This window comes from Meriones unguiculatus, chromosome 8, assembly GCF_030254825.1.
Source record: "Meriones unguiculatus strain TT.TT164.6M chromosome 8, Bangor_MerUng_6.1, whole genome shotgun sequence".
Taxonomy (NCBI): domain Eukaryota; kingdom Metazoa; phylum Chordata; class Mammalia; order Rodentia; family Muridae; genus Meriones; species Meriones unguiculatus.
Genome location: NC_083356.1, coordinates 22,682,194 through 22,751,882, shown reverse-complemented (window position 1 = coordinate 22,751,882; position 69,689 = coordinate 22,682,194). Strand labels below are relative to the sequence as shown.

Here is a 69,689-nt window from a genome sequence, read left to right as displayed (position 1 = left end):
AAGACAGCCTCCAGCCTCAGCTGCACACCTCTGCACCCAAACCTCCCACCCTGGCTCCCATCTTCCCCTGAGCCCTGGATGACCTTGCCACAGCAGGAGCTTGCAGACAAGAAGGCGCCTGGCCTTGAGACAGCCAAAGAGCAGACGAAAAGAGAGGAAGGGGCAGAGACATGCCTCAGTGACCTACTTCCTCCAACGAGGCCCCACCTCCCACACCCCAATAATGCCGTCCAATGATGAAGACTTTAGTGACAATCTGGAGATCAGGTCAGAGCCCTCGGGGCAGGCCGTTTCCCCCCCCCCAAAGGCCCACCTCAGAACAGTGCTGCATTATCACTGAGTCTTTGGGGTGCTTCCTGACAAGCAAAACGCCACAGAACTGCTGGGGGATGGCGCCCTTGGAGATGAGGGAGGAAAGGCTTTAAAAAGCCCTTCTCTGTGACACAGTAATGCCATGGAAAGCCACTTTGATTTGGAGCAGCGCGCCCCGGCACACCATCCCCTCGGCACCTTGAACAATCTGCTTGTCGCCTTGGATCCAGGATATAATCCTCACATTCCACAAAAAGATGCCAAGATGCCGTGAAACTGGACCGCGGAGAGCGGACTCCTTGATCCCCGCGAGGCCTACTCTGAACCGGTCCTTGATGTTTTGCTCCGCCGCTTAGAGGGAGAAATCGATGACACAGTGACGAGCATATTAAGGACCCACGGCTGAGTGCCAGCCGCAGCCAACAGGCAGCCATCCTCCGCACTCTGCCATCAAATGCATCTGAAGTGAGGCGGCCCAGTGGCCTGCCGCGTGCCAGCTCCCAAGAGCGCGCGATGAAGGAGGCCAGGGCCCAGGGTGACAATGGATTCCAGGCACTTGCAGGCCACCCTGCCGCAGCCGCAGTCCCCTGGCTTGGCGAGATAAGAGGTGAAGGAAGGAGGCCGGAGAGGTACCTCAGCCCTTGAGAGTCATGGAGGAAGTTCGGTTCCCAGCACCTACATGCCGGCAGCCACTCCAAATTCCATGTGCCGGGGATTTAATCCCCTTTTCTGACCTCCAAAGGCACCAGGCACACACACACACACACACACACACACACACACACACACACACATACATACGGGCACCAGGCACACACACACACACACACACACACACACACACACACACGGCACACACACATACATACGGGTAAAACACTCACATACGCAAATTTAAATACGTGTATCATCTCAATCTTTTAAGAGGGAAGGAAAAAAAAAAAGGCAGCTGGTTACCCAAGCTCAGAAAAGGCAATGACACCCCTGGACAGCATTATGCAGAGGAATGTGGACCTACTGTGTGTCTCGAGCTAGCTCCAGGAGACCCAGTGTGAGACAGCAACCAAAGGAAATGATTAGAAGCAGATCCGCCCCTCTCAGGGCTAGGCAGACACAGACAAGGACGGTTCCGGTGGTAAAGCGTTTTCGCCAGGATCGTGAGAGCCTGGCTTCCATCCGCAGCACCCTGACAAAGAAAGCTAGGCATGGTGACACTCATCTGTAATCCAAGCCCTGGGGAGCTGCAGACAGGAAGGTCTGGGGCGCTGTGACCAGCCAGCCTAGCCTATTTGGTGGTGTCCAGGCAGATGAGAGACCCTGCTTTGAAAACAAACAAACAAAAAAATGAAACAGCAGCTAAGGACATCCACTGGCCTGCACACACAGGTCCACCCATGAGCATGTGTGTCCATATGCATTCTCACACCCATACACACTCACATACACACACACACACACACACACACACACACACACGCACTCATGCATGCACATCTGAAAGAATCATCCCTTTGAGTCCTACAAAACTATTGTGTGTGCTTGTGTGTTAATGTGCGCATCTGTTTGCCCATGTGTGTTGAGGGCAACACAAAGAATCTCGTTTAATAACTCTCCGTCTTATTTTTTGAGGCAGGGTCTCTCACGGAAGCTGGAACTCCCCCATCCAGCCAGCCTGTCTGGCCAAGGAGCCCCGACCATCTTCCTGTCTCCTTCTCTCAGGGCCCGGATGACAGGCACGCTAAGCACCATGGGAGCCAAGGATCGGAACTCGGGCCCCAGTGCGTGTATGGCACCTTACTGAAGCATCTCTTCCCCAGCCCCTGCAGAGCTGTGTGTGAAACTGTGGCATGATGGAAACAGCAGGGATCCACTGGTCTCGCCGTGTCTAGGTGTTCTGCTCAGCGTCAGGAAGCTCACTTGCATCGCCAGCTACGCTCACCGCTGGCATTCCAGATGCTTTTGGCATCAGCCTCAGCGTAAACCCTGTGCCCATTTAAGTAAGAACCCCGGGCCCCGCCTCTCGGCCACCGGCCACAGCAATTCTCCGCATGTGTGCATTTCACCCTCCTGGGGGCCTTCCGTGAATGGAAATGCACATTTGTGTATTCCTCTCCTTCAACGTGTTTAAGGTCCGCCAGGGCTGCGCATGTCCTCGTCTCCCTCCTCCTTGAGGCCGCTGGCCAGGCAGCTGCTCTCCTGGGTTTGGCTATTGCTATTAATGAGGCTAGGACGCGTGGATGTCTGTTGGAGCCCTCTCAGTTCCTTGAGTGTGTCCTTAAGACTGGAAGGGGGGGTCACACAGAAGCTGGCTCTACCTCCAGCTTCTAAAGTTTCTGTTTTTATTGCATTTACTTATTTTGTGTGTGTGTGTGTGTGTGTGTGTGTGTGTGTGTCCACACTTGCGCATATATGCATACATACAAATACATATGCCATGGTGTGTATAGAGCAGTCAGAGGGCAACTGGCAGGAGGTAGTTCTCTCCTTCCTCCGTGTGGGTCTTGGGGATCCAAGCTCAGTTCTTCAGGCCTGGCAGCAAGCATCCTTACTAAGCCATCTCAACAGCCCTCTCCATTCAACTGCTCTTCACTTCCTAATTTGCCTTTTACTTTATGTGTGTGAATGCTTTGCAGGCTCGGATATATGTGTGCCGTGTGCACGAACGGTCCCCAAGGTGGACAGAAGAGGACATCGGATCATCCCCTGAAACTGCAGGTACAGATGGTTGTGAGTCCCCAGTGGGTGCTGGGGACAGAACCTGGATCTTCTCTCTGCAAGAGCAGCCAGTGCTCTTAACTGCTGAGCAGTCTCCGCATCCCCGGAACCCAACATCTTAAGGAACAACAAACTGTCTTCTTTGCATCCACGCCATTTTGTAGTCTGTGACTCATTTTAAGCTCTACAAGTCAGGTGCAGGCCCCAAGGAGGCACGGAGTCCACCTTCCTTGTGGTCAGGTCTGTGTGTCTGAGCGGCCTGCCCGTGAAATGCAGGAATACAGGAAGCACCCCCTGCCCCACCACACTCCCTTTCTCTCACCTGCAGTTGTAAGGTCACCTGACTGTGGATGGCACCCCAGACAGATGGGTCACCACCGCTAGGACACTGCTGAAGTTGCTTCAGGCTTTGGAGGGAGGGAACCAGGAGAAATCGCTGACCCGCCCCTAAGTCAAGCCTCCCCACAGGTGACCCCTCAATGTTAGAGGGTGACCCTCAGAGCAAGACACCACCGTTGCCATTTCCTGAACACGCATCTTAGGAAGGGAGCCAGGAGGTGAAACAGCGCAGTCTCGGACCAGCCATTTGTCCCACTCTGGTGCTTCTCCCATACTTCATGCCATAAATCCCCTAAGCACCCCAAAACCTGACCCTCGGGGAGATGACGTGAGGCTCCTACCTCCTTCAGTTTGGCTAGCTCATGAATAAACCCTCTTCTGCAAAAACCTGTCCTTTTGATGACCGGCTTACCACACAGTAGACAAATGGGGTCCCCTCCTCAAAATCTCACTGCTGCTCAGTAAAGGCCACATTCCCAGCAACTGCTGCACACTGAGCCCTTCCCAGGGTTAACGATACATCCTCACCACGCCCTCTCCTTTATAGGCGACGTAACTGTAGCCCAGAGAGGGTGAGCAGCTTCCCCAGGACCACACAGCTGGGAAGCAGAAGAATCCAGGATCAGGTGGTGGTGGCACACGCCTTTAATCCCAGCACTCAGGGAGGCAGAGGCAAGCGGATCTCTGTGAGTTCGAGGCCAGTCTGGGCTACAGAGTGAGTCCAGGATAGCCAGGGTTACACAGAGAAACCCTGTCTCAAAAAACCAGAGAGAGGGAGACAGAGAGAGAGAGAGTCCACATTCATGACCCGGAGCTGTGTCTAAATCCAGACTCATCTCTGAATTCACTGAAGGAGACCTGGGGGGCGGGGGGCGGGGGGCAGGATTGACATCACTCAGACACAAGATCTGAGGTCTCTCGGAATCCTACGGTATCTCTCGGAGCTCCACAGTCCCCTCCCCACCCTTCGAGAGACAAATCTCCTCCCCGTGGCAGTGGCTGGCGTCCCCCGTAGCTGCAGCAGGCTGTGCCCGGGATCACAGCCCCGCCTCGTCAGAGCCCGGCAGCAGCTGAGAGCAAACATGTCTCCGCTTTGTCACAGAGTAATAGACTCTTGAAAAATCACGTCCGGGGAGGATCGCCGCTGAAGCTGATACTCTGCGCCTCTCTGTCAGAGAACCTTGGACCTACAGACTAACCATCTCCATGCAGTTGGGGCGTTGGAGCTGCCCATCAGGGTTTGGCGTGGCCAGGAGGTCTAGGGGTGCAGAGAGAGAGGGGTGCAGGGGTGAGGGGCTCAGCCTGTCACTGTGCTAGAGCGCTCGGTCGGTGGCTGAAGCCCGGCTCTGTGGCTGATGGTTTTTAATTATGTAAATCAGCCGAGGGCCTGCGCCTGGCTTGGGCTCGGCTGCATCCATCAGCTGGCAGCAGAATTAATCAATAAATAACCAGCTGGATGGGGCCTGGGCATGAGAACCAGCCACGCCCCACCCCCACCCAGCTGGAGGGAGGGGAAGGAGCATGAGGGCCACGAACTGCTGCTGACACAGGTGCACGGCCGAGTGTCCACCGTGCTTAGCCATGGCAGTGGCTACGATAGACTTGTGTATTAGCACAGGTTAGATGCGCTAGCTCATCCCAGAGGCGTCATACACAAAACACACACGCACAGCCCCCTAGTGCCCTGGCACACCCAGGATCGCAGCCAACTGTGTTCACAACACCCTGGGGAGCTGGCTGGGCCAGGCTGAGGCTTGTATCTTAACAAGCAGAAAGCCCAGAGAGGGAACCTACCCAAGATCATGTCCAGGGGTCCTCCTCCCTTCCCCCAGCACTGCCCAATAGTGCCAAGAGGCTACAAGCCCCAGGAAGCTGAAGAAGCGAAAAGGGGTGTCAGGGGTTCTGAAGAAATGCCCCCCTCCCTGAGAGCAGGGAGCTGGCAGGGTGGTGGCCCAGTAGGGGCGCAGGCCGGGCAGGCAGAGAAGCTGGCGCCGGCCCCCCTGCTCTCCAGTGAGCCCTGATGGATGACTTCTCCCACGGCTGTGCTGGCTCCCCGGCACGGCCCATAAATCAGAACCTCATCCCAGCCATGGCTGCTCCTTTGATCACTTTCCAGCGTTTAGGGGCTGGGGCTCTTCCTCCCTGGTGGCAGGAGGGGTTGGCAGAGAGGACAGTTAAATTGATGGACAGGTTTCCTCTCCCTCTGTTCCTCCCCCTCTGTGCCCAGCTGTCTGCCAGTCTCTGCTCTCCGCTGAAATCATTAAATAGTGAAGGGCGAAATGAGCTGAGATGTGGGCGTGCCTCTCACACGCCTCCCTGGGTCCTCGTCCCTGGGCCTGACGACTGCTCGGCAGCAAACCAACTCCCAGGCCAGGTTCCCAGCTCAGGGAGTTCCCAGCAGTGCTGCTGAAGCAGCAGAGAGAAAGGTGCCCTTCGTGGCCACTGAAGGTTTCACAGGGTCCTGGGCTCATGATGGGGAAAGGGTTTGGGGAACCCAGGGGTCCTGGACAGTCAGCTTTGTGCAGCTGCCCACAGCTGGGAGAAGCTGACAACTGTTCGGGGTATTCAGGGCCGGCACTTGGAAGCCTGGGGAGCAGCCTCGGAGAGTGACTCAGCCTCAAGTCCCGGCTGTGTCCCTTGGTAGCTGTGTCACCCTGAGCAAAGCAGCTTTACCTCTCTGGTTCTCAGGGTCCCTGTGTACGGGCTAGGGTAACTGGACCAATGTGGCGAATGAGTGCAGGCTTCATGGTGACCTGGGTAAAGACTCTAGAACACTCCTGCTGTCGCCATTACAAAAGACCCAGACCCTCACAAGTCAGCCTCTGTGAGAATCTCCCAAAGGCCTCTAAAACCCAGGTTGCTGCCCCTGCCCCAGGAAACCCCAGAGTCCCTGGTAATGGGGCTACACTCTGAGAGCCTCTACCGCCCACGTGGTGCTAACAGCCAGCTCAGCTCCCCACCCACTCTCCAACCCAGAAAAGGAAGCTGTGCCCAAGGCCCTGTAGGGTGAGGGAGGTGGCCTAGGCGGCAGCCTCCCAGGTTGGGCTTCTGAGCAGGAAGAAGGAGGCTCTGAAGGGGGTGGGGCTCCATGCCCACCCCCACCTCACCTCCACAGGCCCCAGGAGCAAAAGGGCAGATTCTGCCTTCCTGGCCTGAGGTAATCTTTTAATCTCTTTGGCTTTAATCTTGCAGGCCGGCATAAACCCAAATCCTCCAGGGGAAGGAAGGGGTAGGGGGACAGTCCCCTGTCCTGGCCCGCTGCTAATCCAAGCCTTAGGTTCTCACTTCATGGAACATCTCCCCTCCTATTCTCGCCCCATTCTCGCCCTCTTCTCGGGAGACACAGGGTCAGGAGGTGGATCTAGGAGAGAAGGCAGGGAGTGCAGCCAGATGGGGTGATGGAGTGATGGGATGGTAAGATCATGGGGTCGTGGGATCATGGGTAATGGGATGGTAGGGTAAATAGGTGGGGTGATGGGGCAGCGGGTGGTAGGGCAAGGCCAGGTGGATTCATTATGACCACTATGGCAAGCAAAGCCTTCTTTACCCAGGACACCAAAAACACTAGCAATGGGGGGAAAAAAAGTATGTACATTAGGTTTAATTCAAACAAAGAACATACGATTAACCAAAAAGAAAAAACAGTCAATCCTGGATGCAGGGAGAATGTTTCAATAAATATGCCTGACAAGGGCTAGTATCACCACTCACAAAGAACTTCTAGGGCTGGAGAGATGGTTAGACAGCAAAGTGTTTGCTATGCAAGCATAAAGACCTGAGTTTAAATCCCCAGCATCCACGTGAGAAAACAGGCAGGCCATTACACACCTGTAATCCCATGACCAGGAAGGCAGAGACACAAGGATCCCTAGAGCCACTGACAAATTGGCAAATTGGTGAGTTCCAGGTTCAGTGAGTTGCCCTGGCTCAAAAACTATGGCGGAATGTGTTGAAGAAGACAACCAACACCAATTTCTGGCCTATACACACACACTCTCTCTCTCTCTCTCTCTCTCTCTCTCTCTCTCACACACACACACACACACACACACACACACACACACTCATCCGCACATGCAGGAGTTTGAGACCAGGTTGGCCTGTAAAACCAGATCTCATCTCAAAAAAAAAAAAAAAAGCTGGAGGTGGGAACGCTGGATCTGCCGGCTTCTTACCGCAGTGGTTGAATGTCTGTGACCACCCTTCCAAATCCACAGTGAAACTTGCCACCAAATTGGTAGGATTAAGAATCATGGCCCTTAAGTAGTGGTTAAGTCACAAGGGTAGGACCCTCCTGAATGCCATTGTGGCCTCTAGCCTAGAGGGAGCTCTGCATCTCTTTAGGAGGACTTGCCAAGAAGGCTCAAATGCTCAGCAGTGTGAGGCCCCTGGCCCTTTGATCTTGTGCTTCTCGCCCTCCAAAACTGTGGGAGATAGATGTCTATTACTCATAAACTACAAGCCTCCGGCATTTTGTTATAGTAACAGGAACAAACTAAGATACCCAGCTAAACTTATACCTGTTCTCCGTCCTCACCATCCCACTCCCAGGAAGTTAGCACAAGAGAAGGCCTGCCAGCGCAGTGAGCAAGAGTGATGCAGGGGACTCACCCAGTTTATCTACAAGCAGTCTGGGCCAGTGAGATGATCTGGCAATTAAACACACTTGCCAAGAAAGGCCTGACCACCTGAGTTCAATCCCCAGAGCCCACTTAAAGGTGAAAAGAGAGAACCAACTCCACAAAGACATCTTCTATCCTCCACATGTGTGCCATGGCATGGGCACCCCAACATATGGATCCATACATATGCATACACACAACAATAATGATCAAAACAAAAACATAAAATATTGACATTTGGGAGTGTGTTTTGAGACTGGGTCTCATGACATAGCCCTGACGGGCCTGGAACTAACTATGTAAATCCGGCTGGCCTTGAACTCACAGAGCCCTGCCTGCCTCTCCATCCTCAGTGCTGGGATCAAAGGGGTGCGTCACTAAAGCCCAGCAAAATATGTTCTTTCAGAGGCTTTTGCCTCTCTAAAAAAGAACACAAGACCCTGTCTCAGAAAGGAAGTGGAGAGGAGAGGGAAGAAAGACCAGGCTGTCAGTGACCTCACGGCACCCCTAACCTCCTGCCATGCTCTACGTGAGAGATTTAAGCTGCTGTCCTCCACCGTTCACACTCGCCCTTTGCACAAGCACCCTCGGCCCTCCTCCGAGATGTCCGTGACGCCCAAAAGACCAGGGTTCTATTCCTCACAGCAGGAATTAGCTCAGCCTTGGCCAATCAGAGTGAGTGGCCCGTGGCTGCCCACGTAGGTGGTGCTCCTTGAGAGAGCCGCGGTGCCCGCTAAGCATCCTGAGGGAGAACGCACCGCTGGGAAGGAGAGGGTCTCGGAGTGACTGTGGATCGTGAAGACAACAATATCCATTCTTACTGGGTAAGTGTTACCTCCGGCCACTGTGAGCCATCTCACAGCCCAGGGAAGGAGCCCTTTTCGGAACTCCCAGGCTCACGCCGGATGGAACCCAGGGCCCATGCATGCCAGGCAAGCGCTCCACGCCCCGGGCCAAATGTCACGATTTAGATTGCGTCCTAAATTCTCAAGCTTCTGTTGAATGAGATTCTCACGAGCCTTCTCCTTCAAACTGTGGGCGGACGGCAGGCTTGAGAGCCCTCTGGGGGGAACCCGACCCCTGACCTCCTGACGTCTGGAGCCCGTGTAGGCAGAGCTTCCTGGCAAAGATATTAGAGCCATAACTTAAAGGATGTGAAGGCGGCACCTGGAGCTGCTCGCTTGCTGCCTGTCCCCCGGGGCGGGATGGGGAGCAGCCACTGGGCATGGTGGCTGGAGTAGTGGGGGGGGCCTGGGAACCGTAATGGAAGCCAGCGGGGCTGGGTGGAACAGGGACATCAGGCCATTATAGGATCTGGGCCCTGAGACCGAGTTGCGAGATACGTAGACATAGCCTGTGCACTAGGAAGAGATGGACAGCCCCCAGCCTGGAGGGCGAGCGTCCGGCTCTACCGTCCTGAGGGGCTTATTGGTTTTGGTTTTAGGAGTTTTTTGTTGCTTTTCAGGACAGGGTTTCTCTGTGTAGCCCTGACTGTCCTGGAGCTCACTATGTAGACCAGGCTGACCTGGAACCCACAGAGATCCTCCTGTCTCAGCCTCCTGAGTGCCAGGATCACAGGTGTGTGCTACCACCACTGCCACCACCCCCAGCATGTCCTGAGGTCTCAATGCTGTGGGCACGGGACCCTGTAATTTCAGCCTCACTGAACCCCATGAAATCTAGACCGGAGGGTAATGCTCAAAATGGGATATCTCAGGCAGGGGCTGGGCAGTCAGACCCGGGGCTAGAGAACCCAAAATGAATGTATAGCAGCAACTTTCTGAGAACACCCCACAAGGAAGTGGGAACCCGAGGACCCGAACCCGGTCTGTGGGACTTCAAGTGCCAATGTTATCGACTCTCCAATCTGCACAGCTGGGCAGTTCTCTGCGCCTGCTGTGTCCCTCCCTCTCCTCTCTTCCTTCGCCAGACCCTTGGGCCAGGCCCTCTCTACCTTCCCACTCTGTAAAGTGGGCATACAGGGGCAGGGTAGGATTCCAGGAGCTTCTCGTGAGGGGTTGTAGGGTATCAGCCATCCTTGTAGCTTCGTAGTGAGAACACGTCCTCATGATGTGTTGTGGTGTTTCTTGGGAGAAACCAAGTTTTCTCCCGGGTGCTGGAACATTCCACACCTGCCCTCACAGGCTGTTCTCGTGACAATTAACCCATGTTTGGCCTCCTGGCATCACGGAGAGCATCCCAAAGCCTTCCTCTTGTTTAGTTTATGGAGGTGGAAATACGCACTGGCGATCAGCAATTCATTTGTCAAACACGAGGTCAAGAATCCTAATTTGTCTCATCATGAAGACGGCATGAGGTGGCTCCTTGCATCGCCCCCTGTATCTCCCCTCTGACCCTGGCAGAAATTCCATCATCCGATCCAGAGAGGCTGGTAGAGGGTGGCACAGCATCCCCGAGTCCAAGCACGTATCCAGGTCAGCCTGGAGAGGAATGAGGGCAAGGGAAAAAAGGAGGGCCTGGAGCACGCGGGTGGGGTGGGTGGGGTGGATCCTCTCCAGGTACCGGGGAATCTGTAGCACACATGCACACACACACACACACACACACACACACACAGGGCGGGGGATGTGTAATCCTCAGCCCCCAGCACTAGGAACTTAAGCCTCTATCTAGGCTAGCCAGGCTCATGCCCCGAGCTGCTCTGGCCACCCCTGCCCCAAGTCTGGGCTCCCAAAGGCTCAGCAAGAAAACCCCACGTGGCTGAGAGCCAGACCCAGCAGAGCCAGCTGTTAGCAGCGGTAATGTCACCGGAGTCACACACCGAGGCAGGTACACACACACACACACACACACACACACACACACACGCACTCATGCACCCAGATGCACAGCCCGAGAGGGGCCCGAGACACAGGCACACGTTGATTGGTGTCCCCCAAAGGCAAGACAATCCCGGAAAGACACAGAACCTTAGGAGGAAGCACGCGGGTACACAGGCAGACACTCTGCACCCCCACCCCGACACCGTAAGCATTCTGCACCCCAGCTCCAGGCTGCAGAGAGGAAAATGACACGCTTCTTCCTGCCCCTCGCTAGGCACTCCAGGCTGAGGCTCCCGGCCCTCCGCCCCGGGAGCTGAATCCAGTCAGCCCTCCCTCCTACTCTGGCTGTCTTCCCCAAGTGTGCCGGCCCCATCAATCCTCCTCACTTCCTTGTCAAGCCTGGGCCATAAGGGCTTGGTCTTGGAGGGGGGAGCCTCCCAGACCCCAACACGAGGACCACCTCAGAGTAGGTGCCTGACCCCAAACCTCCCCCCACCCCCAGGACTCTGGCTCCCTCCTCCTCTGCCCTCCCCGGAGGAGCTCTCCAGCTCTTCTTTTCCACCGAGTGTGTGAAAACACAAATTAGAGCGCAATTAGAGCAGGATCATCAGAGCCGAGGCCGAGCCCCCCACTGCACAAGTCCCAGCTCCAGGCAGGCTGAGGCGGCCTCTCAGAGACTCTACAGCTGCACCCGAGCTCTCAAGCAGGAGGGGTCAGGCAGGCCGCCTTCCAGATAACCCCTCCCCCGTGCGTTTTTGTTTAGCCTCCTCTCAGATACCTTCATGCCCTCCCAGAGCCAGACAGCGTGGGGCATGGCTTCCGTCCCATCTTACAGAACAGGAAGCAGAGGCCCTGGGAACTGTCACAAATGGCTTTTGCAGAAGGTCCAATCTGCCCAGACCGACCTCGAGATAGAGAGGGACCATGGTAGCTGCAGGCCCCAAGGAGGCACATCTGTTAAGTTAGCCTAAGACCATGCATTCTGGCCTTCCCCCTCTCCCTGAAAGAGCCCACAGAGCTGGGATTGGTTCAGTATTGATTGCTGGGCCCTGTTGTGGGGTGGGATCACAGTGAATTGTTACAATTCACCAAGCGACAGAACAGCACTTGCTTTGGATCTGCCCTGGATTCGCTGCCTTTTGAGACAGTGGAGCTGCTATCACTTCTAATTGATGGCTGTGTCCCCTAGCTGGTCATGCTTGTCGAACCTCAGAGAGACAGAGTGTCATTTTCTTCCCCCGACTGAAAAGGATTTCTGAGAATTTGAGTACCCAGGGCCCACTCTGATGCCGGTTACATCCATTTAACCCATAAGTCCCCTCCTAGCCTGCCCAGGCCCACCTTGCCCAGGCCCTGGATGAGAAGCCAGTCCTGGGGCACAAGTGCCCCCTGCTGGTGATGCTCTGTTCTGCATGCTGAGGCTCCGGCAGTGTGTGGCGCCCACAGGGCAGGCTCCCCCACAGCGCTAGGACTGCTGAGAGGGGTGAGGAGACTCATGACGGTCTGACAAGGAGCTTCATTGGGGCACAAAGGCGGTGGGACTCCTACTTCAGCAGCCAGGAGTGTGGCTATGGGTGGCACGCTCATACCCTTCCGTGACCGGCTAATTACAAACGTGTCTTTGTGTAATGCAGTTAAATGTGGGTGCCAGGTACCTGGTGGATGCCAGGAAGGGTCAAGCAAGAGGGCAGAGGTAAACATCCGGTGTGGAGGGACCAGGAAGTGTGGAACGGACAAATGGCCCATCACTGTTTCCTCGTGATGGGCCAGACGACGTGAGAGGCACAACATGATCTGGGCGAGGCAGTAATATCCTTGTTCTGAGTTTGAATATTTTTAGATGCAATGTATCTGGCCCATTGGTGACATTTAAGACTAAGGATTTTCTGTCCAAAGGTTTATTGTGGTAATATAGCAATCACACACATACCACACACCGAGCGCAGAAATCCCATAAACCCTGTCGATGAACGAATGAAAATGTGGTGAGGAAGACTACTGATGTGTTTAGGAAACGGTGGGGTCTGCAGCTGGGGTCCCTCGGGGAAGTCTGTGTCCTTGTTTCCCAGGAGGCTGCAGACGTGTGTCGCACAGACCTCTGAGGACACAGATACCCGATTTAGAACAGCCCTGGATCCCCTTCTGAGACAGTGAAGCAGCGATCGCTGGAATTGATGCTCTGCCTCAGTGACAGGGCTCCTCCGAAGCCTCACGCAGAAATGAGGACAGAGACGACAGTGCCGCAGCTCCCATGACAAATCATGGCTGCCTTTAACTCGTGGTTACCTTCCTGTCCCGTCCTCTCAAGTGCTGGGATCACCAGGCACGGGTCCCACCCCCGGCTGGTGTGTGTCTTTTGTTGTCAATTTATGTGAATGGTCATATTGTCTGTGTAGCACGTGTGCAGTACCTGTAAAGGCCAGAATGGGGCGCTGTAGCTCCTGGAACTGGGGTCACTGATGGTTGTGAGCCACCACTCGGGTGCCGGGAATCAAACCCTAGTCCTCTAGAAGAGCAGCCGGTGCTCTTAACCACTGAGCCATCTCTCCAGCCCATCTCTCACATATGTCTTCATTACCAGCAGATATAAATATTACATCAGCTGCTGTGCGGAGCACAGAGGACTTGCCATCCTAAGTGTATTTATAAGTTGGTTCATTCACAAGACTTTTCTCCCTGGGGGGGAGAAGCAAAATCCTTCCATGACTGGCTAATTACAAACATGTATTAGTGTGATGTAGTTAAATGTGATTATAATCTGTGCATCTCTCCTAAGCGTGGTCCTGACTCACTCGTAACAATTTCCTTTCTTCCTTGATTAAAGTTGGGAGAGTGTGTGGCTCTGTGTGGGTTTGGGAGGAAGACTGCCACAGTCGCGTCTTTAAATCCACAGGTAGGACAGAACACGTGAGCCGGGACGGCATTTGGCCTGGGAGCTGTTCTGTTATCTTGTCACTCTTGATAAGAGAAAGAGAATTCCCGCTCGCTCGCTCGTGGAATCTTGCAGCTCTACCTCTGGGAAAGAGCCGAGGGGAAGATGAATATTGAACTCTTTGCGAAGACTGGCAGGTGTTAAGTGTGTTTATGTGTGTGGTGTGTGCCTGCACGAATATGCGTTCCGAGTGTGCGCAGGAGCCGTTGGAGGGCAGAAGAGAGGGTTGGCTCCCCTGGTGTTGAAGTTACAGGTAGTTTTTGAGCCACCTGAGGTGGGTGCTGTGGACCTCGGGAGGAGCAGCAAGTGCTTTTATCCACTGAGCCATTTTTCCAGCCTGAGTCTGGTTGGTGTTTGTTTGTTTCCCCCACAGCACCAAGTCAAAGCTAGTCCTGGGGCTGGAGAGATGGCTCAGAGGTTAAGAGCACTGGTTGCTCTTTCATAGGTCCTGAGTTCAATTCCCAGCAACCACGTGGTGGCTCACAACCATCTATAAGGAAATCTGGTGCCCTCTTCTGGTGTGCAGGTGTACATGCAAAACACAACATTGTATACATAATAAATAAATAAATAAATAAATCTTAAAAAAAAAAAAAACAAAAAACAACTACCTGTCTTTTAAAAAAAAAAAAAAAAAAGCTAGTCCTGTTGATAGCAAAGTATTCAATATCAATCATACTTTATGAACAAATGTAATTGCCTGGCAGGTTTCTTCACAGGGTATGGTGAAAGGCCACTTTTGACTGCTTTGGGACTGGTGTTGGGAAATGTCAGATCTGCGTCCCCTGAGGAAGACACCGCCTTTGGCACACTGAGAACTTATATGCCTGGCTTTGAAGCTGGGCCTCGCTTTTACCTGATCAGCGGGATTCAGATTCAGCACGTCTGTCCTCAGGGGTGGCCGGACAGTGACCGCTGAGCCACAAACATGCCTTCAGCCTCACTCCTTGAAACTTACCCACCAGTGTGCTCAGCTGAAATCCGCAGCACCGGAAAACTCACGGGAGCTTCGTACCATCATTACCCACCACAGTCAAAAGATGGAGGCAGGCAGATCTCTGAGTTTGGGGCCAGCCTGGTCTACAGAGTGAATTCCAGGACAGCCAATGTCACATAGAGAAACCCTGTCTCAAAGAGAGACAGACAGACAGGCAAGACAGAAAGTAACTCAAATGCCCATCAACAAATGAAGAGTTGAACAAAACATAGCCCATACCTATAGCAGAATGCTATGCTGTCATAAAAAAGAAATGGAGCTTTGGTATACGCTCCAACATGGACAAATTGTGTATATATTATGCCTTAATATTATGAGAATATTTTAGGTGAGGGCGGCACATTGTAAATAAAACCAATGCTGCTGATCTGTACACTCAAATATGATTAAAATATCAATTTTATACCATACATTCATTAATTCCATTTTCAGAAATCAATAACGAAGAAGCAATACATCCCTCGCATGCACAAAGCTTGTTGGTTCGATTCTCCTGTGCCTAAGCTCCCAAAGACACAAAGTTATTCTCAACTGTGTGCCGGGTGACACCTAGACCCACATTCTAGGGATAAAGGGACAGACTTCCAATGACACTCCCAGGGTTCCTGGTCGGAGAACCTCAAAATAAAGCCCAGTACATGAAGTGTTAGGGAAGCCACTTATCAGAACAGATACTTCAACAAACTCAGCTGCGGGAGCTCAGCCTGGAACTCGGGTTGGCTGGGCTGGTAGCAAACAAGTACCAAGGGGTCTCCTGTCCCTGCTTCCCCTTATCCTGGGATCACAGGCTCGTGCTGCAGTCCCAGATCCCTAACCTGTGGGTCTGGGGAATCAAACTTGAGTCCCCATGCTTACACAACAAGCACCTGCTCACTACTGAACCCTCATCCCAGCGCTGGCTATCAAGGTACTGGTGAGGCTTTGGAGACTCTATAAGGAAATGCACCGTGTGCCTGCCTTCCCCAGCCCCTGATGGCCCTGCCTCCAGCTGCCCACTCCCCTACCCAGCCCCTTGCCCCGCCCTCCAAAGCCCTGCTTGATTTCAGCTATGTGTTACTTGTTCCTGCAGTCCAGGCAGCCCGGAATATCAAACTCGCCGTGAGCCAGCTCAACTCGGCACAGCCTCCTTCCAGAATCACCCTGTCAGTGTCTGCTGGCAAGCCTCCTCTGAGGACCCTGAGATGGTGCCCCACTCGTCTCCAGGCTCTACCCCTCTAACCTCCCCTCCATCCTACGGCACGAGGACAAGATGGATCTGATGAGCCAGGCCCGTGATTGACATAGGGCAGGCAGCATGGGAGTGGAAACACATCCCACTAGGGACTGGAGAAACAGAAAAGGCCACATCTGTCTACCTCCTGAGGTAAAACTCACTCTTATTCAGGTAGAGACCTCCAGGAAATGCGGGGTCCATGGGTGAAGGCAAAGGGCTCCCGCAGAAACCCAGGCACTAAGCCAAGTGATTCTTCCCTCTTTGGTGCCCTATGAGGGTAGAGGGGGAGATGGCATCACCTCCAGTTCTCAGATTAAGACACCAAGGCCTGATGCTACCTAAAATGTCCAAGGCCCCATGGTCCATCAGGGCAGGTTCTGTGCCTCAAATCTCAGAAGCCCCTGCTACAGACTTCCTGTGTCTTCCCTTCCCCAGGATGCCTCTCCTTCACACACTTGCTCTCAGCCTGGAGATCTTCAAGGCTGCTCTCCTTTCTAGCAATCAAAGAACCAAGCTTTGGGTTCCTAAGGCAACATCTAAATTTCTCCCATCCCTCCATGCTTCCTCTCCCTTCCCTCCCCCCTTGGCTACCAACACTGCCCTTGAACGCAATAGGTGTTCAAACCATGTCTGGGGGATTAATTTGTTCACACAGACAGACCCAGGCAGCTCACTGCGCTGTTTGCCCAGCGTGGGGCAGAATACAAGTTCCAAAAGATATCAAGGGAAGATTCTTGGATGGGGCCCCTCCTCATGTGGAGTTTGAGCCCTCCCTGCAGTAGGACTGTGACCTCTATCAAAGTCACTTCCGAAGCAGAGACAAGCATGGTCCGTCACGTGGCAGATCAGGACGACAGGCACTGCCTGGCCTCATTAGGCTGGACAATGAGTGTTAGTCACACACACACACACACACACACACACACACACACACACACACACACACACACACGGGTTTTCCCAGATTCACGGGAGTCTGGAAAAAGGCTGTGATGGCAGTTGGAGCTGGGCTCTGTCCATAGTTCTGAAGTCATCCATCCCTCTCCTGCTTTGTTCTCTAGTTCCCTTCTGAACCTCTGGAGACTCGGCTCCTGAGAGTCCACTAAGACCTTTTTCTTTTCTTTTTATTTATTTCTTGTTTAGACAGCCTTTCGTGTAGCCCAGACTGTCTTGAGCCTGCTCTGTTGCTGAGGATGACCTTGGACTTCTGACATTCCTGCCTCCACTTCCTGGGATCACAGGCATGGACCACCACACCCGGTGTGCGGTGTGGAAGAGCTAACCCAGGTCCTCATGCACTCCAGGTAAAAGCACGATGCCTACTGGGGACTCCCAGGCACTGGAGCGTTACACCTGGCACCTGGCACCTGAACACCTGCTTCAGAAATCACTTGGTCTTCAAGCCTGCTACGAGCCTGGCACTGTGCCACGGAGAGACGGTGAGGGACACCTACAGAGTCAGTCGACACCTGGACAGGGCGAGCCTATCTATTGAGTGTGGCCAGGCGCCAGGCACGTCAGACTTGCTTTTTCTTGTGTGAAATTAGCGTACATGTGAGGAGTGACTCTGCCCCGCTGATGCTGGTCTCTTCCCCTGGGCCTCCACAGCCCTGTGGGCGTGATGCAACCCACGCCTTCCAACCTCCTCTTGGCCCAGGACCCAGATTTGACACCATGTCCCACATCAGGTGTCTGGGTTCCTGCTACCCTCCCATCCCCCGTCTCCCCTGCCACCACAGCCAAATTGTACTACCACCTGCGAGATACGCCATGTCTTCACCGCACCTGGTGTCCCCTCTGGGACTGGGGGCTCCCTGTTCAGAGTGGGGCCTTGCACCTGGCTCCCCTGGCTAGGATCTAACACAGATTCCATCCTCCCACCCCAGGAGGTGAGGGATAAAATTGTATTAGTGAATGAATGGCGGAGGGAGACAGGAGCAGGGTCAGGCTGTGCCCAGGGAAAATGCCACTGGGCTACAAGGCAGCTGGGACCAGTGCTCAGAACCAAAAGAAATCAGGGTGAGCCTCGGGGAGACCAGGCAAGGAGCCAAACGAGGAGCGGGAGGGGCGGGCCCCGGCGAGCCTGCCTCCCCGGCACTGGGTGCCAAGACAGCTGTGCCCAGGGAAAACAGATGTTCTCTGGGCTGAATGTGGGGCAGGGGTGGGTGTGGAGCTGGGAAGGGGGGAAGGGGGCAGGGGAGAGCCTCAGCTGGGAGATGGAATGTCCATAGATGTTCTTTTATTATTTAGTATCCCTTTTATTGTAGAAAGTTTCGAACGGGAACAAAATGGGGGGCGGGAGTGATGTCATAACGAATCCAGCCTGCTGATCTCGGCTCCAGCCCCACCCGTACCCCGCCATTCTTATTTTATGCCTCCCCTCAGGCCTCTTTGTAACAAAAATTCCAGACATATTCCACCCATAAATATTTCAGAATGTATCTCTCACATATTAGAACGTTTCTCAAAAAGCCCTCAATACCGCTGTCTCTTGCAGAGACATTAATGTGCAGTCCCTGCTCAAATTTCCTCATTTTCCTCAAAAGCATCTTTTTTAGGGCCCATTGATTTGAATCAAGATCAAACCAGTTTCGAGGGCTGAGCTTCTTTCATCTTCCTTCCTCCCTGGTGGCTGCCGTTTCCCTGGCTGAAGACACCGGGTCCTCCCTCCTGTACCGTTGTCCCCATGAAGGACCTGACGGGTTGAGCTTCACGATGTCATTTAACCCCCTGCTCTGGCCCCAGTCCTCGTGAACCAGGGCTGCTCTGACAGAGGGCCAGCTGCCAAGGTAAGTGACACCCGGGCAAGGCCGTGGGACTCCTACCAGCTCCCACCCTGGAAGGATGCCAGCCGTGATCAGCGCATTCTGGGGGGCCAGCCTGATCCATTATAAAGCCCCATCACAGCCCTGCACTGGTGTCGACCCTCTAATACGATCCCCACATCCTGGTCCTCAGCGCCTTGAGGGACCAGAGAAACACACTCTTCTGTCCTCTTTCTATCTGTCCCTCAGAGATTCCGAAGCCTCTATCGAAGGTGTGAGCTGCAGGGAACAGGGCTAACAGGACCCCTGAATGCTGGGACCACCTAAGGTCAAAGAACAGCCAACTCCAAAGTGAGGCAATGCCAGGGGGAGATGGCTGAGTCGGTAAACTACTTGCCTTGCAAGAACGGGATCTGAGTTCAAACCCAGACCTCCCCCCCATTTTAAAAAGTGGTGGTGGCATTCACTTTTCATCACAGTATTGGGAAGGCAGAGATAGGAGGATCCCTGGGGCCTTAATGGCCAGTCTGACTAGCCAAATCAATGACTTCTAGGATACTAAGAGACCCTGTCACACACACACACTGAGAGTACAGTCATCAGGAACTGAGGGACCCACAGTGAGCAGGTGCATATATAACTGGGGGCCAGGGCGACCTTCCTAGGTTGGGACAGAGGGGTCAGTAGAGAGAGAGTGCAGAGGACCCTGAAGGAAACAGTGAGAACAGGCAGAAGCCTTCAGAGTGACAGGGCTGCTGAGCTAGAGACTCATGGGAAAGATGGAGCCACGGCCCTCACAGTCTTCTCCCAACCTTAACTACTGAGGGAATGAGCTTGGGGAGGGCAGGAAGGAATGCATCTGCCCACAAAGCTGCTTTCTACACCGGGCCCCGACCTTAGCCCACGGGTCAGGAAAAGCCACGTCACCTGGGAGAGCCACTGGCCAATGCACAGAGCCCGAGAAAGGCAAGAGGACGAGGCCCGAGGCTGGGGAGGTGCCTCCACCCTTCAAAATCATTCCATACAGAGGCAACTGACACAGGCCAGGCTCCCTCACACCTGACCTCTAACACCAAGAAGGTCGAGCCACGCTCCTATGCCTCAGTTTCAAAACCTAAAAAAAAAAAAAAAAAAAAAAAAAATAGTCATTGTAATGGTCCCTGCTTCAAACAGGTGAATTTGAAATGACCTGGTTCATGTTAGATGCTTACAATTGGGGGGAACAGGGGGCACAGAGGACAGGACTCAGGGTGTGGCTGAGTTGGTAGTACTTTTCTAGTGTGCACAAAAGCCCTGGGTTTGTCACCCCTACATACACACCAGCTTCACATCATAGGCACACACCTACAATCCGGGCAAAGGCAGAAGGATGGAACGTTCAAGTCTATCCTGGGCTGCGTTGTGAGCTGGCAGCAGGCTGGGCTGCATCAGACAGAATGAAAAAAATGAAGAGCCTGGCCGACAGCGCCCTCCCGACAGCCTCTGCTTGTGTAGCCGGTGGCTTCTGTGTGCACAACAGGGTGACACTGAGACTCTCCATCCCTAGCTTCCTAAGGTCTGTCCCTGTCATCCGCCGGGCTGACTCATGGAAGGGACGGTGTGGGTGGGAGGGGCGCAGACTCACTTGGCTCCTGGCTGGCTCCTAGTGAGGGGTGAGGGCTGGCTGGAGAAACCCAGGCCCTTTTCTAGCACCATCAGTCTTGGCTTGGCAAGGGGAGGGCTTACACTTCCTATCACACTCCACGGGGGAATCCAGTGCGGGAACTGGAGGCAGGAATGGGGGCAAAGACCATGGAGGAGCACTACTGACTGGCTGGCTTCCTCTGGCTTTCCCAGGGATGGCACTGCCCACAGTAAGTCCTCTGTCAATTAGCCATCTAGGAAATGCTCTACAGACATGCCCACAGGAGGCAATTCTTCAGCTGAGGTGCCTTCCTCCAACTATGTCAAGTTGACAGCCAAGATCAGCCACTGAGCTGCCCCATACCTCAGCCTACCCTCTATCCCTCTTGTCATGGGGCCACCTCAGTTGCCCAGCCCAAGGGTCAGCTGCCACTCATATCCCTCAACTCGCCCCAGCTATGACCACCCCACAGTGTGCAGGCTTGGCTCAGCGCTCCAGGCCATAGACTGAGGGGACTGATTGAGGCTACCCCAGGCTATCTCACCTTGCCCACTCCTGGTTCCTGCCTCTGGGCTCAAATGGATCCCTCGGCAGCCTGGGACCAAAGAGCTTGAGGACTGGCCCCACAGATCCCAGAGGGCTAAGCCGCACTCCCCCACCCCCTCCATCTCAGCACAGCCCCTGCTGGCTCAGCTCCTGTCCCCACCCAGCTATTCTGGGACAATGGAGGCAGCAGATGGTGGGAGCGCTTTTCTCTCCACCCAGCCCTCAGGTTCTGAGAATAAACCCAAACCTGCAGCCGCTTCTCAGAGGGGCCAGAGGCAGTGGACAGGGCTGATCCCTCTCATCACCAGCTCCGGGACGCAGGGCCCTCCTCCTGCCAGCAACCCACTCCCGTGATGTCAGCCAGGATGGCAGCTCTGGGGGGTGGGTCCCATGCAGCTGGATAGCTGGATGCTGACCTGGCTTACCAGGCACACAGCAAACCCTCTCAGAGAGCGAGCCCCGGGCATCTGATGGTCCCTAACACACCAGGCACAGACGGACTGGGAGCATTCTGGTCCTTCAAGGGCAAAGGACGTGTTCAAAGGAGTTGTGAACCCTGGCAGCCTGGGTCCAGCCACAGGCCTCTCCCTCCTCCCCTCTCTCAGAGCCCAGGCCTGGCCCCGACTCCCCGCATCACTGGGATCTTTGTAGGGCTAGAGAACTCCAGTCCCTCCCCTTTATCCTCCCCTGTGCTCCCTTCCCTGGAGGCCCCTACCACTCTGGTCCTGTTCATTTACCCATCCACCCTCCCTAGAGCCAGAGATGTTACGTGCCACAGCCACAAATACATCCCCACGCACACAGCATACGTGCATACCCTTACACTGCCACACACACACATACATGGCACACACATGCACACACACACACACAACCCTCATAGACCTCATTCACCTCGCCCTCCCTCTCCCCGAACCAGGCTCTGAGAAGCACATTCCATCCCAGCACCAAATGTGGCCATCACCACAGATCAGAGACCTTGTTCCCAGCCAGGAACACTGGCTGTCCATAGCAGGGCAGACAGAGACTTAAATAAAGGTTTAATTTCTTACAGATCAGGTGCGAGAGAGAACAGCTGTAGATGATTGTCTTGGCCTTTCTTTTGTGGTGACAAAGCAGCTCCCCAGATCCAGCCATCACACATGCATTCACAGTCGAAAGACAGGATCTTAGGCTGTGAAACTTACTCCAGAAGCCTCCTATTGGCCTTGTTCAGTTCCTGCCGGTCCTATGGTAGCTCCTCATGGCAAAGAAGACTGGGACAGTGAACCAAAGGTTGGTCACAACAGGCAGGGACCCACCATCACCCATCTCGTGCCTGCTGAGTTTCCCAAGTCTAGGTCCGTTGGCCAGGTGAGGAGGGCCAGGGGCAGCCGAGACCAGTCCCACAGCCGCAGGTCACAGACTAAGGCCAGAGCCAGAGGCCAGACCCCAGTCAGGGCATATGCCACTCTCAGCAGGGTGAGGGCCCTGGTCCTCTCCCCCGACACCAATTCAAGCATCCCTGCAGCAGGTCCCTGAGCCCGAGATGCCTTCAACACCAAGCACTGTCCAATTCCTGGCCTTTCCTGTCACCCAGAGGCCCTGCCAGCGGGCACTGGACCAGGCGTCCTCAGGACTGCTAAGGAGGTCGGGGAATGGTCAGACAGAAGCGTCCATCAACCTCTGCGGCAGGCCAGAGCTCACGGCGCCATCAGCACCGGACACCAGGGTGTATCCGGGTACAGGAGGCAATGGAGGGAGCGAAACCTGCAGAGAGAACATCGAGGGGAGACAGTTACACCAACCTCGCTGCCCCACGGGCACTGTGAATGCTCAGCCCCGAGGAACTGTGTCACATGGGGCTATCCCGCGCTTGGCAGGACGGTGGCTGGCATCCCCAGGATGGAGCCATCGGAACTGTCTCCAGACATTGGCAGAATGACCCGATTTGAGAACCTCTCCTTCGAGAGGCCTTGAAAGCCTGAGGGGACACCAAGAGCCCCCTGGCTGAGTTCCAGAATCTTCAGGCTCACAAAGAATCTAGCATCAGCTATCAGAAAGGCTAACGGCTCGCACACCTCAGAGCTCACCCCACTCAGAGGTGGCGCCTTTCCTCTCGGAACTTTGCATTTCTTCTGTACACTGAGCCAAACTATCTCCTTCAAAGAGGGCTGTGCTTACCATAGCCCTGGCCCAGGCCCGGGCCTGGAACAGCCCCGGGCCCTGGAGCTACAGATGGAGAATCTAAAACCCAGAGAGGACAAGACACTTCTCTAAGGTCATACAGAAAACATCACACACACCTATTCCCTCTGCTCCCAGTTTGTGTGCTCAGACCCCGTGACCTGTGGCACGGCTCTCCCTCAAAGCTCCTCCGCTTCAGGAGTCTGGGCTAAGTCTCCACCCCCATCCTGAAGGTTTGGCCCCACACCCACCTGGAGGGGTCCTCTTCATGGGAGAAGGGGCCCTGTAGCTTGATGATGTTGAGTTTCCCCTCAAATACACCGTAGCTGAGGGTGACCTGGGGGAAGACGGGAGGGGATTGGGGGATGTCCCACGGGGGAGGGCCACAGGGGACCAGCAGAGAAGACACTGGGCCATTACAGAGGCCTGACAATTGAGCCCCCCCCCCGACCAACAGAGCCCAGCCATCCCCAAAGGCTTGTTGACCACCAGGGCTCACAATCCCCACTCTGGCTACACCAGATGCGTGCCAAAATTAGCTTAGTTTTCTGGGCCTCGGTTTTCCTGTCTATAGAATGGGGAAGGTACTTGGCAGCTAGCCTTCAGAGATTTTTATTTCTTCATTTTTAGACAGGGATTTGAACTCTGATCCTCTTGCCTCTACTTCCAAGTCCTGGGATCAGAGGTCTACATCACCAGACTTGCTTTCTGAAGATTTAGGGACCAAACTCAAGGCCTCACACACACTCCATAAGCACTCTACCCACTAAGCTACACCCCAGCCCCAGAGTCAGCCCTCTGCGTCTGCAGCTTCCACATCCGTGGATTCATCCATCCATGGGTTGAAAATATCTCAGCGGCTGTGACTGTGCTGTGCACTCCCCCCCCCCCCTTCTCATTTATTCTCTAAACAACACAGCGTGACATCTCACTGAGGCTTTCTATCCTATTAGGAACGGAAAATAAACCCAGAACTGACTTAACGTGCGTGGAGGAGAGGTATGGGCTTTGCCCTTCTGAGGCCCTTCACATAAGGGACTGCAGCTGAGGGCCTGGAGACACTGAGGGAGGCCTTTGCCGGCACTGTGTGATGACTAAAGTGAAGAGGACAAGCTCCCCCCCTCCGCTGCCACGTGTGTCAAAGAGCAATGGCAGTTAGATGCCCTGTTTTGGGGCCCCCCTTCCTGGCTTTCTAATGGGTGGGCCCCACACCCTAGTTCCCTGCCTAGCCAATCAAATGACTCCAGGCACGGTCCCAAGCTAGGCCATCTGACCCCCAGCCAACCCTCTCTCTCCATGGTGCCTACAGATGTCGGGCTGGGTGAGCCTGTCATCCCAAGGACTGAGTCACCCGAGGACGAGGCCACTGGAGAGAGCTTAGATGGGACAGGAGACAGACCCTTCGGAACGCCAGGCCCTGTCTCTCTTCGGTACTCAGTTACATACGAGCCTCTGTCCTGTGTACCTCAAATTTTGACTCTGTAAGGCAAAAGAGCTCAGGACTTCAAGCCAGGCGGGACTTGGAGGGGGCTCCAGGGAGGAGTCGGAAGGGCCACTAGGCTCTTCTAGCGGGCTGCTCAGGAGTGTAGTGTGGAAGGTGGGGGGGTTCAGAGTAAAAAGAGAAATGGGGGGAACGGGGGCTCGGAGAGCTGGCGGCAGCACCTGTGCCTGTGAAGTCTCCCTAGACCAAAGAGATAGGAGACCTGAGCCACTGTTGAGCCACTGTCTCCCTGGGCCTCTGTTTCCCCATCAGTCTGTGGAGGCCAGGCCCCCCGTAAGCTCAGTTTCCAGGTTGTTTTCAAGTACCCCAACCTTCCTCTGGGGAGACTCTCTTCCCCACCCCTGGGCCTCTGCCCCGCAGCTGGCTCACCTGCTCCAGAAGCTGGGCGGGCCCCAGCAGCTGCAGGGTCTCCAAGTGTGAGTGGAAAAGGGGGCTGGGCTGCAGGCGGACCCCCAGCTTGCACTCAATGATGTAGCCCACGGTACAGTCATCAGGGAGCCGGATGCGAGCTGAGGTGTCCACGAAGTGGGAGCCGCTGAAGGACAGAGATGGATGGTGGCCACTGACCCAGGTTCTGCCCAGTGGCGCCCCCTCAAACCTCCCAGCAGGCCCTGCACCAGGCCAGCATACTGCACTGGGACACTGTGGCAAGCCTGGAACCTGGGGATTCTCAGCCTTCTCCCCTGAGGAATGGGTTGACAACAGCCCTGCCTCCCCAGGGTCTTGGACTGACTGGGTAGAGGAACGGCAGGGAGCCTTGACAAACACATCCTTCCTTCTCCCCAATTTCCTCTCACTCTTTTACTCAGAGTCACTGCTGAGCTTGACAACCCCTAGCCCCTTGTACCCCTGGTACCTAGGGATGAGGACCCAGACATGAGAAAGAGGCACTTCCTCCCTGCCACAGATTGAGGGGTACTGAGGCTGAGGCCAAGTCAGAGGGAAGCATGTGGATTGGGGGTGGGGGTGCTGGGGAGAAAAGGCAGACTTCCCAGAGGCAGCAGCAGGCTTTTAATGGCATGAGCCAGTGTCCCAGGGATCATCTCCCCACTGGCCAGGGCCATCAGTGTCCTTTCCCAGGATGCCTGGCCAGGGGTGGGGTGGGCACAGAAACCCAGGCTGGGTGTCCCCTGGCTGCACAGGTAGTGGAGGAAGGGTACCACAGGGCTGGGCAGAGCACAGTGGGGCAACCTACTCACAGAGGTGACCTCTGGGCACAGGTGCTTGCCTGCTCTGGGTTTGCCCTAGGGACAGCATGCCCCCTGACAGCCTGAACCTTCAGGGAGACTCTTCCCTCCTCGGTCAAGGAAGGGCAGACAAAGACAGCGACTGAGTGGCTGTGTGACCTTCAGCCTGGATAACCTAAGGCTCGTCAGCCTCTCACGGGGGTTCTGGAAGTGGCTCTGCCTTCCCCCCTGTTATGGACAAAGACCCATGCGAGCTCATGGCCGCTGACGCCAGGCTGTGCCACGTCCAGAATGGCAGAATCCACCCCCACATTCTCCCAGATCCCTCTCCTGAAGGGGCCTACAGGGGTGCCTCAGATAAAATGCCACCTCTTCCAGGAAGCCTTCCCTTCTGTCCCCAGTCAAAAGCCCCTCTCCCCCATCTCCAAGGCTTCCTATGCTTGGACCCAGGACATCAACTATCAGAAGGTGAAAAAAGGGCTACCAAGGACCTCTGACCCACCGCAGGTGTCCACCCAGACATTTTCCCATGAAGCCCTTACAGTGTCATTGGCTACTAATTTTTGTTGTTATTTTGGCATTTTTGGTTGTTGGTTTGTTTTTTTTTTTGTGGGGGGGGGTTGGTTTTTTGAGACAGGGTTTCTCTGTGTAGCCTTGGCTGTCCTGGATTCACTTTGTAGACCAGGCTGGCCTCAAACTCACAGAGATCCGCCTGCCTCCACCTCCGTGAGTGCTGGGATTACAGGCGTGCACCATCGCGCCCAGCTCTGGCCACTCATTTTTTAAGTTCTACTTACAGATGGGGAAACTGAGGCAGGATGTGCTGAAGCACACTCCACAAAAGCCAACCCACAGACCCGGGCTGCCCTAACACAAGTGAATAAGAAACAATTTCCCCCGGGGCCCCCTCTTGCCTCTTCCACCTCAAAGGCCCCTCACATTCACCACAGCCCTCCCGCCCCGTCCCCGCCCCGGGGCCTCTGCTTACCTGGCCCACGGCACCATCTTCAAAGCCAGCTGGCGGTTGATGCAGAAGCCAGCACCGCCTGTGGCAAACCAGAAACGCACCAGCCTCTGGAAAGAGATGCCAGAGATGTGGACTTAGCCCAGGGAACTACGGGGCCACCAGCTAGACCGCCCCTCATCCCCAGCCATCATGACCCGGAAGCTCTGTACCGTGCACCTCGCTGATGGCTGAAGCCCTGGATTTAGCGCGCCCATTTCACAGATAGGGAGCCAGGGCCCAGTGTCACCCACAGGGGAGCCCTAAACCCGGCCCGAGTCTGGTGTCCTTGAAGAGGAGGCATTTGGTCTGGGACACCCCTATAGGCCCCCATGGGAGAGGGATCCCTGAGGTGGACGTGGTGACATGCGCCATTTTACCCTCTTCCTCTGAGGTGGGCCCTGGCCCCTGCTCCCTTAGGTCGCAGAGGTGGTCCGGTGGAATGAAGCCCAGGGCAGGGCCCCTTGTCTAGAAATAGGCACATGACCTAGGCCGGCCAATCAGAGCCCTTCCCAGAATGCTCTAGGAAGACTGTAGGGGAGAGGCCTCTCTCACAGGGTCCTTAGCCTGAGGGGGCTGTTCCCTGATTCCACCCACACCATGTCTCATGCTCTCGGTTCCTGAGGCAGGGAAAGGTTTTCTACAGAGAAAGTGTGTGAAGCCACCCCTGGAATAAAGACAGGACAGTCTTGGAAGCACCTGTGTGGGCAGGCAGCCCCTTGACATCCCAGGAAAGGGTAGCACCCCTTCCGCCATTCTCCCCCTGCCCAGACCTCTTCCGGGCTCTCCTGTGAGGACCCTGAATTCACCTGTGGGTTCTCCAAGCCTTTTGGAGAACTTTTCCCTTCCACCACTCCATCTCCTGATCTAACAGTAACCTGCCCTCCCACCCCGTGCCTTCCCCCAAGTCCACAGCTGCTGCTTCATAAAAGCATACTGCATTGGGCTGAGCTTTCCCCCATGCTGCTGCCGTGGAAAGACCCCTGGGCAGACAATGAGGAGGCCCAAGTCTCCCTCCTTTCCCCTGCCTGGCTGCGGGACCTCCGGGGAGCCGCTTCCAGGATCTGGAATTACACCTGAGAGCACAGATGTCCTCATTCTGTCATCAGCCCTCCTTTCTAACCTCCTTCCACAACTGTCCTTTGGAGAAAGTTTGGGCCTCCGAGACAGGCAGAATGACTGTCCCTCCAGGACCCAGCATTCAGGAAGTGCTCAATAATTGTGCACTTTATTAAAATTAAGAAGTGTGTGGCTTCCACTCCCATGTCATTACAGTTACCACAGGCTGAGAGAGCCTCAGCCTGAACCAGCCCTGTGCCCAGCCCTGTGCCCAGCCCTGTGCTAAGGGCCATACCCCAAGCACACTGACCAAGGCACAGACTGGGGTCATTTGCCTTAGAGCACAGAGCAGGAACTGATGCCAGACCAGAGACCCTTTGCCTTTGCTGTCCCATTTGGAGAACTCCAGGCTCTGCACTGGCGTGAGCACTCTGAAATTCTGGGAGGGGAGAAGAATGTTCCCTTTGGCGATACATGCCAAGGAGAACAGCAGGCATGTTGTGGGCATGTCTGTCAGCTTGACACAACAAACCAGAGGCACCTGGGAAGAGGGACCCTTAACTGAGACAAGGCCTCCATCAGATTGGCTCGTAAGCAGGTGTGTGAGGCATTTTATCGTATCGATTGATGATGAATCTGGAGGGGTCCCCTAGCCCACTCTGGGTGGTCCTGGGTTGTATAAGAAAGCAAACTGAGTAAGCCCTGAGGAGCCAGCCAGTAGGCAGCACCCCTCCATGGGTTCCTGCCTTTATTTCCCTCCATGATGCATAATCCAAACAAGCTCTTGGGGAGGCCCAAGTCGCTTCTGGCCATGGTATCTATGGCAGCAAGAGAAGGCAAAGCAGCACAGTGGAGCACAAGGTGTGGATGTACCCAGCCAGGCATCAAACTGGCCAGGCAGGTGGTGGCTAAGAAACGAAGCCCATACTATTCATCCAGTCCCCAGAGCAGGGACTCTGACAGATGACGTCACCGGACCCTTATGCTCCCAGGTACCCTGTGAGCCATGGCCGTTACCACCTGCCCCACTGAGGCACAAAGAGGTCGCCCGACTTCAATCAGGGTCACCAAGCCAGGAGTGACAGGGCTGGTGTACGAATCCCGGACCGCACGTTCCAGCCCGGGAGCCTCAGGCCTGGAGGCAGAGGGGCTCAAGCTGGGTGGGAGGTCGGGGTGGAGACCGGGACACCCCTCGGCTCACCTGGAGAGTCGTGCGCACGCACACCCTGGGGCCCAGGAGGATTTAATTAGGGCTCAGCGGCTGATGAGCTACTGATAATTAAGGATCCAGTTTCCCCAGAGCAGCAGATGGTGGCCTGGGGAGGGAGGGGAAACCTTTAGCAGCAGGGTCTCCTGATTGGGCCTCCTCCCTGCCTTCCCCCTGCCCCAAGCTTACTACCCAAGCCCCAGAAGCCAGGCAGTACTGGGGGCAGGGAAGAACCGTGCAATCTGGGGACACAGGCAAAATCTCATTATTTATCTGAAGTCTAGTAAAGGCAGGCCCCAGCTGTCCTGGGTTTTGTTGGTTTTCTAACCTGGCCATCCTCTGACTGTCTCTTGGTTCTGTAGTGAAGCTGGTTCCAGTCCCCCTAGCTCCTGGTGCCCACACTTCAGTGGCCAGAGAGTGAAGAAGTCACAGGGACAGCCACGTGACAGGGTTGATCTCCATCCCTGAGCAAACTACCCGGCCCGGCAATACTGTGGGATTTTTCACTCTATAGCCCAGGCTGCCCTGGGAATCCACTACGTCACCCGGGCTGGCTTTGAACCAGTGACCAGCTGTCTCAGCTTCCCCAGCATGCACCATAGCCCTGGGGATCAAACCTAGAGCGAGGAGCTTGGTCGTGGAGTCAGGAAAGCCCAGCGGGCCTCCTTGCTAGGCCAGGGTCCCTCGATGACAGAGACCTTACTGTGCAACCAGGCCCCACCTCCGGTGGTCTCGCCTGTGGCATCACCCCCACCTCCCTTTCCCTCCCCCCTCCCCCCTCCCCCAAGAGATCAACAGCCAACCGGAAAAGGAGGAAGGCACCTACCGTGTGGTTCTTTGACAGCAGCTCAGAGGCATGGATGGGCCGGTTCAGGCTGGGCTTGCCCAAGTAGACATCACGGTCCCTCGGGAAGGTTTTCAGCAGCTGTAGCAGCACCCTGGGGTTCAGGTAGTTGTCATCATCCACATGGCAGAACCACCTATGGGGACGGGGCCACGGTGAGCTTGCAGAAATGCTGTGTTCCCGGGCACCCCACCACCACCTCCAGTCAACGGCTAAAAGCTAGGAGTCAGGCAGCAGCTGTTGCGGACTCCTCAGGCCTCAGGATCTAGTGGGAAACCTACCTCTATGTTAAGAATGAAACTTCCTACCTGAAGAATGAAACTTTGAGTCAGTACCGATTTTTTAGGCACTGGGTCAGAAGCTTCCAAAGACTGCCTTCACAATTCAGTCTTCTTACACGCTTAAGCACAGTGACGGTTTAGAGAAAGGTTACCGTGTGGCAAATTGTTTCGGCAAAGCTTTAGGCACAGCTTCATAGAAACATTCCAGCAAGGTAACAAAACTTCACAGTAAGAATGAATTCTCTTGCCTGATAAACAGAGCTCGGGCTAGGGCCCAGAGGAAGGGGTCTATTGGTGGAAGATGCAAAGCTCCGGGGACCTTTTCACATAGGGATGAGCTCCAGTCACTGAGAAACATAAAGCCCAGGAGTAGGGCCTACCCAATTCTTGGGAGGTCGAGGGCCTTCGGGTGGAGGCTGGCTCCTAATAGAGCAGTAAAGAAAGGGTCACCTGCTTGGCTGACCACTTCCGCTGGTATCCAGGGGACCGGGCGTCCTTCATTCCTTCCATTGGAGGAAAATGGCCCACATGATGGACAATCCTATTTTCTCCATTGCTTACCCCAGACCAGTGGCTCTCAATCTTCCTAATACTGTGAGCCTTTCATGCAGTTTCCCATGTTGTGGCGACCCCCTCCCCAACCACAACATGACTCTCGTTGCTGCTTCATAACTGCAATGTTGCTCCTGTTATGAATGGTAATGCAAATGCCTGATTGGCGGGAAATCTGATATGCAACCCCTGGGAAAGGGTTTGTTTGCTTTGTTTTGTTTTTAAAGGGGGCCGAGACCCACAGGTTGAGAATCTCTGCTCTAAGCCGTGCTTCCTACAGGTAGCTACGATTTGAACCCCGTGTTTGGGGCCAGGCAAGCACGCTATGTACCCTTGAGGGAAGAGATAGCTTCAAAACTCCAGAGGCAGTGAGCGACAGGACTTGACTCCAGGTGGTCCAGCTGCCTGCTAGGTGGGAAAGGGTGAGCCCAACCCCAAAAGGCCCTAGGATCCCTTCGCTGGGCCCAGGCCCCTGCATTTTGTAGGGGAGAGGGGTGCTGGGGTGTGTGTTCAGGCACAGATAGGTGTGCATGCATGTGGAGGCCAAGGCCAACCTTGGGTGACGTCCCTCTGGTTACCATCTGCCTTACTTTCTGAGACAGGGGATTGGGAGATGATAAGGAGCCAGTGAGCCCCAGGCACCTGCCTGTCTCCACCTCCGAGCACCGGGGTTAGAAGCATATGCACATGCTTTTGGAGTAGGTGTTGGGAATCGAACTCAGATCCCTGAGCTTTCACAGCTAGTACCATACTCCCCAGGCCCACCACTCCACTTTCTTGACACAATACTCAGTTCGAAAGGTGGGCTGAAGCCAGCAAGGTGACTCAGGGGGTAAAGGGCACCTGCCAGAAATACGATGGGAAGACAGAACTAACTCCCACAAAAGTTGTCCTCTGACCTTCACACAATGCTATGGCACGCCTATACCCACACACACGTACAGACACATACACACACACATACATACATACATACATACATAAATGTGATTTTAAAAATTAGCCAGGTGTGGTGGCTCATTTTTTAGTTCCAGCATTTGGGAGACGGAAGCAGGCAGGTCTCCGTGAATTAGAAGCCATCCTGGTCTACATAGTAATACCAGGACACTTAGAGCTACATAATCAGACCTTGTCTCAGGGGAGTGTGCGTGCGTGCGTGCGTGCGTGCGTGTGTGTGTGTGTGTGTGTGTGTGTGTGTGTGTTGGTGGGGTCAGGGGAAACCTTAAAGACATGGCCTGAGGCCAAAGTCATTCCTGCCTCTGGAACATAGCAACACTCACCCGAGCCCACTGGCCAAGAAAGCATCGAACTCTGCAGCCATCTTGCAGGACAGAGCAGGATGGCTGTGCTCTGCAGAACAGTTGGTGACCACAAGGTGGGAGCCTGGAAAGGAGAATCAGTCAGAGGGCCTGCCCACCTCCTCCCTCAGCACACGGACCCCTGAGAATATAGGGTGAAGCTGGACCTCAGAGAGCCTGGAGAGCTCATTCGCTCCCAGGGAGACTGAGGCAGCAGATGGAATGGGGGCCCAGGTGTTCAGGGCCTTGTCCATCAGCCTCTTTACACACATGCTCTGTTCCTGGCACAAGGTAGTCCCCAGGGCCAAAGGCAGGAGAACTAATTCCTAGGGGCCCCAAGGCCCCATCACAGCCACCCTGCCTTTCCTGCCAACAGTGGAGGACCCCCCTTTACCCCCAGCCAGCAGTTACCTAGTCTCTCCTGGAGGCTCTCATCTGGGCTGTCAGTGAAGACGAACGTCTGTGGGGAGAAGGAGGCATCAAGATAACTTGATGGTGGGAGGCCCCCAATCTGCAGCCCACCAAAGCCAGGCCCCAGATTAACCCCACACAGGGAGACACAGGCATGGCGGCCTTCTGTCCTCTGTCCTCTGTCCTCAGACACATCCTCCTCATGCACACATACAGCTAAGCTCTCAAGGACACACAACTCCAGGCTGCAGGAGCCCAGTTATATCTGCTCTCCAGGGCCAGCCTACTCTTAGGTGACTCAGCCCTCTTCCATAACACAATGTCACAGCCACCCTTGGCCACCGTCCTGGTTATTTTCTTTGTCAACTTGACATAAGCTAGAGCCATCTGGGAAGGGGGAACCGCAAGTGAGAAAATGCCTCCATCAGGATGGCAAGACTGTAAGGCATATACTTATTAAAAATTGATGCGAGGGCTGGAGAGATGGCTCAGTGGTTCAAAGCACTGTCTGCTCTTCCAGAGGTCCTGAGTTCAATTCCCAGCAACCACATGGTGGCTCACAACCATCTATAATGAGTTCTGATGCCCTCTTCTGGCATACATGCAGTCGGAGCACTCATACATATAAATAAAAATAAATAAATAAGTAAATAAATAAATAAATCTTTAAAAAAAATGTGAAAGCCAGGCATAGTAGCACATGCCTGCAATCCCAGCACTACTCAGGGAGGCAGAGGCAGGCAGATCTCTGTCCATTTGAAGCCAGCCTGGTCTACAAAGCAAGTCCAGGACAGCCAAGGCTACACAAAGAAACTGTCTCAAAAAAATAAAAATAAAAAAATAAAAAATAAAAACTGATGTGAGAGGGCCCAGCCCACTGTGGGAGGTGCTGCCCCTAGGCAGGTGGCCTGGACTGTAGAAGAAAGCAGGCCGAGAAAGCCATGGGGAGCAGGCCAGTAAGTAGTACCCGGCTGTGGCCTCTGCTTCAGCTCCTGCCTCTGGGTTCCTGCCTTGAGTCCCTGTTCCGACTTCCTTTATGAAAAACTGTAACCTGAAAGCTGAAAATAAACCCTTTCCTCCCCAAGCTTCTTCTGGCTCTTGTGTTTGTCACAGCATAGATAGCAAAGCTCCTCAAGCCCTAATCCACAGGAATGCGCAAACTGTAGGACTTCCCTGAGTCAAACCCTCAGACATCAGACCATTTGGGGAACAGCCACAAACCCTCCTACCTGGGAGAGGCCCCTAAGCACCTCAGAAACCCAACACTCCGGTACAATCCTGCTCTCTCAGATTGGGCACGTGTCAAGAGGGTCACTCACACTTCGTCCCCCCTGACCTTCTAAAGATGAGGCTGAGCTGGGATTCCAACCCACTGACCCGGGCTGTTTCTTATTTTGTTTGTTTGTTGGAACAAGGTCTCACAAGCTATCCTGGAACCCCAAACTGGCCTGGAACCTGTGACAACTCTCTAGTATTGGATTTTTGTGTGCTGGGATTTCAGGCAGGACCTGGCAGGACTGGGACATTTCTTGCCACCCCTAGGTAGGTGAAGATCAGTCTCTTCATCAACCAAATACCAGCTCCAAACTGGGCAACTTCAAGCCCTCCAGAATCTGCCTTTGGGCAAGAGAGAGTCACAGCAGAAAGGCAATGTCACCCCCTCGCAGAGCTAGTACAGTGCGTGCAGAATTCCCCCAACTGCCTGTGGTTGTTTGAATAGGAATGGCCCCATAGATTTGTGTGTTTAAATGCTTGGCCCACAGCGAGTGGCACTGTTAGGAGGTGTGGCCTTGTTGGAGGAAGTATGATGTCACAGGGGTGGGGCTTGGAGGTCTCCTATGCTCAAGGTAGGCCCAGGGAGACACACGGTCTCCTGCCACTGCCTTCGGATCAGAGTGTAGAACTCCCGGCTCCTCCAGCCCCGTGTCTGCCTGCCTTCTGCCAAGCTTCCCACCATGATGACAATAAACTGAAACCTCTGAAACTGTGAGCCAGCCCCCAATCAAGTGAAGGCCTTTGGCGGTGTCCCTAAATTTGGGCTGCGCTGCCAGCATCTGGAACACTTCGAGCCACTTCTAAGAGAGGGCTGAGGAAAGGACGTCCCCCACGTTCAAGGCCTCTGGGATCCCCATCCCCCTGGGCCCACACCTGTGCGAACCCCTCTATCATCCTTCCAAGACCAGGCTCTAACCACAGTGATCCTCCTCGCTCATCCACAACGTCCTCACTCCACAAGCCAGCCAGCCCTCCCAGACCAGAACAGCCCCTGTCCTGAGCCTCAGTTTACCCATCTGTAAAGCCAGGAGTGGGGCACAGGGAGGCATGGGGTACAGGCCTCTCTCCCAAGGCCCACAACCACAAGCTTGCTTCAGAGCCACTTCTCCTGTAGATTGTTACGAGACTCTGCCTTGGTCCTCAGACCTACGGTCCTCTCAGGAGCAGTTAGGTAGCACCTGTACCTACTTCCCTTAGGATAAGTCTGGTCTGGACTGGAGAGATGACTCTGTAATCAAGAGTACGGGCTGCTCATCCAGAGGACCCATGTTTGAATCCCAGCACCCGCATGGTGACCCACAGCTGCCTGTAACTGCAATCCTATGGGGATCCAGCGCCCTCTGCTGGCCTTCATGGGTACTGCATGCACATAGTACGCAGATAGACGTGCAGGCAAAAATATCCACATACATAAATAAACACCTTTAAAAAAAATTAAGGTAAGTGTGGTCAAGGAAGAGATATCTGACCCTTGCCACTGGATGTGACTTTACCTCAGCCCTCCCCCTGTCTGTCCCCAGTGTCCCAGCACCTGGCTCTCTCAGGGAGACTGGGCAGTGTCTTCCTTTTGAGCCCCCTTCCCGGGGTCTGCTTCTGCCGTCAAACCCAGCAGGTGCCAGAGGCCTGGAGATTCTGGGGAAAGCGCATAGCCTTGGCCTGGTATCTTCCTCTCTACCCCTCCCCATGCACGTGGCATTACCACCTGGACCCCGGAGCCCTTCTCCATGCCTGCTGCTGCGCCTCCTGCTAGGCCCCAGCCTCTCAAATCCCTGTCACCATAATTTTTCCCCTGAAGGATGGAGCATTAAGACTGAGGCTCTAAAAAAAACGCGAGCAAGGGCCAGCACCGGGGCCTGTGGCATAGCACTTACCCAGCATGCTCAAGCCTTGAGTTCAATCTCTTAACACCAGGGTAGGTGAGGAAGACATCCACCCCTCCTTCCCCCAAAAAAGGAAGAGCCAGGGCTCATGGATAGAGCATCTTCACTTGCCTGTGCGAGGCCCTGGATTACACAACCAGCATCAAAAGGATGAATCTCTCACCCTCCGTCCCACACAGCCGTGCCCACTTCCTGCTTGCTGGGTCTCAGAGCCTTGGAGTCACCATGCCTCTTGTCTTTCCCTTGTGCCTCATGTGGTCACTCAGTGCACTCAGCCTCATCCTCCGTGGTCATCCTGGCCTCTGTCTTTCCCTGCTCCCGTCCCTGCCCCCAACACCACTCCTGGCCCAGCCATTCTCCTGGGCCCCCTGACTGTCTTCCTTGGCCACCTGCTCCATCCTGCCCTCGCCCAAGCCTACTTGCCACACAGCTCCAGAGGGAGCCAGCCAAGAAGTCAGGACTTTCTTGCCTGATGGCCTGGCGAATTTCTGCCACCAAATGGCCACGGGGGAGCAGAAGTCTGAGAATGTCTGCTGAGGTGGGACGGGGAGGTGGGACAGAGTTAGGGAAAGGGCCAGAGTCTGGGGTTGGAGCGGACCCAGGAGCCCCGTGGTTTTAGCCCCTGGGAGCACAGGGTGGTGGGTACAAGCAGCAGCCTGCATTTGATTTACTTAAGCAAGAGACCCAGACAATGGTTAGTTATAGTTCCACGGGCTGGGAAACAAAGAGAGCGCCAGCCTGCTGGGGCAAGGGAGGGAGGGAGTGGCCCAGGACCATCTGCTACAGTGAAGGGGAGAGGAGGCTGAGGCTGGCTCCCCCTGCCCAGGCCCCGCCCAGGAGGGGACGAGAGGGAGAAAGGCCCCTTCAAGCTCAAAACACACAAAACAGCCTTCCCCGCCCACCCCCTCTTCCAGACAAAGGCCATACATGGTCTGTCCCAGCACACTAAGCCGAGGCCACCTGTCACCTCATCACCTTTAACCAGCCGGGTGCCCAGCACCGGAGTTAACCAGCCAGGGCGCTTCCCAGACACGGCTTGTGTTGTGCGAGTGTAGAAATTGAGGGCCCATAACCAAGGCCACAGGAAGAAATGAGCCTGGGAGTAAGGAAGGAGCCTCCTCGTATCCCACTTCCTTCTGCACCTGGCCATTCTTCCAGAACCTTTTCCCTGGTTGAGGTTCCACCTCCGTCTGACCCCCATCTGTGGATGGGAAGTCAGTCCTTGCCACACAGATGCCTGCCAGGGTGAAGGGGCCTTTGCCTACAGCCCCTTAGGGAAGCTGCCAGGTGCCCCCTCGGCCTGGGTGCCGGCTCTCCACGTTTAGCCAGCTGCCAGCCTCTCTCGCCAAGCTTGTCCTGCCAGGCACCAGCACCAGCTGGCCTAGGACCAGGAGCACCCCAGTAACGCTGACAGCTCCGCTTTGGGGGGCACAGCCGAAAAGAAAGGGGCCCAATTGAGAATCAGGAGCGAGTCCTGCCGTGCTGTCTCAAGGGCACTGGTCCTTCCTCTTCTACAGCCTTAGTTTCCTCATTGGGGCCAGGGCACCGTAACAGTGAGCAAGACAGGAAAGCGCCTGGGACCACGTGAGGCCTTGCTCCCTGGTACACACAGACGCAGCTCCATAAACAGGAAGGTCTGCGCGGAGGTCCAGCCCTGCCGGCTTCCGAGGAGGAACCGCATTCTCCCCACCACAAGAAACTGCAACTACACGGGAGTGGAGGGGCTGGGGGGTGCAGGGAGCTCTAGGGAAAGGCCTCGTGTCTGGGCCGGATATCATGCCAGGAAACGGGGGAGGAGGGCATCCTCTCAGGTACCCCCACCTTTCCCTCACTGAACCACCTCCTCTCCTCGGCCTCCCCTGCAAGGGCTCATTCACTTCCGCCCACAGAGACAGCAGCCCCATTGGGAACAGAGTATGTGTGCACAGAAGTGTGTGAAATCACCTCTACCCACGAGGTGGTCCCTGGCACCCCCCCCATCCCAGGGTTTTTGATTGATGGGGTCTTGAGTATGTGAGAGAGAGGGTCTTCCTTCAAGAACCACATTGATTAGCCACACTTTCTTATTACCGTGTTTAGCATACCTAGCTCTGTGTGTGAGAACATGTACACACACACACACACACACACACACAGAGGTATTCCAAAAACTGACACATCTCCCCCTCACCTTGACCTCCTGCCCACTCTGCCTCACCCACTGTCCCCCAGCGGCAGCCCAGGAAACCGGGAGGCTATGCACTGCTCTCACACCTCACACCCTGGGCAGCACCGGGGAGCAGGACCGGAGAGGAAGCCTCCCTCCAGCAGGGTCTCCCCATCACACACATCAACCACACCCCAGCTTCACACAGCCTCATCCACGCTCAGAGCCGAGCGGAGGGAGGCAACTCCTCAGGCCTGCTGGGGGCGTGGAGGAAGGAAGGAATGGAGAGACCCCAGAAGGTCTGTCTCCCTGGTAGGCAGACCACCGGGAAAACCCCTGCGAGCCCCCCTCAGTTGGGAGCTCTCTCCGGCCTCAAGGCGGCCAGCCTGTCACCTGTTGCCTGGTCCTGGAGACCCACGTGTCAAGCAGCAGGTCCAGGCGGGAGCGGTGGAAGGCCCGGGTAGTCTTCACTGCGATGAAGATGTCGCCCAGCTGCAGCTCCAGGGGCCCTGGGTTCGGCTGGTTCAGCCTGGGCGTGCCCTGCGCCGTCCGCAGCGACAAGCTTGGGTGGTAGCGTAGAGACAGGAGCCCCACACACAGGAGGGTAAAGAGGGCTCCCGCCAGGCCCCGAAAGACCCGGCAGTGCATTGGTACCGGGGTCCTCCCCCAACCCCCGCAGACAGTTCAGCCCCCGACTCCCCAATCAGTCTGGGGTGGGAGGCTGGTCAGGCGGGGGCCCTGGGTCAGGCAAAAGTCTGGCAGGCATCGGGGGCAGGCACCGACCGGAAAGGAGGAAGCTGGTCTCTGGACCCAGAGGCTGAGCCACCACTGTCCCGCCAGCCGGCAGAGGCCACCAGCCCGCCACCTGCTCCTCGGCCCTCCCTTCCTCCCTCCGTGCTGAGCCTCTTAGCTCCCGGCCCCGCCCCTGCCTCAGCCCGAGGGGCGGGGTCAGGCCTGGGAAGCCCCAGAGGCAGCTGCAGGGAGCCGCCCACTGAAGGGGCACGGGGTCCTGCCAGCTGCTGCAGCCACACCAAACGCTCCCTGAGGTGGGAAGAAGCCCCTTCAGCCTTCCTGAGCACCACAGCCCTGAATCTGGCTCCTACAGAACCCATTATTTCAGAGTCCTGACTAACCAGGCTCATTTCCTTTCCTGCTTGCCCTCCCCATCACCCATCTGGCCCACGTCTACCACAGGACCCTGCCCACCATGCTTCTCCCTCAAGATCACGTCTTGCCTTCTTTGAATCCTTACACACGCGTTATTTCCACCCTGAGTTCCCCCCTGCCCACTTTATTTAAACAGCCGGCCTTTCTAGCCCCCAAGCTTGGACCTGTCCTACTTTCAGTCTTCCGGTGTTTTTTACACATTTAATGTCTTGCTTGTGAGACTACTAGGGCAGGGGTTTTCTTCCGTCCTGCGCCCACTCCGGTGCCACCAGGCACTCCAGCAATACTTGCTTATCATGTTAATTAGCCACAGGAAGGTGCTTGATGGCTGTGAATGGACCGAGGCCTGCTCGGGCCTGGTGATACACGAGAACAATGAGGCATTGGCCGCTGCCGTGTTTCCCCTCAAACAGCCCACATCCTCAGAACAGTGCCACCAGGGAAAAGCCTGGGACTGGTGCTGGGTTCAGATCCCAGACAGGGCCACTACCTGGCTGTATGGCTTTAGGCAGAATCCCTCTATCATTTACAAAACGATGCTGAGGGCTTGCGAGACAGTTCAGCCGGTAAGGGTGCTTGCCACCAAGCCCGAGGACCTGGGCTCCATCCCCGGGTTTGTGCAAGCTGTCCTCTGACCTCCACACAGGTGTGGGCCAACCGCAGCAAGCTCCTTAACGGAAGGGGCCTCAGGGCGGGTGAGAGCGCTCTGCAGCTACAGAAGCTTGCTGACAAGTGGACAGCCCGAGTTCAATCCCCAGGACCCACGCGACGAAAGGAGAGTACTGACTCCTGAAAGTTACACACACGCTCTGCCCTTGTGTGTACACACCATAAACATTTTTGCAAGTGAAACCCTCGCAGCCACGGGGCACCTCTTCCAGTCAGTCTGCCTGGACCGACAGGGGCACCCGCACACCCGTGATTTGCTGAGTCTCCTGTACACAGAGGCCAGGTTCCTCCAGTCGTTCACGTCCTGCTGGCTTCAGCGACCTGCCCCAGAGGACACTCTGTTGATGGGGAAGGCAGGGCCCACACACAGACACCTGGCACCAGGGGCAGGTAAGGTGATGCTAGCACAGATGGCGGGCGTCTCTGGGAGGAGTCGAGGGAAATGTGACCCTCCCCCACAAGCTGAGCAAGCTGGCAGACACGTGAAAGGTGGGAGGTGGGGGGGAAGGATGGGGACAAAGGAGAGCTGTAGAGCAGGGATGGAAGCGAGCACGAGGCCACCAACTTCTATGACAAACTTTAATGACTCGTTACGTGCAGCTTGAGTGGAAAGGACCTGGGAGTCAGTCAACCCACAGGCCAGACATTCGGATGGCCTAGCAGCACCGCCACTCTGGCCTCCTAGAGGCAGGTGGGGAACAGAAAGCCAGCCAAGAGAACATGTCCCGGTATGCTGGGCGCAGCACACATTCGTTAGTGCCCAGGATCACAAGGATGGTGCGAGGTTCACCCAGGAGGAGACATGACACACCCGAGGAGATACAAGGGTGCAAGCTGACCAGCGCAGCTGTGGAGGCTGCACGGCGGCACCCACGAGAAATGCCCATGAACTGTGGGGGTCGCAGGGTGCTGGGCAGAGCAGCCCAAGGACCCCAGAGACCGCGTGCACCCAGACAGGTGGAGGGACAGAACCGGAGATCCACGAGTGTGCAAAGTTAAGCAGCGGTGTGAGAACTCTATTCCAGTGTGAGTGCGTGAGGAGGGGGCACAGACACACACGTCAGAACCACAAACAGAAACAGGAGAACACGGGGGCTAGTGAGGAGACCCAGAGCAGCAAGTCAGGGGCAGGTCTGCCCCCAGGGGCTCCCACGAGAGCCCAGAACCAAGGTCCCGAGTTGCAGAGTCCATGGACAAGGAAGGCCCTGGCCGGGGAAGGTCTCCACCGCAGGGTCTCTCCAGCAGGAGGCAGGCCAGGCACAAACAGGGAGTGTCCGGGCACTGGCTGGAGGAGACCAGGCAGGCGATGGAGGAGGTCTGGAGAGGGGCTGGAAAAGGCCCCGGGCGTGGGCTGCGTCCTCAGGCCTCACTGCTGCTGCCGCTGCCCCCTCGGCTGCTGCCTCGCTCCACCCACACAAGGCGAGCCTGCTCTTGCAAGATGCGGCCACGCACCACCTTGGCCAGCTCCTCGGCGTGGCTCCAGGCGTGGGCAGGCACCTGCACCCAGGAACACGGCAGTACCCAGAGCCACTGCTCTGTGCCCCGGCACTGACGGAGCAGCTCTGAATCCCGCCAGCCTGGCCGGCCCAGGAGGCCCCTGGAGAGAAGGGTGGTAATCAGGGCAGGCTGCACATGTGTGCACACACACACATACACACTATACACAATATATGTACAGACATACATGACAGACAATACACGGAACACACATGAATACACACTGATACACAATACACAAAGCACACACCAATACATATTGTTACATAACACACACATACAACTACAATACACACGATATACATATGAAACATGGTACATACATAATACGTATGGCTTACCTGATACACACACGACATGAAGGTTACACGTGTGACACAAGATATATGCATGATAACACAGACAAGACAGATTCACAGTGCATACTACATCTATGATACATACACACAAAACACCCAGAACATACACACACGATACACATCATACAACAGAATACACACGAACACACGACACATGCGTATCTATGAGACACATAGTATACATACTTATGACACATACATACACATGATACACAAAATGTGGTCTGACCCATGCTACAGACCTAACCCTCTCTAAAGATAAATACCCACAACACATACAGGATACAAACATGCACACACATGGGCAGACAGGTGGCAGGTGCAGAGACAGAGGCTTCCACAAGGGGGCGCCCACCCAGGGCCACCACTCACCGGATCTCACGGACATTCTTCTCCGTCACCTCCACGTGGATGACGATGGGGTAGATCTCACTCTGCACCAACTCCCGCACGCCCCGGGCACCCAGCTCCAACAGACAGTGCTTCTTCTCAGATAGACAGACAGACAGACAGCTTACTCCTGGGCCCACCTCCCTGCCGTACCCATCCAGGCACCACCTCGCCGGGGGAAAGCCCTGCTTCATTGGCAAGGAAACAAAGGAGACTGCAGACCCAAGTTCATGAGTGACCTGGAGGAAGGTCAGGTCCCTCTGTACCTGGCTCTCAAACCCCCACCAGCCGCCTCCCTGCCGCCCCCGGCAGCAAGCAGGACGGTGGAAGTTCAGACACAAGGATGCTCAGGTAAGCAACACCAGCCCACTCCTCAGGGGACCCCCAAGAGTTATGGTCCTGACCCAACCAGCACAGGGAGGGCAATGAGGATCCCACGGGGAGGCCCAGATGCTGACTCTGGATCCCAAATGGCAGCCTACCCGGCTTCAGCACCTACCTTCCCAACAGATTCCTGGATGGCACGGATCCTGCTGCCCAGCCCGGGGGTGGCAGGACAGGCCTTGGGGGCTCCGGGAGCAGAGGATGTGCACTGCTCCTCTCCAGAGAGGCTTTCTGCGGGAGAGGAAGGACATGCAGGGTTCAGGGCCACCCAGACGTACACCCTTCCAACCCCTCGCCAATCCACCCACCCGCCTCGGCGGCAGGCTCACCTGCGGGGCACACTTGGAAATCCAGCCTGGAGCTGGGCAGATCCAGGAGGTTTCGGATGAGCCGAGGCGCCAGGCACTCGGGCAGGAGCACCACAGGCCGCAGGGCAGACACCAAGAGTGGCCGCACCAGGCTGTAGGGTTTGAGGCTTCGCTCTGGCTCTGCAGAGGAGAGGGCGTGGAGAGGTGAGGGGCTCCACAGGGATAGAGGCAACACCCCCTTCTGCCGCCTATCCTCCCTTCCTGGGTCCTGCTAAACTCCTACACACAGACAAGACAGACACACACACACAATACACACACAGGAGCTGGGACTCTTGCAGGAGGCGTCTTTCTGACCGTGTCTCAGGTCTGCCCCCTACAGGCCGCTTCCCATTCTGCACTTAGGGAGAGGCTTCCAAAGGGTCAGCCATCAACCCTATCAGGGGACTTCCTGCTTTTAATGCATGACTGACTTTCCAACATCCCAGGGCAAAGGCCGCGCCCTCCCAGGGGTGACAAAAGCACTGCCTCGGGGCCTGCCTGGGGAGAATACAGCACCTGATCTTGCTCCTGCCTTAGCTGCCTGCGAGGTCAGGGCTTTTGCCCCAAGCTCAAAGTCACCGTGCACCTGCCTCTGTCAGCCCAGGTAACACCCACCCCAAGCTCAAGTCACACCTTCCTAGGTCCCTAGTACATGCTACAGGGCAGCTCGCTCTAACTACACTCACTGTCTCCTACTAGACAGGGAGGCCCTGAGCAAGAGGTTGCTGAGTGTCCTGGACTCCAGACCCTCTCTCCGCACCCACCCTCCTCCAAAGTCACCTCCCACACCACACTCCAGTGACTACACGAGCCCTCCCTCCTAGCGGCAGGCTCCTTTTCCTCTCTGGATGCCCCAGTTGAAAGGGCCTCCCCTCCAAAACCTTTCCTAACCTCGGGATCTGTGATACCCCTCAGAAGTACCACTTCCTCATCTCGCTCCTCCCCAGCCCCTTCCTCTCCTTGGTGTGGGAGGTGGGGCTGGCGTCAACCCTCGTCAGAGCCACACACACACCCACACCAGCACCTGCCAATGGGCTATCTCCAATCCATCCCACCACCAGGGAGCCTTGTCCCTCGAGAGCGTCCCCACTGCCAAGCCAGGGGCCACTCAGGCACAAAGAGCACCCACGCAGCGGGGATGCTCCCCATGCCCTCAGATTCACCTGAGCAGGGCTCCGCCGGTGGCTGCTCCGCCGACTCTCCCGCAGCGGCCCCTGCGGGCTTGGGCCTCACCAGCCCCAGGGCTCGCTTCTTCAGCTAGGTGCACAAGAAAGATCACCATGCTAAGCACAAGCCATCCCACCAACGAGGGGAAGCCGAGGGGGTACAGGGACACTGCTGTCTGGGCTCAACAGGTCCACACATAACACATCCACCCACATCCCATTCTCCATCCCCAGCCCAGCCCAGGCTAGCCCAGGACAGCCCAGGCATTCTCTCTTCCACTGTACCAGCAGCAAAACCTTGGGCAGGAATTCAGCGACACACTATTCAGCCAAAGCCGGACAACTATGATGTAAGCACAGGGGATGGGCACTAGGTCCCAGACAAGCATGGACTCATAGAAGCAGCTTGCTGGCCAGGCAGCAGGAGAACAACCCTCTGGCAGCCACAGAGAGGCGAGCAGAGCCACACGGCTGCATGCTCTTGGCAATCTGCCTGGAACACACACTCCCTGACAATGCTCCAGCAATGGGGTCTCCCAGGGACCTTATCAGGGAAGCCCACTTTACCATGGGCAGAGTGGTGACCCAGCCTGGGGTCTGAAAAAGAGAATATTGCTGTTCTCGGGTGCCCACAGTATAGTGGACATATCCCTGAGCACAGGGCCCAACCCAGTCCATCCCATCTCTCAGCCATCCTGCCCAAGAAAACTAATGCCCTCCGTTTCCTAGGCACCCAGGCAGATAGGATAAATCCACTGCTATGGTAAAGCAGGACCCCCCTCTCCTCTTTCCTCAAGAATGGCAGAATACCCAGCCCGACCCTCCCTCTGGACACCAGCCTGCCGGTCTGTCGCTGATGCCTCTCTCTGCCCACCGTGCCTGCTTACATTGCTCCGGGGGCTTCGGTGCCTGCTGGAATGCACATATTTTTCCTGGACTTCCAGAAGCTGCTGAGCTCTGCAGGAGGAAGTTGGGTCACACACTTAAAGGGAAAAGCAAGTCCCAAGTTCTTCCCCTCCGACTCATCCCATCCCAGAAGGCAGTGCGGGAATCCAGGAGGAAGAGAGCTACATCCCTGGACCGGGGCCCCACAGGCTCCCTCCCACCCCAGGCTTCCAGCATCACCTCTGATAATTGGGCACGGTACCCCGGTCCAGGTCCCGTAGGGTGAGGGGGTCGACCCGCGTGCAGAACCATTCCTGCCTCCGCTTGTACGCTGGGTCCACCAGCCGTAGGATCTCTTGGGCTTTCACACAAAGGGCGTGGGGGTCCGCCCGCTCGGGCAGGGAGAGGTTGGCTCGGATGTAGAAGGGCTCCGACCCCGGCCCCTTTGCCCAGGAATCCAGGGCCTCATGGAAGGACTGACAGGCTAGGTTTGGCAGGGCAGGGAGAACATAGGAGGCTAGTAAGCCCAGGGATCAGCTTCAAGGAACTTCAGGAGCCAATGAAATGACCCTCTATAGTACCGAGCTGCAAGGAGCTTCTTCAAGTGAGGTACAGAAGAGGCAGGGATTTCCTTGAGGCTCCCTAGTCCCTAAGAAACAGCTCCAGGACCCAAAGCCAGATCTCTGGGGCTCCTAATGCACTGCTCCTTTCACAGCCAGTGCTTGCCAAATGCAGAAAGAGGACGCACGCACCCACAGAAAGGAGACCACAGCCCCGCAGGAAACCGAGTCACGGGCCTATGCATCTGCTTCTTCTGGGCCCTTCTATTCCTAGCCACACCCCCAGACGGAAGGAGCCGTCACTGGCTGGGTCTCGCGAGTTCAACAGGTTCTCCCGTAGGCCCGACTTACCCTTGGAGTCCAGCCGGAAGGGGAGCGTAGAGCCATGGTTCCAGGGTAAGGTCCTCTGCTGGGCTTCAGCTTCCAGACCCGCCCTCTCCAGGCCAGTGCCTTCTGCTCTTGGCTGAGGAACGCAGGCAGACAGTGAATGGTTTCAGGGATGCAGCTCTGTCAGGATGCCGTCATCCTGCCCCACCTCCCACTCTACCGAATCAGATGTTACTCACTGCAGGCTGAGGTCAGAGCAACCTCAGCCAGTGCCCCCAGAAGCCCCACCTACGGACGCTGCCCCGCCAACCAATGTCCACCCTTGTTAAAGCAGAACTCTCGTCCCCAGAGACCAGGGAGAGAGGGGTCTCACCTCTTTCTGTTCTGTCCTGGCCGACCCAGGCCCAGACAGCACCCTTCGCACCACTGCCCCAGACCATCTGTCCCCGAGGACAGGCAGGCTCTCTGGACTCTTATCCTGGGGCTCCAGGCCCCCAGGAGGACTCCAGCCGGACACCCGGATGGCCAGAGACCTGAGAAAAAGGGGAAGGAGATGGGACCAAGTGTGCAGTCAGTACTGTAACAGTGTACATGGAAAGCAACCGTGATTCTGCTGCCTGAACAGGCCTTGAGTGTCAACCCAGGGCTGGTGCCCTTGAAGTGCACCTTCCCCCTCTCCCCAGCCTGGCCATACTAGCGCCGCCGGCTGCTTCAAAACTCGAGTTTCTCCCTCCCCAGACACACCCACCCACAAAACCCCACCCCTACTACCCCGGCAGCATCTCCCGAGCCAAGGTTTTGTATTTTCTCTTCCATCCTGCCCAGCCTGTGCCCGTGACACCAAACCCAGTGTCTAACACACTGCCTGCCTTGCTCATGGCCCCAGCAGGGAGGCTCTGTTAGAATCTAATCTGGAAGCAGCTTCTCGGGATGGGCTCAGAGGGCAGGGAGAGGCTTCAGGGGAAGAAGCCTCAGGGTCACATCACAGAATGGAACAGAAGTAATTTGTGACAACGGTGAGGGGTCAGGGCTCCGGGGTGATGGGAGGCTTGCAGCGAAGCACAGGATTGACGGGAGGTCTGATGCCAACAGAGGCAGCGAGAAATTCCGGGTGCCGCAAGTGCTCCCCAACACCACAGTCGGCTCCCTCATTACCAACCTAGAATCCTGACAGCTCCCAGAGAAGCCAGTTGGACCCTGCCAACAGTCTGCGGCACAGGGAGGCCTCTGTCTGCCTCACTCCCTGACACAATGGGGGCCACTGACTGTACAGCCAGAGACATGCCAAGATCCCATGGTGACAGAGTCCTGCCCGGCCCTGGATGAGAAAGTGGTACCGCTCTGGTGGCCAGTGGCAGACGAACTGACCCCAAGTCTCTTCCCTGAGCCTGAGGCTAAGTCCAGCTGGGAAGGAGAGTCCCCTCTCCCAGCAGCGCCTCCGCCCTACCTCACAGCACTCACACTGCCCCCTGCAGCTGGCACCGGTCCCAGGGTGGCTTGCCCTGGTTCACGGAGATGACGTGGAAAAGCCTAGGCAGAATGCAAAAGTCTGAGGCTTGTCCAGCCGGCAGGTAGAGAAAGATATTCTATTAGATTCCACTCTGTGTGTCTAACCCACAGCACGCAGGCCACCCTGGGTAACAGTCAGTGCAGCCCAACACAAAACCATAAATCACCTGAAACACTACGAGGAGGTGTTCTCTCTTTTTTTGCCATTTTTTTTGTAACTCAGTTTCATAGCATATAAACTGTGAGGATGACAGTCTGGTGTTGAAATGTCCTAAGTCTGGACTTGCCTTCATTAAACCCTACCCTGGCCTCACAGGGGTAAGCTGGCTGCTTGTCCATAAGATGAGGATGACGGCGACACCCCTCTGCCCATGTGGGTGTGAGGGCCAGACGAAAGACGGACAAGGAGAGCAGTTGTGGAACCACAGTGGCTGTGGAATCCCCCAGGGCCCAGACTGATTCTGTTCTTGGCAGAACGGGATACAAAATGCAATCTTGCCTCCTCTCCGGTAAACTGGACCATACTCCTAGGCAGGGTCTCAGGTACCCCAGGCTGTCTCTACATACACTTGAGGGTGACCTTGAACTTCTGATGCCTCTGTCTCCCAAAGGCTGAGATTACAGGCACGCATCAACATAGCCAGTTTACGCAGCGTACTTGAGGCGAGCAGTCTTGACAACTGAGCCACATCCCCAAGCCTGGACCACTGTCTCATGAGCCTTTGATTTCAGGTTCTTCCAGGTTTTTCTTATCTAGGTGTGAGGTCAGAAAAGCAGAGAGAAGAGTGTGCCATAGAGGGAAACAGCGTCACGGCTCGACTAATCGCTAATGCCTGTACCCCGCTCCTCAGCCCCAGCTCACCCCAGCCTGTCCAGCCACGAGTGGAAATGCAGTGTGCTCTCAGCGCTATGCCCTCACGGAAGGTTCTCAAGACACTCCGGCCACGCTGATGGGATCACTCAGCAGGTAAAGGTGCCTGCGGTTAAGCCTAGCGGCCTGGGGTCCATTTCTGGGACCCACATGATAGAAAAAAAGAGAACCAGATTGCCCTCTGACCTCCACACCTGCTCTACGGCACACCCACACACATTAAATAAACAAAATAGAATTTTTAGGGGAAAAAAAAACACGCTGGCACTTTCCTACTGTCAGGTAAGATGGCGGATGATCCCACTGCTCCAGTTTCCCCAACTGCCGCAAACCTACAGCCCACAGCCATCATTCTTAGCTGCACCAGAACAGCTGCTCTGCGATTCCTCTTACACCCTCCTCTGGAGCACTGTGGACACACAACCCTCCCAGGATCCCCAAAGGATCCCTGCACCTCACGAGCAAGCAGCCCTCACTGAGCACTCGTCTGTGTGGGAATGGTGTGCAGCGATCCCCTTGTTTGGGTCTTCAGCAGATTCTGAGGAGGAGAGAGAGCAGGGCACCATAGCCGACCCTGACCCTGTCTGAGACTAAGGCACTGGGGCCTGGGAAGGATAGGGCTCCCACACTACCTCTGCCATGTCAGAGAACCTGTCATTTCTGCCAGCAGTGAGTGGTCATGGACCCTGTGGCCTGTGAGTGTCTCTGTCCCTGGGCACCGTAGGTTGATCTCCAGACTGTATGTGTGACTGAGTTGTATCAGTCAGGGGCCGGGATGCTAAGGCGGGAGCCTGCCACACAGACTAAGCGCATTAATGCTTCTGGCAATGATACTACCATGTTAGAGATTCGGGAAACTGAGGCACAAAGAAGTTATCGCTTGCCAGGGGTGGCCCAAATGGTATGTAGGAGACCTGGACGGAGACTGTTAGAACTTTCTCTGGGTGTGGTCACAAGGTTCTAGAGATCTCTAAGGCCATGTAAGTATAGACAGGGGCAGGGTTCTGCTGAGGCAGCAGGCCAACTTTCTCTAACTCTCTCCTAGGATGCCTTGCCTCACATCATTCTTGGACTCCCCCATCATCTCCCCCTCCCCCAGCCACGTGTCCAGCCATTTTCTAGCTCTACTACACACACCCTGCTCTGCCCTGTCCCTAACAGGGGAGTGAAGAGGCCGGGGGGTGACAGAGTTAGTAACTAAGGCTCCAGAGCCATGTGTACGGCCCCCAGCATGTGCACAAGCAGGCTGAAGACAGAGGTGTCCAAACTACACCAGCCTCGGTGGCTTTGGACAATTCCTGACCAGGCTCTGGGATGGGAGCAGTTGCTGAATCAACATGAAGACCTGGGTTTGGATGCCTGATACCTACAGGGAAGCCAGACACTGTGTCTGCATCATCAGTGCGGGGGAAGCAGAAACAGGAAGGTCCAAGATCCTTGGCCAGCTGGCCTAGCCAAACAGCAACACACACAAACACACCACACCATGCAGGGAACTGAGGTAGACAGCCATGCGGGAAGTCACCAGCCTGAACGCCGGCCTCCACAGTTGCACATGCATGTCCTCCACACATCTGCCAGCACACCTGTGCATGTATGCGCTCTCATATTCTACCACACAGATCGTGTTTGCCTGCATACGCACACACAGCCATATGGGCTCTGTATAGCTCTGTAGTAGCTAGAATACAAGAGTGAGCCAAGTACTGTTTAATTCGGGGACCCTGAATAAAAGGGGGACCCCAGGCATTGTCATAGATCCACATCACAAAGCAGGGCACTGGGACACTGGGAAATTAAGACCAAGTTGCTAGCTGTTTATTGCTACCCTGGGGTCTTGAGGGTAGCAATAAACAGCAAGATCTGAACTGAAGGCACTGGATACAGAGCAAGCTCCTCCCCACCTTGCCATAGTCCCATCCTGGGATCCAGGTGGGTCACCCTAGCCTGCAGGTAGATGAGGGCCTGTCCTCCTCCTTTCTCTCTCTAGTCTGTATTCTTCCTCCAACTCCCTCTTCCCAGCAGCAGAGGTGACCCTGGAGATTGCAGCCCAAGCCCAGGAGGGTTGGGCCAGAGCCTCACTCCTGGGCCTGCATCCTGGCGCCCCCTGGAACAGAGCCAGGACCCCGCTGCAAGCCAGGCTGGAGGAAAGGCCACACAGCAGGCAGGAAGGGAGGCACCTCCGCCCCTTCCCCCATAAGCACGTCCTGCACAGGCAGAGACAATGTCACCCTGGGCCCACTGCCGACACTGGGATTGCAACAGGAGCAAGGGGTGGAGGGTGGGTGGGTGGGGTGCTAGAGGCCTGGCCAAGCCGCCTCTAGGAGGCAGGAGGCCTCTGGTCCTGCTCTGCCCTCATCTGTTTGACCTGAGATTCCCCTAACCCTAACCCTATCTCACACTGGCTGGCATCCAGTGCTTCCCAGGGCCTTCCTAAAACCCAAGTGTGATCTGGTCCCTGAAGGTGGCTCTGGCACTTTTCAGCTGAGGGGTCTTAAACAAATTCACTAACGTTGTGTACTTAAGAACCAGGGACAATCAAAACAACACCTAGTCCCAGGAGAGAAGCAGCTAGCAGCTGCCCTGGCGTAGAACAGCAGTGGAATCCTCCCAGGCATCTAATTCACACAAGCCGAAATCCACACGTCCTCGCCCACTGGGACTCATCTGGCCCGAACTTTCACCTTCCATCTCCCCTTCTTCCTTCCTCACTGACTCCAGGCCCTTCCTGGCCAACCTTTTCTTTCTAAAGCAGCTCTGAGTTCAAAGGTCATGGGGGAGTAGGGGGAAGGGATTAGGGGAGTGTCCTTCCCCCTTTGGACAGAGTGGGTCATTTTCAGGGCATCCTGCTCTAATGTTTTGTAACTTCTGTTTTGGGTTTGTGGCCACAAGGGCTACAGGGGCTCTTGTGATGTCTCTGGCCATTGTAAATGTCTCAGTGTCTCAGTTGGGTCCTGCCCACAAGGAGCTCAGAGCAGAGATGACAAGCTTGAAGGAAGCTGGAATGAGGGCATCGAGAGCAGCAAATACTGAGCCTGGCGGAGATGGACGCTTCGTTCACATGAGCCAGAAATTTCCAGACACCCACATGCAGAAGAGATTACTGTTGCCCTTTAGCCTGTGAGGAAACTGAGGCCCTGGGGACTGTGAGCAGCCAGGCCCACACAGCAGACAACGGTACAAGATTTGAATCCAGGGGCTACCAGTGTCTGAAGACCTTGCTGTTCACAGATGCCTGGAGCAGAGGCGTGGCCTGCTGCCTCCCAGCTGAGCGAGGCCCCTCTGTAGCCCTGTGACACCCAAACCCTACTCCACCATCCTGGAGCGCTGCCTACCTATTGAGGAGGTCCAGTCCACAGCCCCGGGCCAGGAGGCCTTCCGGCTTTCCCAAAGGCCACACACTGTCAGATGAAGATGATGAAGAGAGGCCGGGGGACCAGGGCTTAAGGGTCACACTCCCTGGGGAGGAAGAGGGAGGTCAGGGGTTTAGAAAACAGGGCAATGAAAAAGGCCTTCAGCTGAAAAAACGCTTTTGTAGGCTAGTGGCCCCAGAAGCACAGAGCTCAGTCAGGGCCATAGGGTGAGGCTCCAGTTTCCTAAAGGAGGAAGAGGCGGGCAGGAACAGCACACCCAGGAGCAGGTGTGAAAGCTGGACCCTATTTCTCACAAGCCTCCCATGCAGCCTCCCTGCCTGGTCAGGGGCAGACAGGCCATGGGGAAGGGAAGACAGGCCAAAAGAGCAGGTAGCACAGAGGATTTAGGCCAGCAGCAAGGAAACCCCCCCATGTGACCCTCCCCCAGAGCCCTGAGAATTACCTGTGATATCCGACATGCTGCTAAAAGACCTGAAGGAAGAGGAGACAGGGGTGGCACATGAGACCTGTGACCCTTTGCCCCACATCCTGTCTCAGTCCCCGAGCAAACACTGACCAGGTCCTAGGCCCAGGCCGCCCAGGCCACCCAGGCCACCCAGACCCCTAAAGCCACAAGGCAAGGAGTTAATTGCTTTGATTCACAGGTGGCTTGTCCTTCACCTCCCCTGACCTCTGACCTTGCCATCACCCTCCTCTGCTACCTCTGGACCTTGGCTCCTACTTCCTGAGCTAGGTCACCCTCCTCACAGCCACCCCTGTGAGAGCAGGTTTCTTCACAGCGCAAGCCTGTGGCCACCACAGCTTCCTCCAGCCCAACCTCCCATCAGGAGGCCACTTAGAGGGGGAAAGGCAGTGATGGGAAGGACCAGGAGACAGGAAATCCCACATCCTGCTCTGGCCATTTCGGATGTGGCTGGGTTTTCTGGCCTGCCTGCTGCTGCCACTGCTGTTGACTGGAGCCGGGGCCTGGCTTTCTTGCTTTAGGTACCCTGCCCCTGGGAACCTTCTCTGCATCCCCAACCTTAGCCAACCAGGCTTCTAAGGTTGAAAACCTGAGGTCCCAGGCTGCCTGCAGTGACCTGCCCACCGGAGTGCTGGGCTCCAGCTGAGCCTACCCTGCCCTTTGGCCTTACCCTGACCCAATTTGGTTCCTCTTTGGACTTCACTGTTTCTATAGCTCTGACAGCTTTGGGGCAGTCAGGCGAGCGGACTGCTGGTCCTGCCTGACTCTACCAGCTAAGTCAGAATGCATGGCTGTTCAGGGACCCTTCCTTGCTGAGGGGCTCCTGCTGCCCCCATCAGCTTACCTCTTAGGGGGCTCTGGGTCCTCCTCACGCTGCCGGCGGAGGATGGAGCCAGCACTGGGTGGAAAGGGCAGGATGGAGAGGCGGTTGATCTCCTTCTCGCTGTCTGTGGCTTCCTCCTGCAACCCCAGGATAAAGCCTGGTCACACCCAGCTCACCTACCCCGGCCCTCAGCTCATGACCTGGGACCCCGGACAAAGGAAAGGTACACAAGACTGCGGCGTAGAGGGCTCCCCACACCCGTGGGCTCCGGGAGAGGCTTAGCCAGCGAGGCTCCTTCTGAACAAGTGTGAGAACCTGAGCTGGAGCCCCAGCTCCCACACAAGAAGCTCCCCAGTGATAGGGAGCCCCAAGGCAGGAGGACCCCTGTGCAATGCTAGCCAGTCAGCATGGCCCACTCAGACAACTCCGGATCCCAGGGAGAGGCTGTCTCAAAAACCGTCAAGGTAAGAGCCAAAGAGGCTGCTCAATGGTTAGGCTCTCAGAGGACCCAAGTTCCACTCCCAGCACCCACACTGGGCACTCCCAACTACTTCTAATAGTAGCTCCCAGGGACCAGATGTCTCTGCCTTCTGAGGGTACGAATGCTCTCGGGCACATACCCACACACAGATAAGCACACATACATCTAATTAAAAATGAAAATGATTTAAAGAAAAAACAAACTAGGTGGATGGCTCCCAAAGAATGACAATCAAGTGTCCTCTGGTCTCCATATGCACACACACATGTGTACATGCACACATATGCACATCAGAAACACCTGCACATACAAACACACATGAAACAGTTTTCAGCCTCCCAGGCCTCGCTGCGCTTGTCTGTGACGTGCAATGGTTGGCAAACGGGATACAATATGTGTGTTGGCAACACAGGCGAATTCCAGGCTCCCCCCCGCCCCCCTCCCCATATTTGTGGTAGATGGCATCTCACCGAGGTGTGGGGCTCAGATCCCCCAGCTTCTCCTGGAGCTTCTGGGCCTCCCAGTGGGGATGGGAACTCGCTGAGGCTCCAAGTGCTGCTGAGGTTGGAGCACAAGGAGTGGGAGGAGGCGCAGGCCTGCCAGAGGATGAGGCGAGGGAGGAGATGAGCAGGGTGAGCCCAGGCTGGCCACAGTCAGTCCTGCACACCTGCCGAGTGCCAGGCAGAGGGTGCCACAGACAGGCCTTCATGGAGCCCATGCCTCAAAAGGGGGCAGATTACAAGCCAGCAGAGGGCCCAAATCACCCCAAAGGTGAGGGCAGCAGAAGGCACAAAGCACAGCAGAGGCCACGCCCTGCCTGGTACAGTAGTGCTTTCTGGGCAAAGTGGGATTTGAGCTGCAGACTCAGGATATGTGGGTACTAGCTAGGTAGAGTCGGGAAGGAAGATCTGGGCAAGTGCACATGCAGAGGTCCCGAGGCGGGACCAAAACAGGGTCTAGGATTTGTAATACTGAGATCCATAGGACCAGGCTAAGGGGGTGGAGAGGCCCAGCCTACTGGGCCTGGGGGCCAGAACTGGCCTGTCTTTACCTCAGAGCAAAAAACACTGAGGTTCTGACACAGAAGAGGTCACATACTCATGCCTCTTCCTTCTACTCCTCCAGGCCTGCAGGCTCAGTACAAGTGACCAAAAACAGGAAACAGCAGAGCTCCTGGCAGAGCCCAAGCCCACTGTCTGATTTCCCAGGGGTCCAGGCCCTGTGCCAGGACCACCTGACTGTGTGACCTTCAGCAGACCCCTGACCCTCTCTGGGCTCCCGCACTATGAAAGGATCGGAGCAGCCGTTCTCTGGTGGGACTTCAAGGTCCATACAAGACTGGCCTAGCCGCTTCTGAGAGTCTTCCGCACCAGGCTTGCAGAGCGTCTGCCCTCAGCAGAAACCCAGAGGCCAGCCCACAACCTCTCAGCTGTAAGCTATTGTTAATCTCAACCGGAGTCCCACCCAGCTGAGGTCCCTCACTCAGGCCCACATGTTCCCAGCTCTGGCCAAGAGCTCGCAGCGGAGGTCCAGCCTTAAACCAGCACAGTTTTTGTTTGGTTTGGTTTTGTTTCCCCCACTGAAAGAAGGATGCCCAAACCCACAGCACCCCAGCCCCAGGGTGCCATACTTCTGGCCCCACTCACCTTGAGACAGGAGGCCCCCTGAGTCCGCTGCAGCTGCGCCTCCAGCATGGCCTTGGCCCCCTCCAGGCTGGTGACTGTGGTGAGCAGCTCATCACGCTCCGCCTCTAGTCCCCGAACCTGCTTGCGGTACTGATCCTTCTCGATGAGGCTCTGGGAGTACTGCAGCTGGATGCGGTCTCGGCTCTGGATTGCCTGGAGAGAGCAGGGTAGCCAGCCTCTGAGGGGGTCACACTGGCTCAGTGGGCTGGATGGGAGAAGAATGGTGCTGTCGCCTGTGGGGCACTGCCTTTATGGGGGCCCTGCGTTTAGCATCGCCTCATTTCATCTATGTGCAGATGAACTAAGATAGCAGCTCTCAACCTGTGGGCCAAGACCCCTCTGAGCAACCCTCTATCTCCAAAAATATCTACATTATGATTTACAATAGTAGCAAAAGTTGATTATGAAAATAATTGTATGGCTGGGGTTGACCACAAATGAGGGACTGTATTGAAGGGTTACAGCATTAGGAAGGTTGACAACCACTGGACTAAGGGGACTGACCACTGGTCTCACTTGCAGGTAGAAAAACACCACCACTAGGGCTACAGGTAGCTCTGGCTGGAAAGGCTAAGAGTCCAGGAACAGCACAGCCCTACAACTAAGATGCTTTCTAGCCGGATACTAGTGGTGCACGCCTTTAAATCCCAGCACTCATGAGGCAGAGGCAGGCAGATCTCAGTTCGAGGCCAGCCTGGTCTACAGAGGGAGTTCCAGGACATCCAGGGCTATGTAGAGAAACCCTGTCTCAAAAAAAAAAAAAAAGAAAGAAAAGAAAAAGAAAAAGATGCTTCCAAGAGACCCACTGTGCACCCAACTTTAATCACAACTCTCGGGTCCCTACAAGTGCCGGAAATCCAACCAGCCAGGTGCAGCCAATGTTCTTTCCTCCCATGAAGTCCCTGAGACGTAGACCCAGGCAGACTAGCCCATACTCCTTCTATGGGAGCTGGGATCAAAGGCCTGGGGACTGGAAGTAGTCGGTGGCCCCAAGGTACTAGAATCACAATGCCAGGCATGACACCTCAAACCTACATTCTAAAGGCTCCCAAGGGATCCAGAGGACCATCCTAACATGTGTGGTAGGAATGCCACCTCCTGCCCAGCTGACAGGGGCGCCCTCCCACACAGCGGACAGGGACATAAAGGAAGTGGTCTGAGGTCCTCAGGCACCCTTCAGCCCTCGCAGGAGACAGGCCTGTGAGGCCAGGAACACAAAGCCAAAACCTTTGGGAATCTCTCCATCAGCACATATTTGCAGGTCCCTCCTCCATGCTGAGAACAGAGATGCATGCGGGAGGATCTCGGAGGGCAGGGCAGCTCAGACTTAAGGTGAGGCTCTCAAGTGCCCAAGGGAAAGGGCAGAGTGTCTGGCTGCAATCCGAGGACCCCTGTGTCATTCACCGAGGGGCTGGGCCCAGCTGCAGCGCTGCCTGCCTGTGTGGGCCCCGTGCAATGAGAGGATTGGAGCAGAGTCTCTGGGAGAGCGAGGGCCATATAGGACCAGTGGGCATCTGAGGCCCGGGTTTCACAATCCAGAATGTCCACAGGCTTGCCTGGGTATACGTAAAGATGCTTCCCCATCCCCCTGGCCTGCCGGCCTCATCTCAATTCACCAGTGCACTTTTAATGTCTCTTCCTGCAATGCCAATCCTGCCTCTTCTTCCTCCTCTTCCTCTTCCTCCTCCTCCTCCTCCTCCTCCTCCTCCTCCTCCTCGCCCTCCTCCCCAAGTCAGAGCCAGCCATGGGGTAAGCGGTGGTGCCTCGCAGCAGGCCGCAGCTCACCTGGTCCCGCTCTTTCTCAATCTCCTCCAGCTGGGCCAGCACAGTGGCCATGCGGTGCTTATAGAGGTCACAGTCCTTCAGCAGCGTTCGGTGTTTGAGCCTCAGATCCTCCATGTCCTGCAGGTACTGTGGGCGGGGCAGGGGGGCCAGCCTCAGAACCCCAAAACCCCAGGCACAAGTGCCCACCTCTCCAGCAGGATACCCTCAACCGCTGTCTTTGTCTCACTGAGCCGCGACTCTCCTAAGTCATAAGACAGGCCTGATAGTTCCAACAGTATCCCCCATGCCAACTTTGGCCTCCCACGGAAGCTTCAGCCCGGAACCCCCTTTCTTTCCTCAACTGCAGTCTACAGCTCTGTGAACTGTGTTCGGGTCCCAGGGGTACACCCTGTGCACCTCCTTACCAAGAACACCCTCTCCAGGAGTGAAAGCCTTGGAGTTGAAGATTTGTTTTTCTATTTAATTTTTGAGTATGTGTATATGTGTGTGTGTGTGTGTGTTGGGGAGGGGGTATGTGTGCATGAGTGCAGATGTCAACAAACAGACAAGGGCAACTGACACGGAATTCGCAGCCCCTGGAAGCAACCTGACATGCGTGCTCAGAACTGAACTGGGATCTGAACCCAGGTCCTTTTGCATACTAGGCAAGCACTTTACCAGTGAGATAAATCCCCAAACCCTGTGGGCTTTTTTCAAAGAATCGTTTTGTTTTTCCTTTTCTGGAGTCTTAGATGTGTTTATTGATGACTCGGCAATGCCCTAACAGACCCTACTGACCCACAAGGATGAATGAGAGTGGATGAATGAGCCCAGTGCCTGGGGAAGACATCAGTGGAAGCCCGCTGGGGTACACTGGCAATGCCTGGCATTGTCCCCCTCCCCAGGGCATTTAGCAGAAGTCGGAATGGGGGTGGGGTGGCAGACAGTGGTCCCTACCTTGTCCCGCAGCTCCTCGGCCCACTGTAGCTCGCCCTGCACAGCGTGCAGCTTCTGACACAGCTCCTGCCTGCTGTCCTGTGCCTCCCTCCAGTCATGCTCCAGGATGTCCAGCAGGATGCGTTCAGAGCCTGCAGCCCCTGGCCGGCTCATCTCCTGCAGGGTGAAGGGGGAGGCCACCTCAAACCCCTGGCCCTCCAAGGCCCCTTGGGCACATGGAGGAAGGGGAGACACACAGCCCTCAACTCTCCAAATCAGCCAAGTGTCTACTATTCCAGGCTTTGGCACCTGGGCCTCAGTTCCCGTATGTGGAGGGTGGTGTGGCCCCTCCAGCCCCATTGTCCTGCACAAGACATGTGCAGTTCAGGGAGGAGAGCGGATGAAGGTGTGCTCTGAGCTCAGCTAGGACCGTGGCTGCAAACAAAACACTAGCCCAAACCCACTCGCTCTGCTCCCACACCTCTCACTCTTCCTAAGGTCTCCTCCCACTCCTCCAACTACAGGCTTTCAACAGGCCAGTCTCACATGTAAGCTCTGGCTCCTGGGCCCGCATCGAGTCAAGCACCCCCAAACCCACAAAGTAAACAATGTTGCTCCCACTTTCCACGTGGAATAATGGCAAGTCCACACTGCCACTGACCTGATCGAGGTCACCAACAACGTCCTGGGGCCATCCAGACCTAGGGGCTGTCTCAACTACTTCAGGGTCAGAGATTCCTTCACAAATTCCAGATAAGCCAGTGGTGGCCCAGGTCTACAATCTCAGCACTCAGACGAGTTCCATCTCAGTTCCACAGAGATGGAGACAGGGGGATCGGGAGAAGTTCAAGGCCAGGCTGGGCTATATACTGAGACCCGTCTCAAAAAAACCTAAGTCTGCTAAGCACGGTGGCTCACACCTGTAATTCCAGCACTCAGGAGGTGGAGGCAGGAGAATTACCACAGATTTAGGGCAGTCTGTCTACATAACAACCAGTTCTAGATCAGCCAGGCCTAGAGTGAACCCCGGCCAAAACAAAACCATCCTAACAGCAAGAAAACCCGGGGCTGGTCACAGCCCTAGGCTTGATCTCTAATATCACACCTTAAAAGGGAATTTGGGTACCTACAAAACAAAGTAAGCTGGGCCCATGGGGGCTCATAGAGACTGAACCACCAATCAAAGAGCATGCATGAGCTGGACCTTAGAACCTCTACATATATGTAGCAGATGTGTGCAGTGTGGTTAACACGTGGGTCCCCGACACTGGGAGTAGGGACTGTCTCTGACTCTGCTGCCTGCCTTTGGATCCCTTTCCCTTAGCTGGGATGCCTTGTCAGACCCCAGCGGGACCCCAGCGGGAGAGGATACGCTTAGTCCCTGCTGCGACTTGAGGTGTCAGGGTGGGCTGGTATGCCATGCGACCCTCCCCTTCTCTGAGAAGGCGAGGTAAGAATGAGGGGAGGGGGCATGAGGGTGGGACTGGAAGGAGAGGAGGGAGGGGGCCGTGATCAGGCTGTCAAGAGATTAAATAAATAACAGATAGATAGATGAGAAAAGTACATAAATTAAATGAAAAAAAAGAGAGAAATTAGAACCCCTCTTTCTAGAAAAATGCCCACATACACTCGGGGGTGCAATTTATGGGGTACAGAGACTTCTGGAGGTTTGGCCATAGACCCAGACTGAACCACCAGGGAGAGCAGTGTGCTGAGGGCCCTCCGCTGAGAGCTTCCGGAGAGAAGGGAACCCACTTTCCTCAGCCTCTGGCACACCCACACTCCCAGCATCAAGGCCCTACCTGCTGAAGTCCCTCCTGGAGCTCCTGCAGTGAGGCCGTCAGCCGCTGGTTCTCAGCCCGCAGCTCGGAGAGAAGATCCGCACCATCCGGCTCCTTCTCCTTCTCTTCGGCCCCAGGCAGTGGGCCCCTGGACCTCCGCAGAAGCGCACACTCCTCCTCCAGCCGGCTGACTTTGAGCTTCAGCTGATCCACCTGAGGACCAAGACAGGAGTCAGCCTCGACTGGACCCATGGGAAACCACTCCGAGGTGCCCCAGGTCCCCGAGAAGCCTAAGCGGGAGTTCACCTCAGGCTTGCCTCTGAAGAGGAGCCAGGAGGGAAGGGGACACAGCCATGGCTATCCTCCCAGGAACAGCCATGACAACAATTTGGCCAATGTCAATATGAACTGAGCGAGGCCTTGAGCAAAGCTTGCCTCTGGCTAATGCCTCTCTGGCTCTCCTAATCTAGACCAGAAGGAAGAGAAAGAAGCAATGGGCCTGAGTCCTCATGTGGCCCGGGAGCCAACAAGGATTACCCCTCCAGCACAGACCCCACCTACCCAGCCCCCAACACACACCGGAGAGTTGGGGCACCTTCGGGAAATTCTTCACAAAGGAACTGTGCCTACAATCTCAGCACTCAGGAGGCTGAAGCAGGAAGCTTGCCAAAACTTCAAAGCCAGCTTAGGCTAACACTAAATTCCAAAGCAGCCTGGGCTACATAATGAGACCCTGTCTTTTAAGGAAAGAGGAAAGAAAATCCTTACGAAGAGGTTTTCTCCAAAAGATGGGATTGCCGGCTCATGCCCAACACCCTACATACAAGTTTAGGCTTCAGTATTTACCTACCGCCTGTATTCTGCCATCCTAAACAATTCCCTCATCTCTTCCCGGCATCAGCTTTATCGTCAGCACATGGACCTGTCCCCCTCCCCGTGCCTCCCAGAGCTGTTAAGAACTGAAGAAGACAATGACAAGGCAGAGCAGGCTGTGAGGCCACCACGGGTGAGACACTGCCACTGTGGAGCTTTAAAGAAAGCCCAGAGCCCTGGCCTGCCACCAGCTCAGTGTAGGAAGCCAGAGCCAGGCTTGGGAACTGGATGGGGATGGGCAGCTGGTGATAGCAACTTGGCCCAAGGTCCGACACGCATGGTCAGTTTGCTAGAGTACAGTGTTTTCGACCAGGGATGTTTGCCAAATGCATGTCGGATCCGGGGTGGCCAGGCTGAGAGAAGAGCAACAGGTGCAGGCCATCAGTGAGGTCACCGTGGGGGAAAGAGCACAAGAGAACCAACGCCTGATATCCTAGCAGTGTCCTGGTCCACAGAACGACTGTCGGTCCTCCGGGCCCCCGGAGCCCAGAACAGTGCATACATACACACCCCAGTCTGAGGCTGGGTCAGCAGCTCCTCAAATTAACAGCCCACTCCTCCTCCACAGAGACTCAGGAAGTCTTGACCCCCGCATTCCTTTCCACTCACAAAACATGCTTTGTGACCCAGCGGAGAGAGACAGCTGGTTTCAAGGGCCCGGTCTGGCCACGCCCTTTGCAGCAAACCGCAGCTGCACACCCAGGTTCCTGCCTGACCCTCAGGCCAGCCGGCTTCCCCAGTGAGCTCAGAAGACAGGTCCCCGGGCAAGCCCCAGGAAACCCGGATGCCTTTAATCCCAGTGTACAAACTCCTGAGCACGAAATTACAGTGTTCAGCCCTTAAATTTATGTTGCTTAGAAATAACAGCTCATTAACTTTACACCCTATAAAACACAATATTAAATCAGCCACCACAGACACCTGTCCGTGGTGGGAGGAAACCCAGCTGCCGAGCCGGGCCCCGTTGGCTGCTCAGCACCTCACCTGCGAGGCCTCCTTAGACTTTAAGACAGGAAAAGCTCCAAGACACGCAGCTGGATGTGGGGCTTCCTCTGTTCATCCCATCTCCTCGCTCTCTACCCACTAAACGCAAGGGCAGCCGCTGGAGCAGGTGGCAAAGAAACCTTCCCTGCACCTTCTCCAGCAGCCCCAGACAAACACGGGTCATCTCCCAGTCACATATGAATAGACCCAACTCACAAAGAGGATGCCAGCCGGGCCTGCCACAGCCTCTGGGAGCCCCGCTTCGACAGAGACCATCACACTGCCCTCTCTGAGGGGTGCGCCCCTTCAGCAAAAACCCGACAGAGCCCCCACGTCAGTTTCAGAAAAAGGAGAACAGCTCTGGGGAAGAAGGAAGACCCCGCCGCCCCTCAGCAAGGCAGGCAGCAAAGCCTCTTCAATCTCCAGATGTTAGGAGAGAGCGCTAAACAACCTTTCTGTGCCTCAGTTTCCTCCTCCAGCAATGAGAACCACAACGGTGCCCAACCCCAATGGGGAAGTGGAAAGTGGGCGCAGGGGAAACATTAGGACCGAGCCTCGCACTCAGGGGTACCTCACAATGTTATGCCATCCTCACAGTGACTTGTTACTTTAAGGTTGGGGAAACTGAGGCACAGAGGGTGAAACCCGGCCCCATGTGACACTGCAACTGAGAGCAATCTGAATCTCCACTTAGCACCAAGTATGAAGCAGTTGTGCAGACGACGGCCGTCCAATCGACTCTTGACTGTAAACACACCACCTACGCCTCAAGTGGAACATCAGCAGTCCGGGCTCCCCTGCCCCCAAACTGAGCCAGCCAGCATGTACAAACCCAGACAATGGTGTCCCAGAGTTCCCATGACCCCCCCCTCCACCCAGTGCCCCCCGTCATCACCAACAACACTGAAGACAGGCTTGTCCGAGAGGGCCCTCCAAATACCACGGTCAGAACCCACTGTGAACTCATTCGTAAAGCGGGCCTGCTCTGTGCTGCTGGCCCAGGAAACCTCTGACCCACATGACTTCTCAGTGCTTGGCACAGCACATGGTGGTCATCAAACATGGCAGACACAGTCCATTAGGAGTTCCAAGAAGAACGGAGGAGAGTGGGAGAGGGGATCCATCCCCCAGCTTTTGAGAGACCCTTAGTCTTTGAAAAGCAACCTGGGGGCCTGCTGGAGAGGCACCAGTCCACTGGCCAGAAACAGGCAGAATGGCATCCCCAGGAGGAGGCCTGCCTGGGTACCAGGCAGGTACAGCTCATACGTAGGCTGAGACCTTGAACGAGCCCCTTTTACCAGCATCTGTTCTGAGGAATGGGGCCTGAGCAACGTGCCTCCATTGGAGAGGACAAGATGAGGCCGCTCGGGGAACCTGCGCCGGGTGTCTGTGATGGCTGGCTGACGGAATGCAGGCTAGGAGCACGGCCTGCCTCTACATCTGACTGTCCCAGCCCCGAGCTCACTGAGTCCTTACAGCCCAAAGTTTCGTCATCTTGACACTACTGACACTTAGAGCTTCATGAATGTACTGTGGAGCTATCCTGGGCACTTTAGGCCATGTGGCAGCATCCTTAGCCTCTACTTACCAAATGCTAATGTCATCATCCTAGTGTGACAACCAAAACTATTCCCAGAGGGTAGGGATAGGCCTCAGCACAGTGCTTGCCTAGCATGCCCTTGGGGTTCCTACCTCCACATAAACAAGACACCTGTAATCCCAGCATTTGGGAGGTGGAAGCAAGAGGTTCAGAAGTTCAAGGCTATCCTCAGCTACATATCCAGCTCAAGGCCAGTTTGGGATACTTCAGACCCTACCTCCAAATAATAGTAATAAAATAAAACTATTCCCAGAAGGACCTCGTAGAGGCATAATGTTATTCTGCAACACACTTTTTCCCCCCTCGTGACATGGTCTCTTTGTGTAGCCCTGGCTGTCCTGGACTCACTTTGTAGACCAGGCTGGCCTGGAACTCACAGAGATCCACTTGCCTCTGCCTCCCCGAGCGCTGGGATTACAGGCGTGAGCCCCCGCGTCCAGCTCTGAAATACACACTTTTGAAACTGCCACCAACAGCCATGTGCTTTGTGTGAGTGTTAATTTATGAACCAGTCACAAAATAACGCCATGTGAACACAGGGTAGTCGGTCCTTGTGTTGACAACCACGTTCCATCTTTCTTCGTGTCTCCAAACGTCTCCCTTCTCCACCCTACCCCACCGTCCCTTCCCAGAGGCCTACCGCCAGCTGCAGGTCTCGGCTGCGCAACACCGCTGAGTTCTTCTCCTCGCTGAGTTGAGCCAGGCGCATGGCGATCATGTAGTTCTCGTCCTTGAGCCGAAGCAGCTCCAGGCTGCCCGCCTCCCAGTCCTCCCGCAGCCGCTGGCAGCGCTCCTGGGCCTGCTGCTGCTCCCGCAGCCTCTGCTCCAGCCCTGCCCGCTCCTCCTCCAGTGCCCGGCCCCGGGCCTGCAGTTGCTGCTCTCTCTGCAACTGGCCCTTTCGAGCTTCCCGAAGCCTCCGGACCTCGGTCATCAAGAACTGAGTCAGGCCCTCGGGCCCCTCCTCATCTGCCAGGTCAGGGAGGGGGAAAAAAAAAAGAACGTTCAGGAGAGTAAAATAAAATCCAGGGAGATGCTGGACTGCACAGAAAAACTCAAAGCATAAAATCACTAGAGGAAAAATTCTGGAAGATATTTTTGCTATTATTGGACAGAGAAGGTCTTCCCAAACAAGGCATAAAATCCAAGAGTTATGACAGAGAAAAAAGTGGACAAATCTGTATTAAAATAAAGTAAAAAAAATAAATAAATAACTCTGACAGGCGGCAGTGGCACATGTCTTTAAACCGGCATCACTGAGGCTTAGATAGGCAGATCTCTGAGCTGACGACCAGCCTGGTCTACAGAGTTCCAGGACAGCCAGGGGCTGGCTGTCTCAAAAATCCAAAACAAAACTCTGCAGAGTGAAAGAGGTAATAAAGTTAAAGGACAAGCAGACAAGAAAAAAAAAAAGAAAGTAGCCAAAAATTGTAATGGGACTCGAAGCCATCATACACAGAGTTCTCATAAAACAACAAGAAAAGCAGACAACTAAATAAAAACATGAGAATAAAAGCTAAACACAGGTTTCAATCCACCAGCATGAACAGTAGTGTTTGTTAGCTTCCTTCTTTATGCTAGACAGTGTGTATCAACTTCTTTATTTAATTCTACTGCCCCACCCATCTTGTTTACCTGCTCCTCACTACACTGTAAACTACCAGCCACATCACTTAAGAAAACACAGACCTGGCTGGGCAGTGGTGGCACGCGCCTTTAATCCCAGCACTTGAGAGGCGGAGGCAGGAGGATCTCTGAGTTTGAGGCCAGCCTGGTCCTACAGAGTGAGTTTCGGGACAACCGGGGCTACACAGAGAAACCCTATCTCTAAAGAAAACAAACAAAAAACAGAAGACAGAAACCTGAAACTCATGCCCGGAACTCATAAAGGTACAGCAAATTGGACCCTGGCCCACACTCTGCTTGGGGCAGAGGGCACTATAGTCATAAGACACTGAAAATCCATACGTTCTTTGAGAAACCCCCCTCCAGAAACTCTCCTCCAGGTCAGAGCAGAAACGCACAGAGAGGAGAGAACGTTACCAAACCGGCAGCAACCCGGTTGCCCACCAGCATGGGGTTCCACAGTGAGTGAGGTCACAGCTCCGCTCCTACACGTTTCTTAGGCTGTCACTTCAAACAAGCAGAATCAGCCATTTTACGAAGGAAAAAAAAAAGCAAGGTCCTGAGTAACGGCTCAGGCACGGAGCCTTGCCAACTGTCTCCCCGAACCAGAAAAGACACAAGGACGGGGCTGTGGAGTCAAAAGCCGGCTTGCGACTCACTAGGTAGCCTAGGCTGGCCTTGAACTCGGTCCTGCCCCTGCCTCCTGAGTGTTGTTACAGACGCGCACCTCCGCACTGGGCTTGAACGTCTCATTACATTTCTCTCTTTATCTGGGGGAGGGAAGCATGCAGGCGGGGTGCAAAGGACAGTTCAGGGCTCAGTTCTCTCTCTCTACTGTGTGGGCCCAGGGAACTGAACTCAGGTGCTCAGGCTTGCCGGCCAAGCGGCGTTACCCACTGAGCCATCTCACTGCCTCGTGAACGCTTACGTGCGGGAAGATTCTCAGGGAGCACGAGTCATGCTAAGCAGTGGACTCTGAACTCTGGACCTGGCCTACCCTCCACCTACGGTGGGGGCCCGGCTAAACTTCTGCCGTCTGTGCCTCGGTTTCTTTATCCGTCTGACAGGTGTAGTGGGGAGCAGGTCCCCGGTGCGGCTCGGGGTAAGAGCCCTCTGCCCTGGCGGTGAGGACAGGGCCCCCACGGAGACTGCTCACCAAGGATCATGGAGCAGCGTTGGGCAGGCTCCTGGCCCGTGAGCAGTGTGAAGTGTTCCGGGTAGTAGAATTCCAGCGCTTCCAGGAAGGCTTCGAAGCCCCTCTTCCCTCGGCAGCGGAGAATGTCTATGAGACGCCCTGAGGGGAAAGGTTGCAGCAGGGGTCAGGATAAGGGCTTCTCCCGGAGCCCCTGCTCTCCACCCTCACAGTGCTCCAGGGCTCACGTTCCCCAGATTTTTGGGTTGTGACACACACAGGGGCCTGTCCCAACACATCAGGGAGCAAAGCTCAGCCTGCCCTGGCTAGAACACCAGACCCTCCCCACAGCCCCTGCACTGCGGCAGGTCCTCAGCACCACAGAGACACACACAGACACACACACACACACACAGACACACACACCCCAGACCCTCCCCACAGCACCTGCCCTGCAGCAGGTCCTCAGCACCACAGAAACACAGACACACACACACACCCCAGACCCTCCCCACAGCACCTTTACAACACACACACACACCAGACCCTCCCCAGAGCACCTGTACAACACACAGACACACACACACACACACACACACCAGACCCTCCCCACAGCCCCTGCCCTGCGGCAGGTCCTCAGCACCACAGAGACACACAGACACACACACACACACACACACAGAGACACACCCCAGACCCTCCCCACAGCACCTGCCCTGTGGCAGGTCCTCAGCACCACACAGACACACACACACACACACACACACCCCAGACCCTCCCCACAGCACCTTTACAACACACACACACACCAGACCCTCCCCAGAGCACCTGTACAACACACACAGACACACACACACACCAGACTCTTCCCACAGCACCTGCCCTGCAGCAGGTCCTCAGCACCACAGAGACAGACAGACAGACACACACACACACACACACACACACACACCAGACCCTCCCCACAGCCCCTGCCCTGCGGCAGGTCCTCAGCACCACAGAGACACACAGACACACACACACACACAGAGACACACCCCAGACCCTCCCCACAGCACCTGCACTGTGGCAGGTCCTCAGCACCACACAGACACACACACACACACACACACACCCCAGACCCTCCCCACAGCACCTTTACAACACACACACACACACACACACACCAGACCCTTCCCACAGCACCTGCACTACAGCAGGTCCTCAGCACCACACACACACACACACACACACACACACACACACACCCGTGCCCAGGGGCATCAACTCCTGCCTTTCCCAAGCAAAATGCTCTCAGCTGGCTTAAGTCCCCCGAGACCTCCGGCTCCCATGCCAGCTGCGGTCCAAAGCCATCCAGAGGAAGAGGATGTTCCTGAGAGAACTGAGGCCAGACTTGAGCTCTGAGCCTCTAAGGGGTGCGCCGCCACACAAACGGGACAGCGAGGGAACCAGGGAGGTCAAGGAGCACAGGAAAGGTCCCACGGGGCCCGCCGTCTGCACCGGCAACCGCATCCAGCTGTCCGCTCTGGAGTGGGCCCAGCAAGCGAGAGGAAGCCCCTGGCGGCGGCGGCGGGCTCACCGGTGCGGTTCGCGCGGCACGGGAACCGGTAGGTGCTGAGCACCTCCTCCTCGTCCTGTTCGTCCAGGACGCGGCACTGGCGCAGATACGGCGTGAGCTTGGCCGGGTTCAGGGCTCTCGTCAGCCGGTGGCGGACGCCCTCGATCCGCTCCCACAGCGCGTCCTCCTCGGCCTCCGACCCCGAACCGGCCCCAGCCTCCTCGTCGGCCTCGCCCGCGTCCGCCCGGCCCTGCATGGCCCCGTCCTCGGAGTCTGGGGGAAGACGGGCACGGTGGGCACCTGGGCGTCGCCCGCGGGACCGAGCGCCACCCGGGGGCAGCTCCGCCTGCACCCTCCCGGGTCCCAGCCTGTCCCGTCAACGCCCTTTCGGGTCGTGCCGGTGTCCCTCCGTATCTACGCTCCGTCCCGCCCTCGTCCTCCCCGCACTCACTGCGGGCGCTGCAACTGCCCCGGGCTCCCCGCTCGGTGTTCGGCCGACGGCTCCGGCGGCGCGACGGGGCGGTGCCCTCGGGCTCCCTGGCTCCGCCTCCAGCCCCGCGGCCGCCCGGGCCTCCCCACATCTCCCCGCCGCGCTCCGGGCCGTCCTCCCGGCAGCTCTCCCGGCCGGGCCGCGCCTCCCCACCCCGCCCACCCCCGCTTCCTGTTTCCCGCCGGCTCTCCCGGCCTGTCCCGGCGGGGTCCGCACGGCCCGCCCACACCTGCCCGGCCCCCCGACGGGGCGGGACCGCCACGCGCGCCGCCGCCGCCGCAGCACACCTTGTCCCGGCCACGCGCGCGGCAGCTGCCCGAGCCTACCGCAGGCCCGACGCGACAAGTGTCCGCTGTGCTAGCCACACATGCCCTGCAGCAAACAGGTCACCCCAGCACACGCAGCGGGTTCTGGTGCAGACCTCCCGCCCAGGCCCTCATCACACCCACCTTAACGTGAATGGGACCTACACTCTGCCCGGAGCCATATACCTGGACATAACCCATGTCCCTCTTAAGGTGTGGGTCAGGGCTTCAGGAGCAGGCAGAACTTCCACAGTGTCTCTCTTCTGGGATAATAGCCTTACAGTGTTGGGCAGGACTTTGACCCCGTGGCAGACCTTTCTCTCCCCTAAACACCCCGTGTCCCAGCGCTTGGAAGACCCAGAGTCCCGTTGTCAGTCTCTGTGGCTCAGTGTTGGAATCCTTGCAACCTGTTCCCAGCTAAGCCTCTTATCTGCCAACGACTTGGACAAGGGCTTGCCCCTCCCCGCTCTCAGTGTTCCCGGACACACTGCCAAGAGCTCGCATCTTCCACCAAGCTCAGGACAGCCTGTGTGGGCAGCAGAAGGGAGGGGTCATGGGCACCTTTCCAAAGAAAGGAGTCAGTCGCTGCAGGCACCCAGGCTGCACCTCCCTTCCTGGGGGAAGCTGATAGGACATGGGGATCAGAAGACCGCGGTCCAAGAGGTGCCTGAGGAGAGGTCTGAGGTCAAAGTCAATTACATTTGAGAAAAGCGGCGTCAAAACTCCCCTCCACCTTGGAGACTAATGCTCACTCCTACAACAAGCTCTGTCTCTATTCACAGGGTAGCAGCTCTTTGGGCACTGGAAAGTGCCCTCGGGGTGGGGAGAGCAGGGTTCCGAGGACCCAGAAGGCTCTGCAAAGATGTGTGGGACCCCAAAGCCACCCAACACCTTCTGAAGTAGACCCATCACTCACCCGAGGAAACAAGGTTCAACCACAAACAGTCCTGCAGGAGAGAAACTAGTTTAAATACACACCTAGTTCCTTTCCCAGCCTTAAGGGAGCACGGACTGTTGCTGGCTTGGTTTTGTTTGGGTGTCACCTGCTCGCCTGCAGCAGCAGCCCCGTGAAAGGACCGAATTCTACTGCAAACCTACCCTAACGTTAACAAAGGAGGAAGAACTCGCCACCCAGTGAGGTGGCGATGGATCCCGCCCTTCCCTTCTCCCCTCCCCCAGCTCATCATCACACTGGGCTCCCTCCAAAGGAGTGCCTCTCCTCTGCCCTGACTCTGTGACTCCCACCTCAGGACTCCCACCACAGAGCTCCTTCCTCAGGGAGCAGCTCCTCCCTACAACAACCCTGAGAATATTTTCACTTGGCCAGGATAATGGGAAGGAAGCCCTGGAAAATGACTCCTTGGTTAATTATTCTCTCATCAGAAGCAAAAACAGGGCCCGGGGATTAGGCACTGAAACTAGGATTCTGCTCTTAAACTGAGAGGGCCACAGGGTGGGGGTCACTTATAGACACCACAGTTACATATACATACATGGTTACACACAATTGCGCTCGAGCACACACACACATACACACACACACACACACACACACACACACGTGTAAGTATGGAGCCCAGCAGCAGGCACTCAGCACCCCGCTCACATCTCCATCGGGCAGATGCCCCGGCTCAGTCTGCTGTCCCCAGGCGTTCCCAGCATGAAGCCTCAACGGATACCCTTAAGCATCCCTTCCAGTGCTGTCTTCTTGTGGCTTCTGCGCCATTACTCTCCTCCCTGCCACCACGCCAAGACAGCAAAGCTGACGCAGGGGCACCGAGGGCTGAGCCCCTGTGCCAGCACCTCTGGGTCCCCAGGCTCCTAGCCAGGAGTTCTGGCCTTCCCTGAGGCTCCACTTTCCTGTCTGCAGAGGACGAGAGGTGAGCAGTGCCAGCCACACCTAGGGAGGACACTGGAAGAGCACGCTGGTACCCTGGGCACCGACGTTGGGCTTTAGCCATGTCTTCTCCGACAAAGGCCTTCCCCTTGGACAAATGGCTGAATGTGAGTAATGGCCTGAGTTCT

General features: G+C 55.9%; 2 protein-coding genes across 5 annotated transcripts; both read right to left on the bottom strand.

Annotated features, from left to right (window-relative positions):
- Positions 1-21,871: 21,871 nt before the first annotated feature.
- Positions 21,872-38,562, bottom strand: Mfng (MFNG O-fucosylpeptide 3-beta-N-acetylglucosaminyltransferase). 2 transcript variants are annotated; one of them, XM_021654005.2, is made up of 8 exons: positions 38,052-38,562; positions 32,358-32,406; positions 31,929-32,031; positions 29,798-29,951; positions 26,691-26,776; positions 24,885-25,050; positions 23,266-23,351; positions 21,872-22,597 (listed from the first exon to the last, which is right to left on the bottom strand). In XM_021654005.2, the coding sequence occupies exons 1-8, from the start codon at positions 38,304-38,306 to the stop codon at positions 22,531-22,533; spliced, it is 966 nt and encodes a 321-aa protein (XP_021509680.2). In that variant the 5' UTR covers positions 38,307-38,562; the 3' UTR covers positions 21,872-22,530. The 2 variants fall into 2 exon arrangements, with proteins under 2 accessions (XP_021509680.2, XP_021509681.2); XM_021654006.2 differs by lacking the exon at positions 23,266-23,351.
- A 1,497-nt stretch (positions 38,563-40,059) lies between these two features.
- Positions 40,060-68,532, bottom strand: Card10 (caspase recruitment domain family member 10). Of its 3 annotated transcripts, none has more exons than XM_021654024.2 (21): positions 67,851-68,532; positions 66,891-67,142; positions 65,336-65,473; positions 63,197-63,522; positions 59,121-59,312; positions 57,340-57,495; positions 56,404-56,529; positions 54,580-54,771; positions 53,404-53,529; positions 52,474-52,589; positions 51,609-51,637; positions 51,128-51,251; positions 45,786-45,945; positions 45,437-45,548; positions 44,766-45,009; positions 44,528-44,597; positions 43,638-43,731; positions 42,454-42,612; positions 42,240-42,355; positions 41,723-41,838; positions 40,060-41,091 (listed from the first exon to the last, which is right to left on the bottom strand). In XM_021654024.2, exons 2-21 carry the CDS (start codon positions 67,123-67,125, stop codon positions 40,854-40,856), a joined length of 3,069 nt encoding a protein of 1,022 aa, XP_021509699.1. In that variant the 5' UTR covers positions 67,126-67,142; positions 67,851-68,532; the 3' UTR covers positions 40,060-40,853. The 3 variants fall into 3 exon arrangements, with proteins under 3 accessions (XP_021509699.1, XP_021509697.2, XP_021509698.2); XM_021654022.2 differs by lacking the exon at positions 67,851-68,532 and adding an exon at positions 67,321-67,507 and having other exon boundaries at positions 41,723-41,835; XM_021654023.2 differs by lacking the exon at positions 67,851-68,532 and adding an exon at positions 67,321-67,461.
- Between the last annotated feature and the right edge of the window lie 1,157 nt (positions 68,533-69,689).

What these genes read in the sequence shown, in the direction of transcription:
- Mfng (XM_021654005.2), bottom strand. Translation starts at nt 38,306, where the DNA reads ATGCACTGCCGGGTCTTTCGGGGCCTGGCGGGAGCCCTCTTTACCCTC. An exon ending in TCTCCAGGACCAGGCAACAG is followed by an intron (nt 32,407 to 38,051) that starts GTGACAGGCTGG and finishes TTCTCCCCACAG; the next exon opens with ACGTTCGTCTTCACTGACAG. An exon ending in TTCTTGGCCAGTGGGCTCGG is followed by an intron (nt 29,952 to 31,928) that starts GTGAGTGTTGCT and finishes CCGTCCCCATAG; the next exon opens with GTGGTTCTGCCATGTGGATG.
- Card10 (XM_021654023.2), bottom strand. Translation starts at nt 67,450, where the DNA reads ATGTGGGGAGGCCCGGGCGGCCGCGGGGCTGGAGGCGGAGCCAGGGAG. An exon ending in ACCGTGCCCAATTATCAGAG is followed by an intron (nt 44,598 to 44,765) that starts GTGATGCTGGAA and finishes TTCCTCCTGCAG; the next exon opens with AGCTCAGCAGCTTCTGGAAG. An exon ending in ACCGAAGCCCCCGGAGCAAT is followed by an intron (nt 43,732 to 44,527) that starts GTAAGCAGGCAC and finishes TTGTGCACCTAG; the next exon opens with CTGAAGAAGCGAGCCCTGGG.